This window comes from Mytilus trossulus, chromosome 5, assembly GCF_036588685.1.
Source record: "Mytilus trossulus isolate FHL-02 chromosome 5, PNRI_Mtr1.1.1.hap1, whole genome shotgun sequence".
NCBI classification, from domain to species: Eukaryota; Metazoa; Mollusca; class Bivalvia; order Mytilida; family Mytilidae; genus Mytilus; species Mytilus trossulus.
In genome coordinates this window covers 66,356,551-66,417,498 of record NC_086377.1, presented here as the reverse complement: position 1 = coordinate 66,417,498, position 60,948 = coordinate 66,356,551, and the positions used below count along the sequence as shown (strand labels likewise).

The following is a 60,948-nucleotide window of genomic DNA, read 5'->3' as shown; positions in this document are numbered from 1 at the left end:
TAGACAGTCAGTGGGCCCCTACTTATAAAAAATTATGGATCCGCGAATGGATACTACCGCAGAGGTAAAACCATGCACATTTGGGTTATTGTACACGAAATGCATGCTACAATTCATTTTTGTTGATTATAAACCCTTTGGAACTCTATGTGGGCTATTTCAGCAACTAGGCAAAAAATACCAAAACTAGATTCAGCATGTCAACGAATATCTATATTAAAGGACTAGCTATAAATTTGAAACCCCACAAAATTGAAAAAGGGACCAAAAATATAAAAAAAAAATGCATGCATCGGATACATTTGTTATTGAAGGCATGACTGTAACAAAAGGATGAATATACAAAAATATCTTATTCTGGGGTCTCATTGGGGGGTTCTGATCCCGGATCCCGCTTACTGTTTTGGCAGATTCCCGTATTCCGCTTATTGTTTTGTCAGATTCCCGTATCCCGCTTATACTATGCAGTTCTGATTTTTTGTAATAATCAATGTACCGCTAGACTTCATTTCCCGTTTTTCACTACACAATCATTTGACTTTCACCTGTCACGCTTGCCAAAAATTGGCAATCCGGCGTGACGCTTATACCCAAATGCGACCCACTATTTTACTCTATTTTGACTCATATTATGCCCATTATAAATATAATAAAAAAGTAGCGTAGATTTTTTTATCCCTTTTTATCCCGTCTCGTTTCGTTTTTGAGCCATATATATTCAATTCAATTCAAAGTTTTATTGCCATATAAACTTAACAGTTTGTGACATATAACAACAACAAAAACAAATAAAGACAATAACTAAGTAACTCAATATATATACACAAATTCAGGTAAATATTAAAGGGTCCCCTGTCCTCAGTTCCATTGACTTTTTTATAAAGGATCCTAGTTTATTCACTTGTGTTGGTGTTGATGGGTTAAGTATATATATAACTTTGTCATTGTCAGTGAGATTAGCAAATAAATTACTTTCTCTATTAATGCAATCAAAATATGTTAATCTAATATTTGAATTATGAGAACAATTTATCAGGAAATGTTTCTCATCATCTAGTACTTTACATTTTTTGCAAAGTCTCTCTTCGCGAGGAATTTTAAAATGCCTCCCTTTTTCAATTAATAATGAATGGTCACTGATTCTAAGTTTTGTAATTAATTTTCTAAATTCAAAGTTTGGGTTAGAGAGGTAAGGTTTGATCAATAGATTTGGCTCAAGTGCTTTATAAAAATTTAATTTACTTTTATCATCAATAGATGTTAACTTATTTATCAACAGGTTGTTGTAGTATGAGTTTATTTGGGGTTTAATATAGCTTTTAATATTTTTTAATTGTTTTAAATTATCACAGGTTTTTAGTCTATCTATATCAATGTTAGATTCAGAAAGAATATCTTTTGCAAAAGTGAACCATGAATAGGTGCCACTAGAATCCAAAGTTTTAGTTAATTGAAAAGATTCATGTGATAAGGGATTCAAATTTGAGGTGAAAAGCCTTGTTAAATACATAATAGTTTGGGTTTTTATATGACATTCAACAGGCAGTCTTCCCAATTCGTTCCTTGTACCAAAATTTGAGGCACTCTTGTTAGTGCCAAGGGTAAACTTGCAATAACCAAGATGCAAGTTTTCTATTGGAGTCTTGTCAATAAAATTAAATGGGTCCACAATTTTTCCAGAAACCAAAGCTCTTTTTTTAGCTTTGAAATATGTTATATAGGAGTCCAAATATGTTATTTCAGAATTATAAGTCAATATAGGTCTCACTAAGGTGTCAAATAAGTTGTTTGACACTCTGATAGGAAGGCTGCCAAGAGAATTAGTATATGTTTTAATAGAGAACAAAACCTTTTTTGCCTTTTTTGTTAATTCAGCTGTACTATGACTAAGATTACCATTTGATTTAATCAGCAGACCCAAGTAAGGATATTCTGAAACATTCTCTATTTTTTTGTTTTTATATACAAGTATAGATGTTTCAGGCTTTTGCTTTGTTGCTGAAAAGACCATACTTTTTGTTTTATTTATGTTTAGAGAAAGCTGCCAGTTTTCACAAAACATGGAAACTTTATTTAGACTATTTTGGAGACCCTCCTTAGATTCTGATAGTAAAAGCAGATCATCAGCAAACAGAAGGGAGCCTAGTTTACTATTTATAAGCTCCAATGGACTTGAGTTGTCATCTTCCAAACCTTTAGTGATATCATTTATAAAAATATTGAACAAAGTAGGACTTAATGAATCCCCTTGTTTCACACCTCTAGTAATGTCAAAATAGTCAGAAATGTGATCTTTATGTTTTAAAGAGGATTTTGTATTTAAATATTGTTGTTTTATTACTCTGTAAAAAGACTTTCCTACTCCCATTTTGCATAATTTATACAGAAGGGCTGTCCTCCATACAGAGTCAAATGCCTTTCTTAAGTCAATGAAGCATGCATATATTTTTTTGTTATTTTTGTGTATATATTTATTAATTAAAGATTTTAATATGAAAATACTGTCAGCAGTTCTGTGGTTTTCTCTGAAGCCAAATTGACAGTTATTCAGCTGTTTATCCACAACTGTGATTAATCTATTATTGAGTACAGCATTGAATATTTTAGGAAGATTACTGATTAAAGATATACCTCTGTAATTATTGGGATCAGATTTGTCTCCCTTCTTATGAAGTGCAATTATATATGAGTCCTTCCATGATTTTGGGTATATACCCGTTTTTAGAATTAAATTAAATATTTTAACAATTGACTTAATTATTACTTAATTTGAGGTTTTAATTATTTCATTTATAATTCTATCTGGTCCAGCAGACTTTTGAAGTTTTAGTCCTCTGATTACCTTATTTACTTCTGAACAAGATATTGGAGCATCTGTTTCAGCTTTGAAGTCTATATTATTTTCTAATAGCTTTAACTGTGATTCAATGTCTATCATAAAAGCATTATTTATAGATGAAGGTTTACCTTGATCTTGAAAATGTTTTATTAAAACTTCTTCATCTTTTAATACCTCTGGTATTTCATCTTTTTCTGTTTTATTCTTAAGAGATTTAAAAATTTTCCAATATTCCTTTGGATTTTGATTGATATATTCACTTAAACAATTATAAAGTTTTTGTTTATATTCATTCTTTTTGTGTTTAACCATTTTCTTCAAGTTTTTTTTTTAACTCAAAAAACTTTTGCTTTAAACTATTATTTGGATTATTTCTTATTTTGTTTCCTATTTTATTTATTTGACGCTTGGTTTCATATATAACATTGTCTGACCAAACTTGTTTAAATTTCCTTTTCTTCTTCCTCCTTTTAGTTTTTGGAGTTGCTTTACAAGAAAGGCTTGAAATATAGTCTAAAATTTTTGTCAATTTTTCTGTAGCCTCATCAACACCAACCTGATTTTCCTCGTAATTAACCATTTCAAACTCTATTATCTCATTCTTTACATATTCAGTCAATAAAGCATCAATAAGTTTAAGTTTAGAATTTTCTGTCCATTTATATGATTTAATCCAGTGCCAACCTTTTTCCTCAAGGCCAATTTCTTTATCTATATTTATAGAGCACTTCATATATAAAGTAATTTGAACATGATCTGATAGGTAAGTAAAATCGTTTGTTTTAAAATATTTGACTGAGGACAGGAGACTCTCGCTAACAACAGCATAATCAACAGTACTAAATCCACTGCTTGACATATATATGTATAATATCCCAATGCGTCACCTAAAAATCGACCATTGAGTAAACGCAGCCTTGAAGACAAACACAAGTCTAATAACTTTGTACCAACTGTATTTACAGAAGTATCTTGATTGTTTCTATTAATTTCTGAATCAGTAATATAATTTTCAGGGAGTAAATCAAAACCATCAAAATTATTGATGTGATCAGAATCATTTACAATAAAGTCAGCTCTTTGGCCAGTTCGAGCATTTAGATCTCCAATTAATACAATCTGTCCATTCATGGAGAAAGATGATATCTCATTTTCTAAAAATCTATAGATGTCGTATGTGACAATGAGACAACTCTCCATCCGAGTCACAATTTATAAAAGTAGACCATTGTACGTCAAAATACGGTCTTCAACATGGAGTCTTGGCTCACACCGAACAGCAAGTTATAAAGGGCTCCAGTGTAAAACCTTTTAAACGGAAAAACGAAGGTGCAATCTATATCAAGATGTTCGTAATTAGCGGTGAAGTGTAATGGAAATGGATAAAAAAAAAATAAGGATAAAGATCCCTATACGCTTTATAAGAAACTAAATGGAATACATTTGAAATAAATGTTATTTCTATTGAATTTATTACAGTGTTTTAAAACCAAACTTTCCTCCGTAAGTTAAATTTTATCAAATCTTTCTCTTACTTTATCTATTGTTTGAGCAAGTCGGCTAAATTAAGGCTTTACAGCTAATTTCCTAATGCATGTAAAGCAAAACTTTGGTAGCTTGCTTGCTTTGTTTGTATAATTGTTTATACAAACTTTGTAAATAAGATTGACATTTTTAAACAATATGAATAGGCAAAGTGTAACCTGTATTTTTAATATTTGAATTAAATTGGGTGTTATCATAATGATTATCCAATAAAAAAAAGCAAATAATCAACTAAAGTCTTGCTCTACATGCGTAAAGAAATGAGCTGTAATAAATAAAATAAATAAAATTATACAGTGAAAATGCACCGCATATACAATACTAATGATTCGCTCCACAGTGAAAATGAAAGAATAGTATCATTATTCGACAGTAAACATGACTAGCATTACGAAATCGTCATAGTGGAATTTAGTTAAATATGAAGAAACTGAATGACAAAACATTTTCTACGTTATACAACTTTAATAATAGACCACTTTCGAGTTCATCCGTCACCGGCAAAAACTCGTCAATTATACACGCCTTTATGACGTCATTTACCAGATAGAGGGGCTCGCCTGTATCCCTGCACTATTTACGTTCATCAAGCGTCTTAGTGATCGTCTTTGTGCAGGATAAACTAGAAATAATGGTTGCTCTGTAGGTACTTACTGACATTTCCCTAATGACAGCAATGTTGATTGTCAATTTTGAGAATTCAATTTGCCGAAAAATTCGTACAATATAGAATTATAGTTTTCCAACCACTCGCTCAACATTGGAAGGAAGTGACGACGCCCCTAAACGCACAAATGACGATGATAAAGGCGCGTATAATTGACGAGTTTTTTCCGGTGACGGATGAACTCGAAAGTGGTCTATTGTATTAAAATTAATATTTTTTACTGCAACAACATCTCACCTGTTAGTTATAAAGCACCTGCACAATCTGATCGTGAAATGTCCTAAATATTCACCTATTTTGGTATATATTTCACAGCTGGATGGCTTTAGGCGCGATAAACCCCCGCTCGCATCTCTAACTTTGTTTTATTAGTATTATGTAGATCTGATCATATACATTTTAACTAATTTTCTTCATTTTCTTCAAAATTTAAAAAAAGTTCGTCTGTTTATTTATCATTCTACATTAGACATTTATGGCATATACAGTAAACATGATATTTTAGGATCCGCACTTTACATACACTGGTACTAAGACCTGTAATTAATTACTTATATTCACCAGTTATTTAAACTCATGTGAAGATAGTTGTCTCATGGACAATCATAGCTACTTATATTTACACTGTTTATGTCTGAGCTTTTACTTATGTTCAGTGTTCGTAAAAATAAACTATATTTCAGTATGTTTCTGACTGTAATTCAGTGGTTGTCGTTTGTTCATGTGTTACATTTTTTTTTCGTTTATTGTTTGCTTTTTCAGCTGACAAGGCGGCATGGGCTTTGCTCTTTGTTGACGGTCGTACGAGTTGTTAATTTCTGTATCATTTGGTCCCTTGTGGAGAGTTGTCTCCTTGGCAATCATACCACATCTTCTTTTTTCTATATATGTCGAATACAGTGCACAGCTATACGTCAGTTTACTAGTCAAATTATTTTTCCAGCACCGTTTGAAAATAAGTGTACGGGTTGTGTGTAATTGATAACATATTGGCATTCAAGATTCTTTTTATTCATCTTATAAAAAAACAGAATAAGAAACAAAACATTGTACATTTGTGACATGTGTTATAATAGAAACTGACACGAAGCTATGGTAACATTAAATAGCAAATACGAGTAAATATGGAACAGGGTCCGAATTATTTCCTTTATTACCTTAATACAGTTTCTTCCAAATTTAGGGACAATTTTTTTATTTTCTATATAAGACTGTAAATTTCAATTTCTTTCTCATACTACATGTACTAGTAGCCCTGTTCATGGTTTCTGGGAGAATTATTGACCGGCATTTAAGACAACAATACTTTTTTGAGTATCAAAATTATAGAATCATTTTGTTAAATCGAAAATCCATCCTATACCTAACAGAATCAATTAAAATTTAGAGTTGATAGTTTAATGAACCTCCTTTAGAAATATTTAAACATCTTTACCAAAGTATCATCTCTGTACAATATCCAATTTAAGCGAAGGTTAAAGTGACTCCATTCGTGGGTACCGCTCTGGTATCCTGTAACTTGGATCCTATTCCATATATTATATTTTATTTTAATTCAAAAAAATGTTAACATAAAAAACAAATATCGGATCATCCGAGTCCTTATTTGTATGGCTGTACAACTGCTGTACAACTATTTAATCTTTAAAAATAATAATAATTTAACAAAAATAGTCAAAATAACAAAGATAGTTTCTTCGTTTTTTATTAGTACTTTTTCTTTCTGTTATATTTTAAATAGTAACATTCTTTTAAATTTGTACGTAACTGTACAAAGTCATGTAGGTCTTTAAGATCTTCGTGAATGTAACCATGGTACATTTTGTAACTGCCAAACTTGTTTACAATTCAATACAATTTGTTCGTCAAATAAGATCGGTTTAAACCTCTGGAATCCCCTCCAACTCCCCAACCCCAGGATCCGCCTCTGATCCATCGGATACATGTTGGAGCATAGGATCACAAATGTGATGAACACATGTGTCAATATATTGCGTATATGCCTATAGCTGAAACATTATTGTGTACACATGGTGTAAACATGGAATTTTAAAAAATCCAACAGCTACGCATTGCCATTAAAGAACCACTTTTATCACATTTGTAAAACAAGTTAAAGATTATCACAAGTACGTGACTAAATTAACTACACATATCAAACTATACAGTAGCTTATTGTCAATGCGTGTCTGGCCTGGAGAGTCGAATTCTGATTAAACCCTAGTCTACATGCATCAAATGTCACGTGTGTTTTTTCATGTGTGTCTGTAAATTTATATTCTGTCTAAAACATTTATAACATATATCACATTTAAAAGGTTTATCACCAGTATGTAATCTCATGTGTTTTTGTAAGTGACCACTTTGTCTAAACCCTCTTCCACACACATCGCATTTATGAGGTTTATCACCAGTGTGTATTAAAGTGTGCATTTGTAAGGTAGGGAAACTACGAAATGATTTCCCACATACATCGCATTGATAAGGTTTATCACCAGTGTGTATTCTCGTATGTATTTGTAAGGATTGAAAACTACGAAATGATTTACTACATACATCACATTTATAAGGTTTAGTGTTGTTGTGTGTTATCATGTGTGTCAGTAAGGTCAATCTATGGTGAAACCCTTTACAACAAACCTCACATATAAAAGGTTTATCATCATTGTGTAAACTCATGTGAGACTTCAAGTCCTTACACTTACTAAACTCTTTCGCGCATACATCACATTTAAACGTTTTATCACCAGAATGTATTCTCATGTGTTTTCGAAATGCCCCGTTCTGAATAAATCCTTTACCACACACATCACATTTATAAGATTTATCAGCTGTGTGTGTTTTCATGTGACTCCGTAAGGTTACTTTCTGACTAAACCCTCTCCCACATACATCACATATAAATGGTTTATCACCAGTATGCGTTCTCATGTGAGTTGTTAAGTGCTGATTCGTCTTAAACACTTTCTTACATATTTCACATTTATACTGTCTATCATCGTGACCATGGGGACCAGTATGTATTCTCATGTGTCTCGTTAACTCGAAATTTTGTCTAAACCCATTACCACATATATCACATTTGAAAGGTCTTTCACTAGTGTGTGTTGTTGTGTGTCTCTTCAAGTACCAACTGTTAGAAAACCCTTTACCACATACATCACATTTATAAGATTTATCATTGTATGTATGCGTTCTCATGTGGCTCTGTAAACTACAAATTTGGCTATAACTTTTCCCACATGCATCACATACATAAGGTTTTTCACCAGTATGTGTTCTCATATGCTTTTGCATGTAATCATTATACGCAAACCCTCTACCACATACATCACACTTATAAGGTTTCTCACCAGTATGTGTTCTCATGTGGACCCGTAGATGACTAAGCTTACTAAACCCTTTATCACATACATCACATTTCAAAGCCTTAGGTTTATCTTCAGAGTGAATTTTCAAGTGTTTCCTTAAGTCATCATCCTTTCGAAAACCTGGATCACAGATATGATTATTAAACCTAGCGTATGTCTTTAAATGCATCTGTAACACATTATATGCACGAAATTCTTTTTTACAGAAATTACATTTTAAAACTTGGTTTCCAGTATGAGTAATCACATGTTCCTCTAGATCTGCATTGCTACTCAACTCCTTACCACACACTTTACATATATAACTAATTCCTCTGTCACCAGAGCAAACTATGCGTTCCTTCATAAATAGATCGGAAGTCTGATCACAGGAGACAATCACAGAAGGAGCTGATGATGCGTTCATTTTTCTCCGCTTTTGATTTCTGTCAGTTAAAAGAAAATAATCATGAAAACAACTGCAAAATAATTTTATTGAAAGATCAATTAATACAATTTGCATGTTATGTCCACTTGAAGGTGTACCTTTTTGATGTTGATGTCTTTTTAAAAACTTTTTTTTTATACTCACTAAATATGAAAAGAAAATAATTATGACAAAAAGGAAAACGTTGGGACGAAAGTGTAAGAAACAAATGAACACAATATCATGCTAATGAAATGGGTGTAAACCAGTCTCGAACATTTCTCCAAATAATTAAAAGTATAAAATAAACATTTAACAGCACATGGGCTCGATAATATCTAGCTTCGTTTCGTGTGTATTCTATTCTAGACGCCATCTAACTAACTATCGAGTAGAACACCAAAGACCTCCGATGGTCATTCAAGGGATATAAACATAAATATAGATATAAATAGATTTAGCGAATTCGTGCAATTGGATTTGGCTAGGTCTATTTAATTTCATATTATAGATAAAAATATATATGCTAATTATCGTTTTTGCCTGTAAAAGAATGACTTGTGTGGATCGAATCAGACAATCAAATGATTTATCTTTGTTCAACTTTCAATGTTGACATTCTTTCCCTTCAAATAATTGATCACGCACGATTCATGCGTTATTTATCTCTAGTTAAAAGGTTAAATTGAAGTTCATATGAATACGCATTCAATGAGGTCCAATTATTTAGTTAATCAAATATATAAACCTTTTATATGTAAATATCGTATCTCCGCCCATAGCTTCAATATAGAAACAGGCAGATATTATAATTTAGAAAAAGAAAACAGATTATGTACTATGTACAATAACAATATGGTAGAAGATGAATACCATGTTATTCTAGAATGAAATAGATATAGTGATGTAAACAAACTATACATATAGAAATATTATTGGTAATTAAAAATATTGTAAAATTGTATATTCTATAAGCCGTTGCGTATGTTAAAATGTGAACTCTTAGAAAAATGCCCGCATCAGTACGTATTTAAAGCGGAAAGATAGAAAAGATGGACTTTGTTAAAAAATTGACAATTACAACAAATATAGAAGAGACGAAATCACAAGAAAGAAATTCATTAGATGTGTTGCCCTTAAATACTCGACAAGAACAGATTTGTGATTTTAACGTATTCCGTATTTATGGATTTTATTATTGTAAATAGATTTTTAATTCATCATTTTAGTATATAAACAGAGTGCCTCTTGATTTTAAAGTATGTGAACATAGTGCGTTTTAATTGACTTATCCTGCTCGAGATCCCTCTTACATCTCTCCGTGGTGAGACAATTTATATCATTTGTACATCTGGGCCTGGCTAACGGAAAAGGTCAATAGGGATAACGAAAAAAAACATTGACCTGTAATTTACCCGTAAAAATATCGTCGCAAATGAAATGAAAAATCGGCGCAAATGAAATGCAGATAGACGGCGCTAATGCAAAACGCCGCTAGATACACACAGTGTGCAGTGGTCGTTTTAAAACAAATATATTCGCATCCCTCGTTATTATATTTGTCTAGAAATTAAAGCGCTTTTAAACATTCACATTATCAAAAACACATATGTTTTTATGAAAAAGCAAATTAGTTCTTATATTGTAATGGTTAATTGACTTCAACTTAGTCTATATTGTTTTAGTTTGATTGTTACAATGTGGTAGCCTAGCCATAGATCCTCAGGGACCGTATCAAAGACGAATATTCATTTGTAACTACCTGTATACATGAAAGAAAACTTTCGAGACGTTCCGAGAATTTTTTTTCAGGCTGAGAGAAATCGAGATATCGCCAATATATAAGCGTGACCCCCTGAGGAGTGACAAAATCAAGACCACCCACTTCCTGAAAATAGATTGTCCCACATGATTTTTGTGTTTTATAGAATTGAAAACGTGCACATACAATTAAATTGGTTAAAATGCCTAAACAGAAGAAAGGTTCGGAGCTATACCTGTTTGTAGTACTAAGAACTTTTAAAGTCAGAGGCTTATCAAGATACTTTCACATTCCTATCCGTATATAGCATGTATAGTTTCGTTTGTTTAGGTAAGATTTTTTCCTTTATATTTTCTCCTTTTCGCATCTTTTCCCTTTTCTCTGTTTACTTCCATGTTAATATATAAATTACTTTTGTTGCAATACAAATGAATATAATACAATAAGATAAGACCTCACTCTTCATCTTGACTGTGGTCAAGGATTGACAGCTGGGCACTGGTATCAACACATGATTAGCTTATAAGCCCTCCTAATTGCCTATATAAAATTTCGATTAATTACCATGTGCTTTTATTTACATAACTTCATTATCAACTTTTTTCCTTGTCACAATATGTATATTGACTTCAGGCTTTTTACAAACTGTGCAGATTAATACTAACTTCAAAATTATGTGATAAAAAATATCTTAAAAAATATCTATTAGACTGTCTATTCATTAAATATACATTTTTTGTATAATCATATTAAGAATAAATTCAGTTACATAATTCCATTTAGTTGCCCCCTCCCCTTTTCATCAGTACGATACAAAATACTCGTGTTTGTCTTTAGAAAGTTATTTATAAATATATTCTAAGTGTCTTCTCCTTGGTCGGGTTGTTGTCTCTATGACACATTCCCTATTTCAATTCTCAATTTTATATTGCATAATGTTTCATCAAATTTTTGATACAATGTGATTAAAGACGTGTATATTTTTATTCATTAGATACAGAACTCTTTTTTGAACGATCAATGCATTTGAATTGGAACATATAGTTACCCTGGGTTGAGACCACCCCCTTTTTGTAAGATGACTTCCCCTGTTCGGTACATCAATAAATTATAATAAGTTAATTCTTTTAAGTTGACAGTGCACATTTTTATAGAACGCTTCAAAAGTCAAAATAATCTGTTTTACCCTCTTTACAAATAAATGGTAAAATAACATAGTCAAGTTCGCTATATTGTGCCAGTAAAAAGTCCTTCTTGGCTGTTTTGCTTTATTAAAATCAATGGGAAAAATTATAGCAAACAGTATTTTCATAGGAGACAAATCCTAGGAAATTTAATCTCTATTCTAAGAGAGCATCGTACATTGCGTATACAATATAGACTAAAGAGGGAGGAAAAATCCCTCATGAATGTCAAATAGGCTTTCCATACATTTTTTTGCATAAACAAAGTGGGACCTTGCATTTATAAGATTTTATCGATTTATTATCCACGAAACTGTGAACATAGACATTGTGATATAAAAATGTAATCAATATAAAAACTTCGAAAAAAACTTACAATGTGGTAGAATAGTGAACTTTTGATAAACGCTCTTAATTACTGCAGTGCTTCTCAAAATAAAATTCAAAGGGAGACAATAAAGATATACCTATGGAAAGCACGATTGCCAACATAGGTACTTGTTTACTTTTACTAGTCTAACAAAAAGTTAGTTTTTGCATTTTATATTAGTAATACAATTTATGTATTTACTTAAATATTGTTAAATCAAGACGGATATGTTCCAGACCTTATGAGTATTTGGACCGTACGCGTATGGTCTGGACCGTATGCGTACTTTTTTTCAAAATACTCATACATGTACGGTCGGACCGTACGCGTACGGTCTGACTAATATTAAGAAGTTGTTCAAGTTAATTTGATACAAATGCATATGACAGATCAACATAACTTATATCTAAATTAATATAAAAAAGTTCAATTGTAATTAAAATAAAATCTTTCTATTTTAACTATTTAAAAAATTACGCGAATTAAATTAAATCCGCTTATCTCTTTAGTCTTGTATTTAGCATGTCGATAAGTAATTATACATTAATTGAACTAAGATCACTGAAATTGAAGATATAGGAGGTAAAACTTAATGTGGAAGGACAACTGTTCTAGAATATTTAGCAACTTTACAAAAATGCAAATGCAAACAGAACATGTATGAACTGTAAGTATGTGAATGAAAAAATATTACTTTACTTGTGGCAGCAAGTGCCACATTGGTCGAGAGTACCAAAATAAAATTCAGATTTACAATTGAACAAATATTAAATTTTAATTGTTGGTCTATCTAATTCAATTTGTAATAATAACAATTTGTAAAACTAAAAATAAAGATAATGATAATTGTTTTTTTTCTTATTTATATATGATACAATAACATTTATGGTCAGCTTGTATTGGACCATACGCGTATACTCATACGGTCCGACCGTACGCATATGGTCGAACCGTACGAGTATACGTATACGGTCCGGACCGTACGCGTACGGTCCAAATACTCATATGGTCTGGAACAGATATAAAAACAAGTGTGCAATTTTAATAAAAATCTCGTTCATCCGAACTTCTTTGTTAGATTGGATAATACATGGAAAGCCAATTTAACACTAATAAGTTATATAAATGTCCTTACACATAGTTTTAACCCCCAACTCGATGCACAATGACCATCTAAAATAAATGAGTTCTAATTTTTATAATAACGCTCGTTCACATGACGTATAATAGTTTACCATTGACCGCACGTCCGTCCGTCCGTCGTCAACATGTCGGACATTAACTCAAAAACGTGTTTACTACTATTCATGAAAATTTGGTGAATTGTTGATATCTATTGACATGAGTTCCATTTTGTTTTTGTACGACCTTCAAATTTTACGGTCGTATATTGCCATCAAAAGGTCGTTGTCGCCAGTGTCCATCGAAGACGGATGCATGGTTTCCGAACAATTATTTTAGTATAAGTAAATAAAAATCTATGAAATTTAAACACAAGTTCCATTACCACAAAAGGAAGGTTATTTTTTTTAGTATTGATTTTGGTGAATTGATGCTCCCAACAGTTAAGGACATAGGGGCAAAAATGGGGCTCAAATAAGCATTTTTCTAGTTTCCAGACAATATTTTATTATAAATCTATCTAAATTTATACCACAAGGTTCCATAACAGTAAAAAAGGGGTTGGGGATGGACTTTGAGGGTTATGGCTCAAACTATTGGGGGAAAAAAGGGGGAAACAAGGGTGTCCTGGTTAATGGACAATTATTTTTACATGTAAGTAATATGTGGATTAACTCTCTTACGCTGCTTTTAAATGATTAAATTGGTAATTATGGTTGCAAATTCCATTGGAAATTTGAATTGAGGTTTTGACCATATCTTGAGGGAAAGAAAACAGAAATTAGCGCGGGACAATTATTTTTTAAGATTTCAAAAATTTAAAAGAAAATGTCTTCCAATATTTTGTATTGCCAAAAAAGGATTGTTTTGGGGTAAACAAAACAAGAGGCTCTCAAGAGACTGAATCGCTCACCTTATTTTTTTTGGTTAAATCTCTCATCATTGATTATTTTGGCTTTTCAATTTATTTAAGGTGTTACCTAACACTACAGGGAGATGACTCTGTAAAATAAGCTTAACGTTTTAATTACGTTGTGTTGGAAATGGAATATTAAGCTTCTCAATGATCAAAATAAGTATTTGTCAAACTGCTATATAACCAGTGTAAATTTTCTAGGTAAAACGATTGGTTCAAATTTTTTGAAAATTTTATATTTTTGTCAAAGGGTCAAAGTAACTACTTTGGCAAAATTTAATTACAATTAAACGAGCAAAATTAATTTTAGTTAAAGTGTTAGGTACCACCTTAAATGTTATTTGAATCGTCATATTTTCTTCAAAAGCAAAAAAAAATCATTTTCTCCTATGTTCTATTTTAGCCATAGGAGCTATGTTTCTTGTAATACAAGGAAATAATTTTTTTTATACTAGATACTCTGAAACTCATTTAGCCTAAGTTTTACTGAAATTGATACAGCAGTTTCAAAGGAGAAGAGTTTTAAAAGTAAGTCAACTTGATGAATGAACAAATTGTGAAAACAATCTTTAAAGGGCAATAACTCCTTAAGGGGTCAATTGACAATTTGGGTCAAATTGACTTATTAGTAGATCTTACTTTGCTTAACATTTTTGCTAATAACAGTTTATCTGTATCTATAATAATATAATAACCAAAAACTGCAAAATTTCTATAAAATCATCAATTCAGGGGCCATTATACCTGAAAAACCAGTAACCCGATTCGGCTGAAAATGTCAGGACAGGTAGACCTTGACCTAATAAATACTTTAACTTCTTGTCTTATTTGCTCTAAATGCTGGAGTTTTTGAGATATAAGCCAAAAATTGCATTTAACCCTGTGTTCTATTTTTAGCCATGACGGCCAAGTTTATTGACAAAATGAAAAATAAAACACAAATTCATTTTATACACCCTACTGATCATCCAGTTGAAGTTTGGTTGAATTTGGTTGAATAGTTTTAGAGGAGAAGAATTTTTAAAGTTAGCAAATATGATGAACAAATTGTGAAAAATTGTCATTAAAGGACAATAACCCCTTAAGGGGTCAATTGACAATTTTGGTCATAATAACTTATTTGTAGATCTTACTTTGCTGATCATTTTTGCTGTTTACAGTTTATCTTTATCTATAATAATATTCAAGATAATGACCAAAAACTGCAAAATTTCCTTAAAATTACCAATTAAGTGGCAGCAACCCAACACTGGGTTGTTTGATTCATCTGAAAATTTCAGGGTTGATAGATCTAATAAACAGACGACAGACGACGGACGACGGATGGCATAGGTGAGCTAAAATGGTGGATTTTTTTGGGGGTGGGAGGGGTTGATTCTCAACATCTTAGTGTATTGCACAAAATAAATAAAAAGGGGATAAAAATTTTATTCGACCTGTCGACCACAAGATTTTTTTTGTCGTATATATTGGTAGCACATCGTCGGCGTCGTCCAAAGACGGATGGTTTCCGGAAAATAACTTTTGCCATGTTTGCATAAGTAAAAAGAAATTTTAACACAATGTTTATAACCACAAAAGGAAGCGTGGGGTTGATTTTGGGGGTTAGTGTCCTAAAGGTTAAGGAATGAGGGGACCAAAGGGGCAAAAAAGCATTTATCTAGTTTCAGGACAAAAAGATGTGTAATAGTATTTCAATTGTTCTGAAATTGTACCACAAGGTTTAATACCATTAGTAGAAGGTTGATATTTACTTGAAGGGGTTATTGGGAAAACAGTCTAGGAGTTAAGGGCAAAAAAAGTGCAGAAACACGTTTTTCTCTAGTTTTAAGACAATAAGTAAATATGCCAAAACACACAAGGCAACTATTTGAATGCATATATTTTACCATATATGGTCTATTGTAGTTCAGTTTGGGGAAATCTAATTTTCACTTTTTTGCAACCAAAGTATGGAATAATTTACCACTCGAAATAAAAAAAATGTTGAAATGTGGAATTATTCGAGAAACATTGTTATGATCTTTTTCCTTGGAAATTATATGCAAGTCAAATAAATTGTTTTCCTTTATACCCCAGTCCCACTAGGCCACGATCGCACTACGATCTGTGAAAAAACTGCAAATTTTGATGATCGTAGTACGATCGTGTAGATCGCAATAAGGTCGTATCACGGTCGTGGTGAGGTTTTCAAGATAGTGATGAGCGTGGCAAACTTTGAACATGTTCAAAACAATCGTGATGCGGTCGTGGCGAAATCAGGTCGTAGTAGAAGCGTAGTGAGAGCGCACTAAGATCGTAGTAAGATCGCAAAGGTCGCTGTACCATCGTAGTGAGAGCGTAGCGAAAGCGTGATTCTATTCGGAGAAACTGCGCTACGATCTCATTGCGACGTTAAATTACGACCTCACTACGACCATCACGTTCTCACCGCGACCAAACTACGCTTCTATAACCGGGTGTTTTCCGTGTTATAGTAATTCAAAGACGGAACCCCAATACTTTAAACTTTATTAGCAAGGTCCGGACAGTACCAGACATAAAACCTAAACTGACTACAAAATAACATACAAAAGCATATATAGAAAACAGTTTCTTTAGCAAAGGATTAGTGTCCAACGGTTTAACTTGTCATGGTCAGAGTGATTTCCATCACGACAAACATATATTTAAGAATAGAATTAATTAAACACAAAGAAATATAAAAGGTTAGATAGACGGATTAACAAATTGTCACTTTAGCACTTAAAATATAATGTCTGATCTTAATTTATTTGTAATCGCAAATAGTCCAAATCTTCCTGGTTATACTTCCACTACGACTATACCACGCTGTTCACGACCATAGTACGATTCTAGCACGCCCTTGCCGTCCTCATCACGCTCTTCTTACGACCTGACTACGTTCATACTACGACCATTATTCTCATTGTCATTTTCCCATAAAATATATTAATTCTCTCCAGGGTTTTGTTTGTATGTATGTAATTGGGACTTCTTGTCCATTTTCTCTAATGCCCGCGTCACACTGTCCCGATTTTTATATACGATGTACACCCGAATGCGAAAATCGTGAGTTCGCACGGAATTGGTCCCGATCTCTTTAAAATACCTAAGAGTGACCGAAGCAAGTACGATGAATAACGAAGTCTATACGATGGTGCCAAAATTATATACGATAGCAAAAAATGGACATACGAAGACTGGTATTTAAGCTTCCTATCTCAGCCGAAGCCTACACGATGGATCACGCAGGCTACACGATGGATTACGAAGGCTACACGATGGATTACGATGATGGCGCGATGGCCATACGATGTCTAAACGACGTCATGTACAGCTTACGATGCATTTAAATTATATGCAATATATTACAAGTATACAAACGATCTAAAATGCGTTCTACCTGTTTTGAACTTTTTTATGATACGAACAGAATTTCGAGAACATATCGTTTCTGTACAAGTCTGACATGCATGGCGGGAAATCAATATTTTCGTCTAATTCTTATAAAACTTAGTTTAATATCCCCTCGCCTACTACATGCAAGTTGCGTGTAGATAAAATTGTTATGGACACTCTAGACCAAAATGCTCAAAACTTGGTATGGTTTACGTGTTAAGAATATCTTAAGCGCTATTGACTTTAAAGTTCAAAGGTCAAGATCACAGTGGCAGTTGTAATACAAGGCAATATCACCCTTGTGGACACTCTAAAACCAATATGATTCAAAAGATTTTAACCACATTTGGTATATTGTTCTTCCTTGTAATTATCTGACATTTTTTACGTTCAAGGCCAACGGTCAAGGTCATGCAGATGGACATGTTTTTTCCTCATTGAAATAGCATAATACACAGGAAATTGGTTGCTCATTTGTTTACCTGCTGGTTCTAAAGACAATTTTAAAGGTATTTCCAGCTAATGAATGTTTTGGTTGATTTCTAAAAAAATAGTTTATGCATCGAATATGCATATTCAATTGATCATTTTCTGCATGTGTCATATACAAATATAGTGTCCATAGTTGTCCCCAATATGTTACATACGAGGGGATGCCACGCTTGGCATTGCTTTGTTTGAACTGCAACATGTGTGCACTAGTCTGAATAATCACCCATAATTATGCCCATGTATGGTCTATCTTAAAGGTAAGGTAATGGGTTCGTTGATCCCTTTTATTCAAAAAGAAATCTTTCAAGGAGAATATCATAATAATTTAGACAAAAGGAAGGATGTGGGGAAAGCAACAAATGCGGCAAAATATGATATATAGAAAACAAAATGGTTATGGAGTAAACATTCGTGACACAACAACTCAGACGATACATAAAAATCAGAATAATGAAGAAAAAGTTGGTTTCCCTATATGCGTATACATGTACCTGCAGTGTTGGTGTACGAGGCGCGTTTATGATTTTCATTATGTTGACAAAAATAATATTTTACTTGTAAAAGTAAATCCTGAGCCTGTAATAGCTGCTCTTCTTGTTCCATTTGAATCAATAGAAACAACGCTGTCGCCTTTCTTGTTCTCATAAAATCATATGATATGAGCTTCATGTTTTGTGAACGTCTTTCTTAACTGTCGTTTTAGAATGACCAGTGCATATCGCGCATTGCACTTTAAATACATTTTAGCGCGAAAACTTCAATTTAGCTGAATGTATTGCCGTCGTAGTTCTATCTTGTCGCCTTCGTACTTTTATTCGATGGCAACACGACGGGATTACGAGGTCTTCACAAAGTCGTGTTGCCATCTTATGACCTTCGGGTAGCTTCGTGATTCATTCGTGTAGACATCGCAATGTCAAAACTGCCCGATGGAAACGATGGAAACACGAATGCAATACGATGTTCAAAGATGCATTCCCGGTGACATTACGATGGTGAGGATGGTGATACGAACTCAATACGAATCCTCAACATCGGACGCACCTTCGGGGATTTTTTAACATGTTAAAAAATTAAGAACCGTTTCCGAAGTTGTCTCCGAAGGCTAGAAAAAGTGGCCGATGGTTCTACGATGGTTAACGATGGCACTACGAATAGCCCGATCTGGATACGATCAGTCCCGATTTTGAAAATTTCCATAATCGTGTTGCAATCGGCGTAAAAATCGGGACAGTGTGACGCGGGCATAACGGCTCAACCATGGTTCTTGTTTTCATATAGATAAGACCGTTGGTTTTCCCGTTTGAATGGTTTTACACTAGTAATATTTGGGGCCTTTTATATCTTGCTGTTCGGTGTAAGCCAATTAAGGCTCCGTGTTGAAGGCCGTATCTTGGCCTATAATTGTTACTTTTAAAAATTGTTACTTGAATTGAGAGTTGTCTCATTGGAACTCATACCACATTTTCTTATATCTATTGATTCATCTGTTTCATATCTGATATAGTTCACTAAAATATTCTCATTTCAGCTTTATGGACCAGCAATAGGTTGAAATTTAGGTCGGATTGGTCGGTCCGACATCTCTACTTGATCAAGATTCGTTACTATGATATCAGAGCTCCATCTGCCTCTACATCACCCCTAACACCACGCCCACGTGTTCTAGTAGATTTTGATGGCATGACTGTATTTTTTTTTCTCGAGAAATCCACGTATGTTTAATCAGGAATAGAACTAAAGGAATAATACTCTATTGATATGGAACACGATGTTGACGTTATTGCTGAGAGCGTAGTAACGAAGATCGCGGTTTGAACGTAGTGTAATCGTGGTAAGAACGTGCTATAATCGCAGTAGAAGCGTGGTAAGATCGTGTTGCAATCGGATAACTCGTGGTATGGTCGTAGTGAGAACGTGATGAGCGTAGAAAAATCTTGATAAGCGTAGTAAGGTTGCAGAATAAGCGCGATGAGAACGTGTTATAATCGTAGCGGGATCGTTGTAGAAGCGTAATGAGGACGTAGTAGCATCGTGAAAGCAACGAAAATTTACATTTTCATGCCGCTCATACCGCGACTTCACCACGATCTGAATTTAATTTAGATCGCGGTAAGCGTGGTGCGATCGTGGTCTAGTGGGACTGGGGCTTTAACAAACCTTTATCAAATATTGCCATTTATTACCATTTGTATATTTCAATAACTGAATTGTGTATATACTAGTAATATATATTGTAATATATATATTGTATTTTAATGTATGAATGTATGAATGTTAACTGTATACATGTATTTTGTTTGAGGTCCTCAATGAAAATTAGACTAGTTCTAATTGAGTTACCCTCTTTAAATAAAAAAAATAATTATTATATTATTATTATTAAAATAACTTGTGTGTAACCGTATGGATCTCTGACATTGTTCCACAAGTTTATATATAACAGAGGGAAGGTTGGGATTCAGTTCGAGGTTAATTTTCCTAAATATGAAGAAGTAAGGGGCCAAAAAAGGGTAAAAAAATCAGCATTTTTCTAGTTTACGGACACTAACTTGTGTTTAAGTATATGGATCTCTATAAATTTTTACAAGAAGGTTCAATACAACTAAAGGAAGGTTGGGATTGATTTTGGGGGTAATTGTCACAATGGATTAGGAATTAGGGGCCAAAAAAGGGGCCCAAAATAATCAGCATGTTTGTAGTTTTCAAACAATAACTAAAATATGTTTAAGTAAAATAAAATTGAGAAAGGAAATGGTGAATATGTCAAAGCGACAACCACCCGACCATAGAGCAGACAACAGCCGAAGGCAACCAATGGGTCTTCAATGTAGCGAGAATTCCCGCACCTGTAGGTGTCCTTCAGCTGGCCCCTAAAATATGCATAATAGTACAGTGATAATGGACGTCATACTAAACTCCGAATTATACACAATGCAAGAAACTAAACTTTAAAATCATACAAGACTAACAAAGGCCAGAGGCTCCTGACTTGGGACAGGCGCAAAATTGCGGCGTGGTTAAACATGTTTATGAGATCTCAACCCTCCCCCTGTACCTCTAGCCAATGTAGAAAAGTAAAAGAATAACAATACGCACATTAAAATTCAGTTCAAGAGAAGTCCGAGTCCGATGTCAAAAGAATGAAAAGATGTAACAAAAGAAAATAAATAAAATGACAATAATTCATAAATAACAACAGACTACTAGCAGTTAACTGACATGCCAGCTCCAGACCTCAATTAAACTGATTGAAAGATTATGTCTTCATCATATGAATATCAGGCACAATCCCTCCCATTAGGGGTTTAGTATCATACTATCATAAAATATATGAGAAGAACATAACCCGTGTCATGCCAACAACTGTTTTTTTTAGAAATAAATGTGTTTAGTTCCGATGCAAAGACCCTATCAGTGAATCAATATTAAAGCCAAAATATGGATGGTTATTATTGACTTTGGGGGGGGGGGTTTTGGCTCAAAATGTTAGGAATAAGTGGCAAAAAAGGGGGGAAACTATGTATTTCTGGTCAATGGACAATTAAGACAATTTAAAAGCAGTGTAAGGGAGGTAATTCTGTCTGTCTGTCTGTCTGTCTGTCTGTCTGTCTGTCTGTCTGTCTGTCTGTCTTGATTAATATTCTTAGACTTACTTATATATGTTATATGTAGTTGGATTTTATAAACTAAGTATTATACTAAAATTTTATCATTTTTATCAAATAACGTCCATCCCTCTTCATGCTGGCAATAAGTGGCAAAGCATACCATAGTAATGTATGTGGTAAAAAGTGCATGGGAAAGCCGTGTAAGTTATGTAATAAGTATTTCGTAAACCTCGGGTCTTATAGAGTCGCATTTGAAACCTAAAGGCAGTTGACAATTCTCAGATGTTTCACAGTTTTCATGGTGGACAGGAGAGGACGGGAACAGATAGATGATCAGAATCGAAATAAAGAGATTGTAACTGTTGTCTCCCCTAACCAACCTAAAGACAATTTAGGGACGATCTACAATGGACAGGACAAGACAGGAAAAAAGTGTCACTTTAAATGTGGAATGTGTGGCGTGGATTTCAGTAAGAATAAATACCTACATCAACACGTGGGGATACATACTGTTGATAAACCTTATAAATGTGACGTTTGTGGCTCAGTATTTCGCATGTTAAATCACACAAGAACACATACTGGTGATAAACCATACAAATGTGATATATGTGATAAGGCATTTAGACAGAGTTCTCACATGCGGACCCACATGAGAACACATACAGGTGATAAACCGTGTAAAATGTGTAAATGTGATGTATGTGAAAAGGAATTTAGTCAGCGTCCTGACTTAACGAGACATATGAGAACACATACTGGTGATAGACCTCATCAATGTGATGTATGTGATAAAACGTTCACTAGGAAGGAACACTTACGACTACACATGAGAATACATACTGGCGATCTACCATTTGCGTGTAATGTATGTGGTAGAGGTTTTAATTATAAAATCGACGTTGAACGACACGCAAGCAGGCATTCTAAATGTGTTGAAAGACCTTATAAATGTGATATTTGTGAAAAAGATTTTATTCGGAAACATAACTTACAGAATCACATGAGAATACATACAGGCGAAAACCCATATGAATGTGAAACATGTGGTCAAACATTTAGCCTTTCAATTTTCTATGCCAGACATATGACAAAGCATAATACTGAGAAGGACAAATTAGTTTAGTTCAAAATAAGCAAAATCAGGGATTCCTAAGGCTGCCATTCATGCCAGTCTTACCTATATTTCTAAGGGAGGAAACTCTGAACAAATTACCTTTTGTATGGCCTTATCTGACAAGTCGTATTAAACATTATATTATACATGTTATATACTAGTATTTGATATATATAGTGTTTAATAAATAGGAAATTATCATTTAACTTTGATGGTAGGGGTTTATGCCAGCCTTTTTCCGCTAAAATATAATGCCAGCCTTTTTCGTTAAAATATAATGCCAGCCTTTTACCATGTTTACGCTAAAATATAATGCCAGCCTTTTTCGTTAAAATATATTCTGATTAATGTTTTCGTTATTAAAATTAATGATAAGTTCTTAAAAAAAATATATTAAAGCTTGCGTGCTTCGAAATTAATTTATAAAGGAAATAAAAGAATGACACTGACCACCAACCGTCGAAGTTAAAATCGTCGTTTCCTTCGAAAAAGACGCATATGGTCCGAGTACACAGTTATCGTCCTAATATAGTCCTTAATGTGGACAGTGTGTTACTTGCCAATTTTTGTTATACCCCTTCCAAATTTAATTCTCCATGTTTTATGCCTCATATAGCAAGTTGGGGGATGAAATGACACTGTAAAAAAATTTGGGTCATAAATATTTAGGTAAAGTAGTGATTAGGTCCAGCTGAAAAAGGTCAAAAATTAGCACTTCGGAAGCTGTCAAAAGATTTCAAGACCCCCTTAACACAAAATTGTCCATATTTTGAGTTAGAGCTGATGAAGTTTTCTATAATTTTGATATAATTTGTCCCAAAAGTAGTACAACACACTGTAAAAATGTTATTGAGAAAGCGCAGGTGGGATTTTTTTTATTTACATTTATTGTCTAAAAGAAATGCACTACGAAATAACTGTGTACTCGGACCATATAACTGACACTTAGGTACACACACGAATTGACATTTTTTAGACACAAAAGAGAGGGTCAAAAGATCCCAGAGTGACAGTCAAACTCATAGATCGAAAACAAACTAACAACGCAATGGCTTACGAATAAAAGGCAAACAGACAAACAATAGTATACACGACACAACACTGAAAACTAAAGAAGAACCATCATGAGCCCACCAACAACTGGCGGTGACCTCACGTGTTCTGGAAGGGTAAGCCGATCCTGCTCCACATGTATGTGGCACCCGTCGTGTTGCTCATGTTCGGAAGAACCCAACATATTATTAACATACTATATAGTAAAAAATCATTTCTGTAGATCACCGAAAGGGGAAGTGGTCTAGAACACAGTATTATTTTATTTAGGGGGTTCACTATACACGCAAATTTTTATTAGTCTTCACTTCAAGGTTAATCGAGCAAATTTTATTTAATAAGGCTTTTTACAGTTTTTTTTACTTTACTACGGGCTCATAAGGATCTTTAATCTGATTTTATTGCTGTGTCCACAATAGACACCGCAATATTATTCTACGTATTTCACCTGTATCGGTTTGGACAATTCCATGGACTATTCCATACACACACCATTATGCTTAAGGGGTTTTCATATGTCATGTCAAGATGATATAGGCTATTTACCGTTGTTTGCCACAAAAAAAATCTGGTAAAGTCACTTTTCTGAAAAACCAATATAAATATAGTTAACATATTTATATATTTAATCTAACTGTGTTCATTGACCCGAATTTTTTAATGACAACACACACCTAAAATTCGTTTTGATCTATTCCATGACATTTGCGCGGGAAATATTCATCAGAGACTTTAATAATTTTAATGGACGTTCATTTGGAAAATTTTACTATCTATTTTATGTGAACAATTGTCATATGTTTTTGTTTTTCATACATTTAAAGGATCAACGTTATTTAAATTCCGTATATCTTCATTTGACATCAGGTTTGTACGCATTTAGTCTCGATCTTCTCTAGTCTATAATCAAAACTGAAGGCCGCGAAGAGACACATGTCATGATGACACGTGCTGCACAATCCCACACATTTCACATTATGTAATAAAATTCTACTGTTTGCGATAAAAATATTCACTGTTTAGGGGTGTTGAAATTAGGTCTTACATAGTTGATGCGTATCCGATCCGTGATTTGTATATATTTCAATGGTGCTCTCGGTAAGGCCAAAAAAATATGTTTGATTATTACCTGACCGATCCTATTTTGAGTACCCACCCTAAGCCATTTTATTGCCGTCGTAAGAAATAATCCAATCATTATAAATAGGGGAACTCTCGCCCCATGGACAACTCGGACCACACAATTCAAAATCATGGCACAAAAAATAAAATGGACAAAATAATAAAAAGAAAATACCGACCTCGATACCGACCTACCTACCTACCCTACATATTTTGATGATGTAACCTTAAACAGACATGTTAGTTTTCTCGTTTGAATAGACCACTTTCGAGTTCATCCGTCAACGGCAAAAACCACAGGTGCTTGAGGACAGGATCCTGTATGAGCCCCATATAGTCCCTCCCCCCTTTTTTTAAATATTTTTTTTTTATCATAAATTTTCAATATATATCACTTATTTGTACCATATATATACTAATATACCATATTTATACTCTAAATATGCATGTTTACTATCAACGTGAATCTCGACTATATGAGTTCCGGGGTAGAAAAGTCAGAGATTTTCGAAATGTACACATTCGAAATTCTCGTATGTTTTCTTTCCCTGCATTTACCCCGGAACTCATCTAATTTCCCGCGTTTTCAGGTGGAGTTATCCTTCTTGAGCTGAAGACCACACAGATGTCGTTGTTTTGTAACTTCCGTTGATCGAAGTTGAATGGACAAAAAAACTGCAACACCGCCAGCGAAAAAAACTAATTAAAAGTGTTTAAACAGTAATATATTATGTCTGGATATTGATATTCAATAAGGGTAATTATATGGGAACAGCAAGTACTCGTTGATTAGACCGGTAAGAGACATTTTATTAGATTTTAAAAAAATTTTCCTGACCATTGCCCCAATTTCTTGAAACGAAGTTGGCAACCTTTCGCTTCGCTCTATAGTCGAGATTCACGTTGATAGTAAACATGCATATTTAGAGTATAAATATGGTATTTTAGTATATATATGGTACAAATAAGTGATCTATATTGAAAAATCTGAGATTTATGATAAAAAAAAAGGGTCTGACAGGTGCACCACCAAATGGTGTATTCAGGATTAATATGCTATATACACGGGTCGTATCCACAGGGTTGAAACTACTAAATTGTCAAATTTTAATCAGTTTAGACTTTTTAAGATACATTGTAACAATACAAATACTAAAATCTGGACTAAAAATAAGGCGTATAGGTACAGTTTTCAATTTGTTAGCCGGCATGACGTAAAACAGCGAATCAAAGAATTCAATTTTATTTACAACTAATACATGTATGTATATGACAATGCTGTTGATTAAAAAAATACTCCATTCCAGGAACTTTTGTTTTTCAAATAATTGATAAGTTCCAGTTCGACGGTTTCAATCAGAAAGATTTGAAAGCAGAGAAAACTGTGTATCTTTTAATCGGCATAACTTTATCAGATAAAAATACTAATACTAAAATAAGGCTTGCACATAGTTATATACGTTAACTCAGTCATGGACCTGCGATACCACGTGTCTGTTCTAGTGTACTTTATAATTTTAGTCTTGCATGTACATAATTATGTGTACATATATCACTGATTCAGTGGCAATGGTAAATAGACACTGACAAGTCTTAGATAATATTTTATAGTTTTGAATGTTTTGTCCGTTGACTAAAATTAGGTGGAGGTTTGTGTGTTCTTATTTCCAACAGAGCTAAACTCAACACATATCAATATGTGCATGAAGCAAATTGATAGTTGCTAGATACGGAATGATTGTACCACAAGAAAGTTTAAACCTGTGTGTATATACTTAAAATATGATAAAAAAAATCATGTCTTTTTCAGGACTTCTGAATCAAACCATGTAGTATGGAATGTTTTTGAGATGTGGTTTTGGTCGATGGATGTTAATGAAGGACCTGTAGTACAAAGTATATCACTGAATTTAGCTCTTTGTCTAAGTGTATTATTGAATACTTTGCTTTGAGCTCAGTTCATTGTTATGCAAATCATTCTTTGTGAAATAAAGATTTGACAGAAAACTCTCATTACAAGGATTTGTCAAAGTAGTATCACCTCTATTTACAATGTAAGTATTAGGGAGATAAAAGCATTCTATATTGATTTGAACCAAATATATTATAAAAAAAAAGAACAAATTTACCCGAGAATGCTACTACCACTACTAGCAATATGATGCTAGGTTGTTTTAATACATCTGTACTAGCTGCCTACTGATGACTCGGTTCTGAGTGTAAATGGTCCTTCAACTATGCAGGGAAAAATTATAAGGCATATCTAGGCTTATCAATTTCTAAAACAATATTTCAGCGTACATGTTTGAAATTTTTAAACAACCACAAATTTTTGCAGTTGAAATACATTTATGTATCCTGTCGTCGTCTTCCCAAGACGGATGGTTTCCAGATAATAACTTCAGTATAAGTAAAAAGGAAGCCTTAAAATTATAACATACTGTGGATTCATTTATTTTCGTGGGTACCAATTTTCGTGGATTAAAGAAAGTTTCCATTTTCGTGGATATTTAATTTCGTGGTTTTGCCGAAGTCTGCATACAAGCCTATAATAAATTTGTTAATCGTTGAACATTTAATTTCGTGGTAAGACTCTAGCCACAAAAGCCACGAAAATTGGTATCCAAAGAATAATAATGCATCCACAGTAATATTTATAATCATAAAAGGAAGCCTGGGATTGTTTTGGGGGGTTATATATATAGTCCCTAAGGTTTAGGAATAAGGGTTCTAAAGGTGACCAAAACAAGCATTAATCTAGTGTCCGTACAAAAAGTTGTGTATAAGTATTTCAATTGTTCTGAAATTGTACCATAATATTGAATACCATAAGTAGAAGGTTGAGGTCTATTTTGTGGGTTATGGGTCAAACAGTCTAGGAATTAAGGGCCAAAAACAAACATTTTTGTAGATTCCAGACAATAAATTTGAGTTATTTCTTTGTCCAGAATGGTTGTTGAATTACCTAAAACCAATGCTTTATGAAATCTTCTTTAAAAATTGGAGTTTAGATTTCTCTGTCCATAATAGTAGTTTAATCAACTTAAAATAATGCTATACATGTATATACACTATACAATGCAAAATTCACTTTACTACCAACTGATAAATTTAAGCAGTCTTTAATAGCCATTCAGTGATTACAAGCACTTTGATTATCATTCTAGGGTTATGCCCTTTCACAAATGGAAAAATCTTAAGTTTGTCTCAACTAAATTTAGTGAAATGTGTATATAATGCTTATTACCTCTAAACTCAGTTTAAGTTCAATTTTTGGCAGCTTCACTTTATGTACCTTTTTAACGTTATATGCGAGCGGGGGAATCATCACCATGACTGTATGACATTTATATTTTAATACTTAATGTTTTATTAAAATGAGTAGTTGAATAATTATTGTTGCAAACTCCATTAGAAATTTGATTTGAGATCATTTTTATACTACCACAAAAATTGAAAACTTTTTGGTTGTACATTTGTATCACGTTGGCGTCATCGTCTTCATCCAAAGACATTTGGTTTTAGCACTCTAACTTAAGTAAAAGTCAATAGAAATATATGAAATTTAGACACAAGGTTTATGACCATGAAAGGAAGGCTGTCCAGGGATTGATTTTGGGTATTTTGGTCTCAACAGTTTAGGAAAAAGGGCCCAAATTTAGCATTGTTCTTGGTTTTTGCTCTATAACTCAAGTATTAGTAAACAGAAATCTATGATATTTTAACATAAGGTCTATGGCCACACAAGGAGGATTGGAATATATTTTGGTAGTTTAAGTCTCAACAGGGGAGGATTTAGGAACCAAAAACAGGTCCCAAATAATCATTTTTCTTGGTTTTTTTAACAATACCTTTAGCATAAGTTAATAGAAATCTATAAAGGTTTATGACCACAAAAGGAAGGTTTGGATTATTTTTGGGAGTTTTGGTCCCAAGGAATAAGGGGCCAAAATTAAACTTTGTTTGCTTTCATCAAAAAAATGAATTATTGTGCTTCTTTGATATGCCAAATCTAACCGTGTTAAGATTCTTAATTTTTGGTCCTGTTTTTAAATTGATCTACATTAAGGACCATAGGGTCCAAATTTAAAATCAGCTTGATTTTAACAAAAATTGAATTTTTGGGGTTCTTTGATATGGTGAGTCTTAACATGTACTTAGATTTTTGATTATGGGCCCAGTTTTCAAGTTGGTCCGATCAAAAATTGAATTCTTCGGGTTCTATGATATTCTGAATTTAACCATGTATTTAGATTTTGGATATTGGACCAAAATAGGTAAATGTCCAATTTAAAATTTTTAAGTTGAAGTTCTTTATAGACCACATTCAATCTGTGTTAGAAACCTATGTTGTGTCAACTTTTTAACCACAATCCAAATTCAGAGCTGTATCTAGCTTGAATGTTGTGTCCATACTAGCCCCAACCGTTCAGGTTTCCACCTCTGCAGTCGTATAAAGCAGCACCCTGCGGAGTATCTGTTCCATTCATTTGTTTTTTCTTAATTTGTGTGAATTAACATTGTTACAGTAAATGCTAATTACTACACTTGCATACCACAACAAATACTGTATTGGTACATGTATCACTTATATTTGTATCCATATAACAAAACAAAAAATGAAAAGGAATAATTTTGCAATACCTTTTGAGTACTAAATAGCTTTTTAGGTATTTAGACATATTTTAAGACTTATTAAGTAGATGTTGATGATATCTGCTTGACATGCTTCAAATTCGATCAGATTACTTTTGGAGCAGTTATGAGTCTTTGAAGCATGCTCACAAAGGTTCTTTTGGTGAAATCATTTTTATTTTGGTCAAAATTTGTCTTTGCTTCGACCAGCTTTGGAGGAGATATAAAGAATTGATATATATCAGCACAGAGGTTTACTTCCGATCTTATTTAGCCTCAATAATCATGTCAGACTTAAGCCATTGTCATTACTTAAAACCAATAAATGTATTCTAATCTGAGGAAGAAATTCGACATTTAAATTTTTTTTTTTACTAACGATACTGACAATCCACCACAAAGTAATGTAAATAGAACCATACCAATAGTAAGCAAATACATATAAAAAAAAGATGAGGTATGATTACCAATGAGACAATTCTCCACAAGAGACCAAATCGACACAGAAATTAACAATTCCCAGCTACAAAATGTATCCAAAACCAAAGATGTAGAACATGTTCTATCATAATCATTTGGTAACTAATGTAATTACTGTCTCCCCATGTCTGTATTGAACATAAAAAAATATCAAATAAATAACACTCCTAATGCTCAGATCGGTTGTCACGGTGCAACACAGTTATTAACACCATTAGGAAAAACATAGAACTTTATTGTCATAAGACACTGTCAAACATCCAAACACACTATCCACACTCATCTGTGTCCACACTTGTACATGTTATAAAATAGAGAAAATACACACACCCGAATTACCACTTGGAGACAGTATAAGATAGAGCACATGCACACACCCGAATTACCACTCGGAGACAGTATAATATAGAGCACATACACACACCCGAATTCCCTCTCGGAGACAGTATATAATAGAGCACATACACACACCCGAATTAGCACTCGGAGACAGTATAAGATAGATCACATAAACTCACCAGAATTACCACTCGGAGACAGTATAAAATAGAGCACATACACACATCCGAATTACCACTCGGAGACAGTATAAAATAGAGCACATACACACACCCGAATTACCACTCGGAGACAGTATAAAATAGAGCACATACACACACCCGAATTAGCACTCGGAGACAGTATAAAATAGAGCACATACAAATGTACACACACCCGAATTACCACTCGGAGACGGTATAAAATAGAGCACATAACACACACCCGAATTACCTCTCGGAGACAGTATATAATAGAGCACATACACACAGCCGAATTACCACGCGGAGACAGTATAAGATAGATCACATAAACACACCCGAATTAGCACTTGGAGACAGTATAAGATAGATCACATAAACTCACCAGAATTACCACTCGGAGACAGTATAAATAGAGCACATACACACACCCGAATAACCACTCGGAGACAGTATATAATAGAGCACATACACACACCCGAATTAGCACTCGGAGACAGTATAAAATAGAGCACATACAAATGTACACACACCCGAATTACCACTCGGAGACAGTATAAAATAGAGCAAATACACACACCCGAATTAGCACTCGGAGATAGTATAAAATAGAGCACATACAAATTTACACACACCCTAATTAGCACTCGGAGACAGTATAAAATAGAGAACATAGACACACCAGAATTACCACTCGGAGACAGTATAAGATATATCACATAGACATACCAGAATTACCACTCGGAGACAGTATAAGATAGATCACATAGACATACCAGAATTACCACTCGGAGACAGTATAAAATAGAGAACATAGACATACCAGAATTACCACTCGGAGACAGTATAAAATAGAGCACATACAAATTTACACACACCCTAATTAGCACTCGGAGACAGTATAAAATAGAGAACATAGACATACCAGAATTACCACTCGGAGACAGTATAAAATAGAGAACATAGACATACCAGAATTACCACTCGGAGACAGTATAAAATAGAGAACATAGACACACCAGAATTACCACTCGGAGACAGTATAAAATAGAGAACATAGACACACCAGAATTACCACTCGGAGACAGTATAAAATAGAGAACATAGACACACCAGAATTACCACTCGGAGACAGTATACAATAGAGAACATAGACATACCAGAATTACCACTCGGAGACAGTATATTAAGATAGATCACAAAGACATACCAGAATTACCACTCGGAGACAGTACAAAATAGAGAACATAGACATACCAGAATTACCACTCGGAGACAGTATAAAATAGAGCACATACAAATTTACACACACCCTAATTAGCACTCGGAGACAGTATAAAATAGAGAACATAGACATACCAGAATTACCACTCGGAGACAGTATAAAATAGATCACATATAGACATACCAGAATTACCACTCGGAGACAGTATAAAATAGAGAACATAGACATACCAGAATTACCACTCGGAGACAGTATAAAATAGAGCACATACAAATTTACACACACCCTAATTAGCACTCGGAGACAGTATAAAATAGAGAACATAGACATACCAGAATTACCACTCAGAGACAGTATAAAATAGAGAACATAGACATACCAGAATTACCACTCGGAGACAGTATAAAATAGAGAACATAGACACACCAGAATTACCACTCGGAGACAGTATAAAATAGAGAACATAGACACATAAGAATTACCACTCGGAGACAGTATAAAATAGAGAACATAGACATACCAGAATTACCACTCGGAGACAGTATAAAATAGAGAACATAGACATACCAGAATTACCACTCGGAGACAGTATAAAATAGAGAACATAGACACACCAGAATTACCACTCGGAGACAGTATAAAATAGAGAACATAGACACACCAGAATTACCACTCGGAGACAGTATAAAATAGAGAACATAGACATACCAGAATTACCACTCGGAGACAGTATAAAATAGAGAACATAGACACACCAGAATTACCACTCGGAGACAGTATAAAATAGAGAACATAGACATACCAGAATAACCACTCGGAGACAGTATAAAATAGATCACATAGACATACCAGAATTACCACTCGGAGACAGTATAAAATAGAGAACATAGACATACCAGAATTACCACTCGGAGACAGTATAAAATAGAGAACATAGACACACCAGAATTACCACTCGGAGACAGTATAAAATAGAGAACATAAACACACCAGAATTACCCCTCGGAGACAGTATAAAATAGAGAACATAGACATACCAGAATTACCACTCGGAGACAGTATAAAATAGAGAACATAGACATACCAGAATTACCACTCGGAGACAGTATAAAATAGAGAACATAGACACACCAGAATTACCACTCGGAGACAGTATAAAATAGAGAACATAGACACACCAGAATTACCACTCGGAGACAGTATAAAATAGAGAACATAGACATACCAGAATAACCACTCGGAGACAGTATAAAATAGATCACATAGACATACCAGAATTACCACTCGGAGACAGTATAAAATAGAGAACATAGACATACCAGAATTACCACTCGGAGACAGTATAAAATAGAGAACATAGACACACCAGAATTACCACTCGGAGACAGTATAAAATAGAGAACATAGACACACCAGAATTACCCCTCGGAGACAGTATAAAATAGAGAACATAGACATACCAGAATTACCACTCGGAGACAGTATAAGATAGATCACATAAACTCACCAGAATTACCACTCGGAGACGGTATAAAATAGAGAACATAGACACACCAGAATTACCACTCGGAGACAGTATAAGATAGAGCACATAAACTCACCAGAATTACCCCTCGGAGACAGTATAAAATAGAGAACATAGACATACCAGAATTACCACTCGGAGACAGTATAAGATAGATCACATAAACTCACCAGAATTACCACTCGGAGACAGTATAAGATAAAGAACTTAGACATACCAGAATAACACTCTCTGATATAGACCACACTCAAATTTTTATTCAGAGACGTAGTATACAGAATACAGAGCACAAACACACAACCGAAGTACCACGTAAAGACACAGTCCCATATCAGGATTTAAAAAAAGGACTGGGTCCCAACCCAGGATAAAAGGAGGGATCGGCTATATGTCCCAATTCAAATGCATTGATCGGTCAAAAAAGGGGCTTCCAACCCCTGGACCCCCCCCCCTGGATCCGCCACTACATATAGAGCACATACACACTACATATACTTTTCAGGATACCGTATAATAAATTTAAAAGAGCACATATAAACAAACGAATACCACCCAAATACAGTTAAATAAATTATACACACACTCAAAATGCAACTCGAAGACGCAGTTAGGTGAGAACACAAACACACCTACGATTTACCACTCGGATACAGTATAAAAAGAGCACACACACACACACACACGAATTGACTCTGAGACAGTATAAAATAAAGGGCATACCCAGACCCGAATTACCACACGAACAGAATAAAAAGTAGCACTCACACACAACTGAATTGCCACTCAAAGGTAGTATATTAAGAAAGAGCACATACACACACCCGAATTATTACTCGGAGACAGTAAAAGAAAGAGAACATACACACGCTTAAATTACCATTCCGAGAATTCGAAAGTATAAAATAGTACACACAAGTCCAAGCTCTTTTTTGTTCAAAGTGTAACATGTAGCTATAGACGGATATCTACCATTATCCAATACGCCACGCAATATCTTGTACTGAGTGTTACAAGTATATGTTCAATATTGCCTCTATAGTCAGTGTAACAAGAATACGGAAATCATTTCAATACGCCGAGTTTTATCTTGTCCCGGGTGTAACAGGTAGACCGGTATCTTTACAGTATGCCAAGCTCTATCTTGTACCGAGTGTAACAGATAGACCGGTATCTTTACAGTATGTCAAGCTCTATCTTGTCCCGAGTGTAACAGGTAGACCGGTATCTTTACAGTACGCCAAGCTCTATCTTGTACCGAGTGTAACAGGTAGACCGGTATCTTTACAGTACGCCAAGCTCTATCTTGTTCCGAGTGTAACAGGTAGACCGGTATCTTTACAGTACGCCAAGCTCTATCTTGTACCGAGTGTAACAGGTAGAGCGGTATCTTTACAGTACACCAAGTTCTATCTTGTCCCGAGTGTAACAGGTAGACCGGTATCTTTACAGTATGCCAAGCTCTATCTTGTCCCGAGTGTAACAGGTAGACCGGTATCTTTACAGTATGCCACGCTCTATCTTGTCCCGAGTGTAACAGGTAGACCGGTATCTTTACAGTACGCCAAGCTCTATCTTGTCCCGAGTGTAACAAGTAGACCGGTATCTTTACAGTATGCCAAGCTCTATCTTGTCCCGAGTGTAACAGGTAGACCGGTATCTTTACAGTATGCCAAGCTCTATCTTGTACCGAGTGTAACAGGTAGACCGGTATCTTTACAGTATGCCAAGCTCTATCTTGTCCCGAGTGTAACAGGTAGACCGGTATCTTTACAGTATGCCACGCTCTATCTTGTCCCGATTGTAACAGGTAGACCGGTATCTTTACAGTACGCCAAGCTCTATCTTGTCCCGAGTGTAACAGGTAGACCGGTATCTTTATAGTACGCCAAGCTCTATCTTGTCCCGGGTGTAACAGGTAGACCGGTATCTTTACAGTACGCCAAACTCTATCTTGCACCGAGTGTAACAAGTAGACCGGTATCTTTACAGTACACCAAGCTCTATTTTGTCCCGAGTGTAACAGGTAGACCGGTATCTTTACAGTACGCCAAGCTCTATCGTGTACCGAGTGTAACAGGTAGACCGGTATCTTTACAGTATGCCACGCTCTATCTTGTCCCGAGTGAAACAGGTAGACCGGTATCTTAACAGTATGCCAAGCTCTATCTTGTCCCGAGTGTAACAGGTATACCGGTATCTTTACAGTACACCAAGCTCTATCTTGTCCCGAGTGTAACAGGTAGACCGGTATCTTTACAGTACGCCAAGCTCTATCGTGTACCGAGTGTAACAGGTAGACCGGTATCTTTACAGTATGCCACGCTCTATCTTGTCCCGAGTGTAACAGGTAGACCGGTATCTTTACAGTACGCCAAGCTCTATCTTGTCCCGAGTGTAACAGGTAGACCGGTATCTTTACAGTATGCCACGCTCTATCTTGTCCCGAGTGTAACAGGTAGACCGGTATCTTTACAGTATGCCACGCTCGATCTTGTCCCGAGTGTAACAGGTATACCGGTATCTTTACAGTATGCCAAGCTCTATCTTGTCCCGGGTGTAACAGGTAGACCGGTATCTTTACAGTTCGCCAAACTCTATCTTGCACCGAGTGTAACAGGTAGACCGGTATCTTTACAGTACATCAAGCTCTATCTTGTCCCGAGTGTAACAGGTAGACCGGTATCTTTACAGTACGCCAAGCTCTATCGTGTACCGAGTGTAACAGGTACACCGGTATCTTTGCAGTATGCCAAACTTTATCTTGCACCGAGTGTAACAGGTAGACCGGTATCTTTACAGTACACCAAGCTCTATCTTGTCCCGAGTGTAACAGGTAGACCGGTATCTTTACAGTATACCAAGCTCTATCTTGTCCCGAGTGTAACAGGTAGACCGGTATATTTACAGTATGCCAAGCTCTATCTTGTCCCGAGTGTAACAGGTAGACCGGTATCTTTACAGTATGCCAAGCTCTATCTTGTCCCGAGTGTAACAGGTAGACCGGTATCTTTACAGTATACCAAGTTCTATCTTGTTCCGAGTGTAACAGGTAGACCGGTATCTTTACAGTACGCCAAGCTCTATCTTGTCCCGAGTGTAACAGGTAGACCGGTATATTTACAGTATGCCACGCTCTCTCTTGTCCCGAGTGTAACAGGTAGACCGGTATCTTTACAGTATGACAAGCTCTATCTTGTACCGAGTGTAACAGGTAGACCGGTATCTTTACAGTATGTCAAGCTCTATATTGTCCCGAGTGTAACAGGTAGACCGGTATTTTTACAGTATGCCAAGCTCTATCTTGTCCCGAGTGTAACAGGTAGGCCGGTATCTTTACAGTATGCCACGCTCTATCTTGTCCCGAGTGTAACAGGTAGGCCGGTATCTTTACAGTATGCCACGCTCTATCTTGTCCCGAGTGTAACAGGTAGACCGGTATTTTTACAGTATGCCAAGCTCTATCTTGTACCGAGTGTAACAGGTACACCGGTATCTTTACAGTATGCCAAGCTCTATCTTGTCCCGAGTGTAAAAGGTAGGCCGGTATCTTTACAATATGCTAAGCTCTATCGTGTACCGAGTGTAACAGGTAGACCGGTATCTTTACAGTATGTCAAGCTCTATTTTGTCCCGACTGTTACAAGTAGACGGGTGTCTATTCAATATGCAAAACTCTATCTCGTCAGGCCCAATCTAGTGTAACAAGTAGACGGCCTGTTATATATGCAATACGCCAAGCTCTATCTTGTCCCGATTGTAGCAAGTAGACCGGTATCTATTCAATACACCAAGCTCTTATACTATCTTGTCCCGAATGTAGAAAAAAAGCAGGTGTTTATGCAACACACCAAGCTCTATTTTGTCCCGAATGTAGCAAGTAGATCGGTATCTATTAATACCCCAAGCTCTATCTTGTCCCGTGTGTAGCTGGTTTTTCCGTTTGAATGGTTTTACACTAGTAATTTGGGGGCCCTTTATAGCTTGTTGTTCGGTGTGAGCCAAGGCTCCGTGTTGAAGGCCGTACTTTGACCTATAATGGTTTACTTTTTTAAATTGTTATTTGGATGGAGAGTTGTCTCATTGGCACCCATACCACATCTTCCTATATCTATAGACAGGTATCTATTTAAAACACCAAGCTCTATCTTGTCCTGTTTGTAACACGTAAACAACTATCTGTTTAATACGAAGAATAGACTGTAGACAGAAATTTCTTTTTAATTATTCGCAACGCCAAGCTCTATCTTGTATAATATAAGTAGATCGGTATATATTCAATACGCTACACTCCATCTTGTCCCGAGTGTATCAAGTAAACAGGTATTTATTGAATACGTCAACATTGGCGGATCATGGGGGCGGGGGTTTAGGGGGTTGGAACCCCTTTTTGGACGATCAATGCATTTGAATGGGAGCATATAGTTGGAAACCCCCCGCCGCCCCCCACTTTTTTTTAATGGCTGGATCCGCCACTGGTCAATGTCTATCTATCACAGGTGCAACACGTAATTATAGACAAGTAGCTACATTGTTGTATTTAATACTTTATAAAGCTTTATCTTGTTCCGAGAGAGAAAAAAAAGACAGGTTTCCATTCAATACGCGCGCTATACTTGAAGCACTCCATGACTCAGACTGTCTGTTTCCGAGTTTTATAAATTTGTGACCAAGTTAAATTCCTTCAGCATAGATCATTTGTAGATTAAAGCATTAAACATCTGCACAATTACAAAAAAAAGCATAAACTAAGTTATCACAAATCTGCTTTGAATACCAACTTTTATGAAAAGAAAAAACCTCATTAAAATATGACCGATCGACGTTGTTCTTATATGAAATCGACATGGGATCAGTTAGTGTTTTTACTTGACAAATCTCAACGGTCGATTTAAATTCAAAATAAAGGACCTACCACAATACTAACAATTCAAACACTGTAAACACTGTAAAGAGAAATCCTTGTGAAAGCTCTAAAAGACAATGCATGATCAATACAAACTTTTACTTTATCAGTTAAAATGGTATCCTCCTGTTAAAGTCAATTAGCGCTGCATGTGGCACATTGGGACAATTCGTGCAAACAGGCCTTCAGATTGAGGATTGAGGATTGTAAACGATATTTTATATCAAAAGTATTATTCGAAGAAAAAAAAATAATCCGTCTGTTTTTCGAAAAGACCATGAAGACCTTCAATCGAAATGAACCTTTTCACAGTCCTTAACTCATTTTGTAATGTCTATAGATGATTATATATATGGCTTCAGAGATCAAAGACATACTCACCCACTATTCAGATTATTTTACATTTTTTCAAAATTATAGAAGGAACACAAACTTATGGATAAACAACTTTTTTTATTAGGTTCCGTAGAATTATCTGTATAACGATTTTTGCAATCGTGCGTTCCATATGTATATCTTTATTATCTCCCTTTGCATTTTGTTTTGAGACGCACGTCACGTAACTGTGAAATAAAGCTCATTTACCTTTACTAGTCTAACAATATGTAAGTTTTTATATATGTTGCATTTTAATATATCATTATCTTTATTCGCTGAACCAAAAATAATACTATTATTGTGTAAACAATCGATTTCTCTGTTAGGTTGTACAAAGTATGGAAAGCCTATTTAACATTAATAAATTTTCAGGATTTTTCTCGCAGTTTTTACCATGAACTCGATAAGCAATAAATATTTAAAAGTTAATACATCTAGATATTTGAAGACTTATTTTTATAAGAGAGATCAACCATTTAACTTCAGAAGTGGGGTGTATTTTTTAGCTCACCTGGCCCTAAGGGCCAAGTGAGCTTTTCTCATCACTTGGCGTCCATCGTCGTCTGTCGTCGTTAACTTTTACAAAAATCTTCTCCTCTGAAAACACTGGGCAAAATAAAATCAAACTTGGCCACAATCATCATTGGGGTATCTAGTTTAAAAAATGTTTCCGTTGACCCTGCCAACCAACCAAGATGGCCCCTATGGCTTAAAATAAAACACAGGGGTAAAATGCAGTTTTTGGCTTGTAACTCAACAACCAAAACATTTAGAGCAAATCTGATTGGCATTGATTTACTGGACACGTTTTCCTGCTACATTATGAAATAGGTAAATACTTATACATTCTGAAAATACCTTAATCTGAATTATCTGCCCTTGTATATAAGTTGCCTCCACTTAGGGGACGACCATTTGATATTCTGGGGGGGGGGGGGGGGGGGGGGCAGGAGGATTTTGAAAATAAATAACTCAGCCTTGATAATCACAAAAATAAATGGTTTGTTCTGTGGTAGTTTGAAAATAAATAACCTGACTTGCAATGTATTGAAAATAAATAACTTAGCAGGTCTAAAGCTTCTTGGGCCTTCAGCGGTTCTAAAACCCTTCAATTTTTTTTTTGCCTCGCTCCGCTCGGCAAGATATGTTTCACACTACTTTTTCAAAGAGGCTAGGTGAACTAAATTATTTTTAATACTATATATGTATGCAATACATGTTTATTGCTTTGGAATATATATAAATGATTCATTTCGTGAAGAAAATTACAAAATACTTAATCTAATTATACCAATGGTCTTTTATAATATACTTATTACTATGTATTTATTTTTCGTTTGTCCTGTATCACTATGTATTATCTTAAAATGTTGTATATTATATTTTCCTCTTGTACACAAGTATGTGTCTGAGGTTATGAATGAAATCTTGAATCTTAAAATTTTTGCAGGGAATTATGATCTTTTCTGATTAAATGGTACATAATGACTTAAATATACATGTATTATTCATAATTAACAAATATTTAAAAAATTGTATGTTTTCGAATATCATAAATATAGTTGTGAAAATGAATAATCAGTCCCTTGCTTTAATGAAAATGAAAAATCTTGCTTCAGTAGTGCAGAAAATGAATAATCTGTCCTCTCAATTTACAAAAATAAATAACCGATCAAAAACAAATCCTCCTGCCCCCCCCCCCCCCCCCCCCCCCCAGAATATCAAATGGTCGTCCCCTTATGTGGCAAAGTTAGAAAAATTAAAACAATCAAAAGTTTTTTTGGTTTTTTTTTGTAAAATACAACCATAAATATAATAAAACATGTCATTTCGATTTTGAAGTGAAAGTTCTAACACATGAATTACCTAGTATACTTCTTTAAAAATTTGCACATTCTATTAAAGATATATATACCTTATTTTCAAATCCAAGATGGAGGAAGACACCCTATCATCTTAAGTTAAAATCCATTTTCGTAATACGTAGATTTTATTATTTTTAGATAATCTGGCTGAATTGTGTTTCAAAGAGTGGATACGAATATGCATAACATTAGTAAAAGTTTTAATCATCATGATCAGGAACTGTTATTCTAACCTGGCTAGAAATATAGCAGGCACCAAAATACGATCTCCGGTATTCTAACCTGGCTAGAAATATAACAGGCACCACTATACGATCTCCGGTATTCCAACCAGGCTAGAAATATAGCAGGCACCACAATACGATCTCCGGTAATCTAACCAGGCTAGAAATATAGCAGGCAGCACAATACGATCTCCGGTATTCTAACCTGGCTAGAAATATAGCAGGCACCACAATACGATCTCCGGTATTCTAACCAGGCTAGAAATATAGCAGGCACCACAATACGATCTCCGGTATTCTAACCTGGCTTGAAATATAGCAGGCACCACAATACGATCTCCGGTATTCTAACCCGGCTAGAAATATAACAGGCACCACTATACAATCTCTGTTATTCTTACCTGACTTGATAGTTAAAGGATATTAAGCAGCAGTGGTCATGGTGAACAGAAAAGAACAGGAGCAGATAAGATTTTCAGAAACGTAAAATAAAGAGATGTTAACAGTTATCTCCCCTGACCAACGTTCAGACAATTTAGAGACATTCATCGACGAACAGGACAAGACAGAAACAAATATGGTTTCTGATACTGAAATATCTTATGAACAACATTCAGACATTTTAAAGACGTTCCAAGGTGGACAGGACAAGACAGAACCAAATATAGTTTCTGATACTGAAATATCTCATGAACAACCGTCTGACATTTTAAAGACGTTCCACGGCGGACAGGACAAGACGGAACCAAGTATAGTTTCTGATACTGAAATATCTTATAAACAACCTTCAGACATTTTAAAGACGTTCCACGGCGGACAGGACAAGACAGAACCAAATATGGTGTCTGAATCTGAAATATCCTATGAACAACCTTCAGACATTTTAAAGACGTTCCAAGTCGGACAGGACAAGAAAGAAACAAATATGGTTTCTGATACTGAAAAGAAAAATATACTAACAATCATCCCTCTTGATCAGACTAGTACGGACCAACTGATGAACGATGCATATAAGACCAGGGAAATGATTGGTGTTGTTAATACAAGTGGTAAAGAATGTCTTGGTAATGTTTGTGGTAAACTGTGCCAGGGAAATTCGTGTAAATTATGTAATAAAGGATTTCGTAAACCTCGGGTCTTAAAGAGTCGCACTATAAAACCTAAAGGCTATAAACCTTACAAATGTGGAGTCTGTGAAGTAGATTTCACTAGGAAAGAGCACCTAGAAATGCACATGAGAACACATACTGGAGATAAACCATACACATGTTATTTATGTGGCAATACTTATAGTCGGGGTCATCACTTACGGCGTCATATGAGATCTCATACAGGTGATAAACCATACAAATGTGATACATGTGATAAGGCGTTTAGTCAGTCTCACCACATGCGAAGACACATGCAGACACATACAGATGAAAAACCGTGTAAAATATGTAAATGTGATTTATGTGAAAAGGAATTTAGTCAGCAGTCTCACCTAAGTAGACACATGAGAACACATACTGGTGATAAACCTTATCAATGTGATGTGTGTGATAAAGCTTTCTGTAGAAAGGAACACTTACAATCACACATGAGAACACATACTGGTGATAAACCGTTTGCATGTGATATCTGTGGTAGAAGTTTTACTAGTGAAAAGGACAGACGAAGGCATTTTAAACTTAATGCGCATGACGGACCTTATAAATGTGATATTTGTGATAAAGATTTTATTCGGAAACGAAACTTAAAAGAACACATGAGAACACATACGGGAGAAAAAGCATATATGTGTGAGATATGTGGTCAAACATTTAGCATGTCAATTTTGTATGCTACACACGTGACTAAACATAATGCTGGTCAAACTTTTTTGTAGTTGAAAATAGATGAGAAATTCATATAGCCGTGATAGGTGATACTCCATCCTACATGAATATATATTTTTAAAGGAGGAAACTCTACAAAAGTTACATTTTTGTATGGACTTACCTTAATAAACGTTTGAAAAATAATTCAAGTTATTTTTATACGACCGCAAAAATTGATTTTTTTTAGTCGTATATTGGTATCACGTTCAATGGCGTCGTCGTCTGCGTCGTCGTCGTCCGAATACTTTTAGTTTTCGCACTCTAACTTTAGTTTAAGTCAATAGAAATCTATGAAATTTGAACATTAGGTTTATGACCACAATAGGAAGGTTGGGATTGATTTTGGAAGTTTTTGTCCCATCAGTTTAGGAATAAGAGGCCAAATAAGCATTATTCTTGTTTTTCTGGTTTTCGCAAAATAACTTTATAGAAAACTGCATATATATACTTAAAACATTGTAAAAGTCAATTGAAATCAATGAAATTTAAACTCAAGGTTTATGAACAAAAAAGGAAGGCTGGATTGATTTTGGGAGTTGAAGTCTCAACAGTTTAGGAATAAGGGGCTAAAAAGGGGCCCAAATATATATATAAATATATTCATTATATAACTAAAAATCCATCTGTACAACATGCATTCCAACGTTTTTATTTTTGTTATATACGTCTTTGAGTGTGTAACGTTAGGTGACACCGTTATCGTGCGACGTTTCAATATATATTATTTATTTACTAAAAAGGGTAAACAAATATTTCGCTTAAATGGGCTTTGACAATTTTAATTTTCGCTAAAATGGGTTAACATTCTGGCGCTCAAATGGGTTCTACTTTGTCACTCGAACGTCCTATTTTTTTTTCTCGATCAAATGTCCTATCAATGCACTCAAATGTCCTCCGCCGATTTTAATATCTCGCCCAAACTGCTCTTAAATTATGTATATTAGAAATTTGCCAAAAACTTTATTATTAATAAATTCCATTGGAAATTTGCCCAAAACTTTAGGTTAATGAACTTCGTTGGAAACATAACAGGGACAAAATACAATAAGATTCAACATACCTAAGAACATCATTGATTTAAGTTTGTTGATTTCAAACCAAAATTTTGAACCCTGCCTTGGACCAAATTGAAAACTGTACCCAAAATAAAAAATTTAAATACATGTATTTTTGTCGAGCCTTCGACTTAAGTCGAAAAAGCGAGACTTAGCGATCCTACATTCCGTCGTCGTCGGTGTCGTCGGCGGCGTCAACAAATATTCACTCTGTGGTTAAAGTTTTTGAAATTTTAATAACTTTCTTAAACTATACTGGATTTCTACCAAACTTGGACAGAAGCTTGTTTATGATCATAAGATAGTATCCAGAAGTAAATTTTGTAAAATTAAAATTCCATTTTTTCCGTATTTTACTTATAAATGGACTTAGTTTTTTCTGCAGGGAAACATAACATTCACTCTGCTGTTAAAGTTTTTAGAATTTTAATAACTTTCTTAAACTATCCTGGGTTTGTACCAAACTTGGACAGAAGCTTGTTTATGATCATAAGATAGTATCCAGAAGTAAATTTTGTAAAAAGATAACTCCATTTTTTCTGTATTTTACTTTTAAATGGACTTAGATTTTCTTCCATTTAACATTACATTCAGTCTGCAGTTAAAGTTTTCAAAACATTTATTAGATTCATCAACTATCCTAATTTTTTCTTACAATCATAAGATAGAATCAATAGGAATATTGTTTTTGATTTTTTTCCTCATTTTTGTTGAGCCTGCAATTTACAGCAAAAGTAGGCGAGACACTGGGTTCCGCGGAACCCTTACAAATGTTTAAATCAAAAATCTAAATACATGTACATGTATTTAAAAATCAAAAATCTAAATTTTATACATGTTTTTTCAATATTTATCTTCTTTCAGAAAGTAAGTTATTTTCTGTTCTTTGGTTATTGCCTCTCTGGTGTTCTGCAGTATGGGGATTTGTGTATTGGTGTTCTGCAGTGTGGGGATTTGTGTATTGGTGTTCTGCAGTGTGGGGATTTGTGTATTGGTGTTCTGCAGTGTGGGGCTTTGTGTATTGGTGTTCTGCAGTATGGGGCTTTGTGTATTGGTGTTCTGCAGTGTGGGGATTTGTGTATTGGTGTTCTGCAGTGTGGGGCTTTGTGTATTGGTGTTCTGCAGTATGGGGCTTTGTGTATTGGTGTTCTGCAGTGTGGGGATTTGTGTATTGGTGTTCTGCAGTGTGGGGATTTGTGTATTGGTGTTCTGCAGTGTGGGGATTTGTGTACTGGTGTTCTGCAGTGTGGGGATTTGTGTATTGGTGTTCTGCAGTGTGGGGATTTGTGTACTGGTGTTCTGCAGTGTGGGGATTTGTGTACTGGTGTTCTGCAGTATGGGGCTTTGTGTATTGGTGTTCTGCAGTGTGGGGATTTGTGTACTGGTGTTCTGCAGTGTGGGGATTTTTGTACTGGTGTTTTGTGGTGAAAACCTAGTGACGAATGTACTCTGACCAAATAATCTGTTTTAAACTTTATTTCCTACAGACTTTCTGAAGACTATAAACAGTTTTGTCATGTCAGTTAACTGCTAGTAGTCTGTTGTTATTTATGTATAATTGTCATTTTGTTTATTTTCTTTGGTTACATCTTCTGACATCAGACTCGGACTTCTCTTGAATTGATTTTTAAATGTACGTATTGTTATGCGTTTACTTTTCTACATTGACTAGAGGTATAGGGGAGGGTTGAGATCTCATAAACATGTTTAACCCCGCCGCATTTTTGCGCCTGTCCCAAGTCAGGAGCCCTGGTCTTTGTTAGTCTTGTATTATTTTGATTTTAGTTTCTTGTGTACAATTAGGAAATTAGTATGGCGGTCATTATCACTGAACTAATATATATATATGTTTAGGGGCCTCCGGGTGCGGGAATTTCTCATTACATTGAAGACCTGTTGGTGACTTTCCGCTGTTGTTTTTTCTATGGTCGGGTTGTTGTCTCTTTGATACATTCCCCATTTCCATTCTCAATTTTATTTTTATTACTATTTACCTCTGTTTTGTTGACAATCATTCCAGGAAACGTTAATGTCGCTTTTCTCTCGGATTAACAAAAGTTTATATGCTTTAAATTTGGTATGCGCTGGTTAAGATTGGGATTGTGGAACGTCAGTATTAAATCTGCCCGTTCTGTAAGTGTAATGTGCCACTATTTGTAATTTGGCTTTTGTCTCTTCTGTGTTCTCGCCGTCCAGTCTCGTTAGCATTGCAGCTAAATTCAAGTTTCTTACCCCGACCTCTTTGGATATTTGGTGTAACATATCTTCTCGTTCGTTTTCTTAGCAGGGACAGAAGGAAATGTTGAGGCGTTTCAGGTGCTCCACAGTTGCATGATTCTATGGCGTTGGATTGGCCTACTCGGTTCTTGTAGTAATTGAGTTCTTTATAGCCAGTTCTTAGTTGGGCGAATATACTGAAATGTTTTTTAGTTGGAAAATTTTACATAATTGAGTGTTTCGTACTTGGTATTTTTTCATAAAGGTCCCTGTCTCTCTCAGATATTTCCCATCTTCTCTGCCATTTATTTCCTGCACTTTTATACGGTGCTTGTTTGGCGCCTTGTAGTGTTATGACGTTATGTTCCGGTGGTAATTCTTTTGCTTCCTCTGCCGCTGTTTTTGCAAGGATGTTAGCCTCATCATTACCAGCTATGTTGGCATGTCCTGGTGTCCATGATATAATGACATTTAGTCCTTTTTGCCTAAGATGTTCAATGTTTTCTTTTATTTCTCTTATTACGGAGATGTAGCTGTTTGGGGCCCAGTTCAGCGTAAGTAATCACACGGCACTTTGACTGTCAGAGAAAATTTTGATTTTGTGTATTGCTTTGTAAATATTTTCTGTAATGCAGTATTCTAGGACCATGAGAATCGCTATGAGTTCCGCCAGAAGGATGGATCCTGTTTGTGCCACAGGTCTATGTAATCTTGCAGCAGATTTAATGTGTTCAGCATAGATTATTGCTCCTGTTCAACATGTACTAGTGTAAACTCATACACTATTGATGTCCTTTTTCACTTGTCACAATTTACACAAAAACAGTTCATATTATGCTACCTAATCACAGGATCCAGATAAAATCATATATGGAGGGAAAATCGGATATAAACAAAGACAATTCCCATTTTTAAAGAGCGGGATAACTATAATTACATTTCTTTACAATTTACATGTTTTACAATGATTTTTTATGAAAATAACACATAGACGTTTGATATATCAAGTATATAGGGAAAACAAATCTGAGACAAGTGCCTCATACCTGCCAAGTTTTCAAAATGCACATGGGGATTTTGCGTGCAAGATGGCTGCCATACTCATAAAAAAAAACTTCAATTAAGGTGCCTTTATAAAATACAGTGCAATGTTGTTTTTTTGCTTCTTCATACTTTTAAAAGCCTCAATTCATTGTAAAATTAATTGTTAAAATTAATTGTAAAAATTGTGGACATAATTGCTCTTTGAACATTTTAATTTGGGAGCCTCCATGGAGGATTGATTGATTGTTGGCTGCTTTACCCCGCATTAGCACAAAAAGGCTGTATCGCGGCGACCTCCATGGAGGAAATCCCCCGAAAAAAGTGATAGTTGGCAGGTATGGTGCCTTATGGTGTTGTTGTTACTTAATCAAATATAGTATCTTGAAAAAAAAAACAGAATATTTAAACTTGAGTCAAAATGATAATTTGTAATTAAGCAGGAATTTTAGTATTATTTTAAACATACTAGTATCATGTGTACGATTTTCGTTAAGGTGTCATACCACGAATTAAAAGTCCCTATCTGTTCAACCAAATTTTACAATTTTCACAGCTTTCTAAATATTTTACCTTAAGTTTAACTTCATACAAACCAGGTATATCCTGAATCATACATGTATCAGCTTTCTACATGCAAATTTTCAATAGGTGTTTAAAATCATATAAAAAAGAAATAGAATAGAGCTACCACTAAAAATAACCCCTGGTTTTCTGGAAATCTTAAATTAGTATACTATGGAGTGCATTAATCCTCAATTTTGAATGCAAACTCATAAACAAGTAAATTTTAGCTCAAAATCATTAATGGTCTTAATATCTTTCTCTTTCACCAAAAGTTTTATTTCTGCCAATTTGTCGGTTAGTTTAAGTAACAAATGACATCAAATGCACTATATTTTGGCTGAGTAGGCCTTCTTTCACATACGTTCTAAATTTGAGGGAGTAATTGGTGGTATGACACCTTAAGTGTTCTCATGTTTCCGGGAAACGCTTTGATGTTCTTATATTTTCCTGAGCAGAGTTGGTTCTAATATTTCCAGGGTATAATTGGTGTGTTTTAATATCGATATACACAAGATAAGATAAACCACATTTTAATTAATAATATCATTCAAGGATTCCCTAAGCATGTTACAACTGAAATGACTAAATATCAATAATTTCCTGGTAAATGGGAAATTGTATACTTGGACTTAATATCTAGAATCACGCCACGCCACGACAATATATACATGTGTGAGGAAATAAATTTTACTTTATTTTTGGTAAAATGGACAATCCATAATTTGAGAATATTTTACATTAAAGCGACTTTGAACTAAAGTTGTAAAGAATTGATTAAATTCATTTGGCAAATATACTTAATAAAGTTAGTTACGTTATAACGGTCACTATAGATAAATGTTGTTTAAAAGTCAATATTACATATCAAGCCTCAAGCTAAGTCAAATACTTTACAAGTTTGTTATACAACTTTTCTTCGGTCAAATCGAATACATAGATAAATCAATTGATATATGGATTGAACCTTATCCAGCTACGAATTATTGAATAATAAATCAAACAAAATATGTGATGTCCATGTATATTAAATAGCGGTCAGTTGTGTGTTTCCAACAACAAAAATGTGAGGAGAAAAGAAGGAAATTTATTAAGAAATTATTATAAGCTATTAGCACAAAGTATTAAACAAATAACTTACATGGGCCTCAGTTTATTGCTAACGAAAGTACTATATAAATCTGTTTCGCCCAACACCACTAGGCACTTCGGTGTTGCGGCAGATTAGAATATAGAAACTTCATTTCTATTATTCACAGGTTAGTTGAACTATTTTTCGTTAAGTTTTAAGCAGTAAACTGAGTACTCGATAAAGATAAATTATTTTTATATTATTATTTATTCAAAAGCAAAGTTAATTCAAATTATCAAATTACTTGGTTTGAATGTTTATGCAAAGTTGTGTCAATATCAGATAAACAATTAATGCAATATTTAATTAAATAAACTAGAACATTATTTCTCTTTCTATTATCAAGTTTAAATGGACAACTTATTTACATAATTTAGGATGTTAACCTCATAAGGTCAACCGCTTATTTATATTCATATTATGGAAACTTCTTCAATTATTCTTTATCTATATTTGTTATGTTTGTATATATATTATTTTGTATTGTTAATTGTAATACATGACTTCGGTGTTGCACATAAACAAAATAAAACCATCAATATCAACAGATACAGTGTAACAATGCAGTTCTGGAAAGTTTTTCTTGTTATCTCTCTCATGTCTCGTGTTGAATCGGAGGGTGAACAGACACAGCTGCAGAGTAGCCTAAGTTTATCTAGTAACCACGATAATCCTGATTTATGGATGTTGATGAAGCAGGTGGACAGACTTGAAACCAAACTTTCTCAATATGACGAAAAAATTGAGAAATGTGTCAAGCAAGGTAAGTCTTTTCCCACTATAATTTTATGTCACTATTTTTTTTTCTTTACTTTTTTTGGTTCATCGATATCTCTGTTCTTAGCACAGGCACTTGTCTCAGAATTTTTTTTTCCCTATATACCTTATTATAACAAGGTATATAGGAAAAAAAATTTCTGAGACATGTGCCTGTGTTTTTTTCTGAGACAAGTGCCTGTGGTTCTTATGGGTTTCTTTCGGCATTTTTTCTGTTCCTTTATATTTACTTTTTTTCTGCAGCAGGCTTGAACCATTATTCTTTATTCTGTAAATCCAAGTCTCACGATACATTTTGATTGACGAGTTCAACGTAGAGTCATCGTAAAAGAAGTTTGGTTTCGAGTAAAAGATATATATATCTATATATAAGTCTGAAAATTACACCAAACAGTGTTAGAGTTAGATTTTCTAATCCGTCCCTCAGCGGGATTCGAACTCACAACTTTAATACACTACAGCACCAATCGCTAAGTCTCATGTCCAGCGCTCTAGACCACTCGACCACATCCGCTATAATAAAATATAACTTCAATAGTCGTAGTGTTACCTTGTCACGGAAGGTGAATCTAGAGATAGATATGAGACACGTGTTTTTAACCGTGTGTAGATGTTGTATTATTATTTTCATACACAATGTATTTATTATTTGACAGCAATCTACCTCAACAAATAGAGATATAAACGAGTCTAAATTGAAAACTACGTTCAAACCTATGCGTCGGATAAAAACCGCAATTTTTATACGTGTGCACGTAAAACAAAGTTCGTTGCGAGGATCTAAATACAGCACAAACAACATGTTCCAAAAGATCAAAAAAGTGAAAAAAAAGTGTATTTAAACAGAACGCCATTGACTAACAGGTCGAACAACAGATGTTATTTAACCATGCTGACTGCCATTGGCGATTGCCAAATAAAATTGATCACAAGATGTAACATAATGGATCTTAATATAAATTTAATGCTAAACAGAAAACAACTAACTTGTTGCCACAATATTATGCCACAAATATAATATTGAACAATTATACATAGATTGTGAGCATGTGTAAATGAGTATATTCACTTTAGGGGACGATGGTTTGGTTCGTTGGGGAAGGGCATGAGGATTTGAAAAAATAATAGGGTTATAAAACAAAACAAAAGAACAAATCTTAATTTATTAGTTGTTAGTGGCTTTGAACTAGGTGTCAGATAACTGCGAGTACTCTCACATCTGTTCATTGTGTTTTTTTGTGTCGGGATGTATAAATACTCGGCCACGTCCACTTGTATTTTTGTCGATCTGATGAGTTAAGCCTTTTTAAACTGATTTTTATAGTTTGTTTTTATGTTGTACTGTTATACCACTGTTCCAAGTTAGGGGAGGGTTGGGATCTGCTAACATGTTTAACCCCGCCACATTATTTATGTATGTGCCTGTCCCAAGTAAGCAGCCTGTAAATTCAGTGGTTGTCGTTTGTTTATGTGTTACATATTTGTTTTTCGTTCATTTTTTATATGAATAAGGCCGGTAGTTTTTTCGTTTGAATTGTTTTACATTGTCTTATCGGGGCCTTTTATAGCTAACTGTGTGGTATTGGCTTTGCTCATTGTTGTTAATGTCTGTGTCATTTTGGTCTGTGGATAGATGCCTCATTGGCAATCATACCACATCTTCTTTTTTATACTATATGAAAACAATCCCTCCCTATAATATCATTTCAAATAGTCGTCCCGTTATATATCGATTTGACATTTGACAACTGTCTGGTATAGACATTCTGCATTAAAATATGAGTTTTTGTTTAATTTTCAGATAAAAATGGACTAATCCACGAAACACAAGTTGCGTTTCATGCACGTTTGGCAAAAAGTGTTACGCTTCATGGAGCACAGACTGTTATTTTTGACAAGGATATAACTAACATTGGCAATGCTTATAACCCACACACAGGACTATTCAAAGCGCCTTACGCTGGACTTTATTTCTTTTCGTGTACATTCTTGAAGCAAAGATCTACTTTCCTGCGTGTTCAGATGATGAAGAACGATATTGAGATACAATTGGGATATGCAAAGACAAGTAATGCAAAGGCAGATGCTGGTTCAATGATTGCAGTAGTATATCTAAAGGCTGGAGATATAGTTAAAGTTCGCCATCATCCTACCTTCGGATCAGGAACGATGCACGGACATTGGAGCTTTTTCACAGGATATCTTATTTAATAAATATATATTAGACTTAGTACAGTCGATTCCAATGAGTATGTAGCTAAAGGTAATATCTTAGGTTAGCTTGCTTGCTAGCTGAACCATGAAGTCATTGGTAGGTAAGGTAAACTACCCTCCTTTCGAAGTAGCCTAGTCCTACACACAGATAGATTGGTTACCTGTCGGACTAGTCTACTCTTAAAGGAGGATAGTTTACCTTACCTAACAATGACTTCAAGGTTCAGCTAGCAAGCAAGCTAACCTAAGATATTACCTTAAGCTACCATGTAATGAAATCGGCTGTAATATTTCAAAAAAGTTCTTGTCATTTCTATTGATGCATATTGTTGCAACTGCTTCGAGCAGTGTTGACCTTTGATAGATTTGTCTATGTTTTAAGGTCATATTTTGTCATGTATCTTCAACTGTTCTAGCTGGTTCTTATATGGTTTCAAATATTCGGTTTTGAGCGTTTCAGATAAAAGTAAATCTAGAAAAGCGTTTCGTGCGCATGCAATTTATAACACGTTGTTTTCATGTGTATTCACAAAGAGTACACACACTGAAATGACTCGCCTGGCTGCTTTATTAACACATACAGAAAAACGGATTTAGTATGTAGGGTAAGGTAATATTTTTGGTTAGCTTACTTGATATAGCTAATACGTGAAATCCTTATAAGGAAATGTATACTAGTAGGACCCTCCTTTTTGCGAAGTGTAGTCCTACAGACAGATATATTAGTTAATGAATTCACAGTTCAGCTAGCAAGCCAGAAAACCAAAGATATTAACTTAAAAAAATTACCTACACACTGAAGGGTTTTTGTTGTAATTATTTAATATAAATAGTTTAACTAGATATAGGAAGATGTGGTATGAGTGCCAATGAGACAAGTCAACTCTCCATCCAAATAACAATTTGTAAAAGTACATCCTTATAGGTTAAGGTACGGTCTTCAATCACCGTAGCCAAATTTGGCACAACTTTTTGGAATTTTGGATACTCAATGCTCGTCAACTTCGTACTTGTTTAAAGAAGGCTTAATAAATATTTTGATAAGAGCGTTACTGATGACTGATGAGTCTTATGTAGACGAAAAGCTCGACTGGCGTACTAAATTATGATCCTGGTACCTTTGATAACTACTTCAGCACGGAGCCTTGCTCACACCGAACAATAAGCTATAAAGGGCCCAACAAAATTCTAGTGTAAAACCATTCAAATGGGAAAACAACGGTCTAATCTATATAATAATCTTTATTGCAAAATTATACAAAAAACGAGAAACGAGAAACACGTATAAAAAATATAAACAAACGACAACTACTGAACTTCAGATTTCTGACTAAAGCAGCAATCATTTCATTTTCGGGGGGGGGGGGGGGGGGGGGGGGGAGGGTATGGATATTTTTCTGGACAAACTTTAATCTATTTTTTTGGCGACATCAAATCAAATGATTGCTGCCTTAGGACAGATGCAAACATTTCAAGCGAGATTATACGTTTTAATGGACAAAACCTTCTACCTTTTCTGAAACAATAGTATAAAATCATTCACAGCATAGAAAAACACCTGATAATTGCGTGTTTCACATAAAATTAAATCTATCCATGAACATGAGGTCATGATCAGAATAACAAATCCCGGCATACATGTATACGTCTTTTTCATAATAAAATCTACTTAGTACATAACTACATACTACTAAAAATGATAAATTAATTCCACAAAGAAGACATTTTAATTCGAACATCTTCCAAATTCCATTTTGCAAAACACAGTACAAAAAAAGAATCATATTTTCCAAGAACTATTACCGACTGGACAAACTATCGAATAACATTGTAAACTGCACTTCAGTAGACTCTTTCAAATCTTCAATTTCAAAGCACCGATATTAACTCAATTACAGCATCTTACTTTTTTATACAAAACAATTTTTTAGTTAATTTTATACGCCTGCATGATTTTACATGTATTACACATGCACTAGACTGGTTCCCGGTCGCAATATTAAGTATGTTACACATATACCAATATAACGACCGGGACGAGATTAACGTTACCTTGAACTTGTTTACAACGTTCTTCAAAATCGGAGGTATTTCTTAACCAAACGTCGTCTATTGGGGAATTTTTTAATTTAAGCGTCCCAGCAGACGCTCCTCATATATTGAATTCTGAGATTAATCTATCGAGAGTGTAATTATAAAATCATAATTAAAAAGATAGTTAGGAACAAATGAAAATAAAAAATAAAATTTTATGAAAATAAATTAGTTTATTCTATTGCAAAACTTGGATCTAAACAGTGAAATGAAGAGACCTGAACGGAGCTGAAATTATACTTCAATAACTGTTTTATTTTTCATTGGATTTTTTAATCATTAACAAAAAGTTCTATATAAGTAATAATTTAAAAAGAAATTATGAAAAATATTGTCAGTTACTGTTGCCGCGGCTCTGCCTATTAAAATATCTCTAGAAATGGCTATTTCATCGGCAACAGCAATATAATATATAGTGAATGTGTTTCGTCTGCTCACGGGAAAATAAAAGAAAATAATTTATATGTTTATTTTGTTAGCATGAGGTAAGCAGAAGCCCAACTAAAAAACTATTTACAAATAACTGAGACTAGTATTTCAAAAGCAAGTTTATTTTTTTTTTTTTTTTGAAGATATGAGATTGACTTTCTTCTATTGTATACATGTAATGTTTTGTCAAATTGCAATGAGATTTTTAACTTTTTTTTTAACACAATTATGAAATCTGAGATTTTATTCTTATACATGCATGTATAAGTGAGGGGTCAGACATTTATCGGGACTCCGGGATCGGATTTTTTTAAGCTCGGGGTTTAGGGATTGGTCCTTTCGGGATCCTGGAATTGTATTTTGAATTCCGGGATGTCGGGATTTAAATTTCTTTACATTCGGGACCTCGATATTTCATGTTTTCAAGCCATTGATTTCGGGATCAAGACCCCCTCATGTATATGTGGGGAAGGGGTAGGAGAGGTCCTGATCCCGAAATCCAAGCTGGGTTTAAAAACACGAAAAACCGAGGTCCCGAATTTAAATAAAGTACATCCCGACATCCTGAAATCCGAAAAAAAAGAATTCCCGGATCATGAAAGGGTCAATCCCGAAATCCCGAGCTTAAAAACACCCCATCCCGGAGTCCCGATAAAGGTTCTTACTATCCTCCCTCATATGAGCATTGGCGCATCGGCATTTATATAGTCAGTGTCACGGACTAATTTAAGAAATAATTTCAACTACATGATTGTTTAGATATGACTTCATTCGAACAAAGGGATGCTCAATACTTATATTTGTTTATGATTATAAGTTCGTTATAATTATTTATATATACTTAAAAGTTTTACTGATAAATGCTTTGAAACGATTATGTGTCTTAAATATTGTTTGCTGTATTCATATTTAACTACTGGTATATCAGTAATTATTTAATTCTTTAATTTTGACATTGCACACTTTCATAGTACTTTCCAAAAGTCAATATTAAATTTCACTCTTTACAAAGAACCTACAAAATAACAAATTAACTATATTGCTGGTAAAACAGCCATTTTTAGAGAAATAGGCCATTTTGCCGGCTTGAATCAAAATATTTTAATTAGAGCCGGTGTTATATAGCCATTCTTCCCCCATGCCAGTTTTTCCCCCGGGGGAAAGACTGGCATGAGCCAATATTTCCCCCGTGGAAAGTTTGGATCATTGCCTTTCTTCCCCCGCGGAAAATTGACAATACGTATACATATAGTCACTTTTCCCCCATGCCAATCTTTCCCCCTATATTATAGATATCACTGTAGATATATACACGTCTGAAAATTAACACGAACAGTGTTAGAAATAGGTTTATAGATACAAATTTTTAGTTCTTTTACATAAACAAAAGTCTGTCTGCAGGTTTATCAGTCTATCTATGTTTCAACTAATCTGTCTTTCTTTGTGTCCCCTAGTCTTTATACATTCTCAACTGCATGTCTGTCTGTATGTCGACAAGTCTGTCTACATATTCACCCGTCTGTTCACATGTTTACCAGTCTTTCTACATATTCAACCGTCTGTTCAAATGTTTACCAGTCTGTCTACATATTCATCCGTCTGTTCACATGTTCACCAGTCTTTCTATGCTCACTAGTCCGTCTATATTTTCACTAGCTTTGAAATAAGTTTCAGTAACTGCGAGTACTTTTATTTCGGTGTTTTGTTTCTATTGTTTTTATGTAAGTGATTATTGTTCAACGTATCAACATTTTTAGTGAAGCCAATTTCCACTGATATTTTTTTTCTTGCGGTGTGCTGTCCTAGGTTGGGTTCATTGGGGAGGGTTGAGTTTATGGCCATCACATTGTTTATGCCCATTCGAATGCCAGGAACATGTAGTACCGGTTACAGTGGTTGTTGTTGGTTCATGTCGTTTGAGTTTGTTTTTTTTGTAAATTATTTTGTAATCAATAAGCCTGTTAGTTTTGTTTGTTTTGTTCCCTTATTTGTATGGTAGGAGCATTTTATAGCCGACTGGCTATATATGTTTTTTTTCTTTTGGAGGCCGTACGGTGGCCTTTTATTACTTACTACCAGGTCCGTGTAACTCCGGTGGATATTTGTATCATAAGTGCTAGATAGTGGTCGACCCTATATATATGTTCCGGACCATATGAGTATTTGGACCATACGCGTATGGTCATGACCATATGCGTATACTCATATGGTCCGACCATACGCGTATGGTCCGACCGTACGCGTATGGTCGGACCATATGAGTATTATACTCGTTTGGTTATTAACGGGCCGGACCATATGAGTATTTGGACCATATAGGTATTTTTTCAAATATACAATAGAAATAATACAATAAACTTTATCTTAAAAACAAATGTGTTTACAAAAAAATGTATTAATTTTACATGTCAAAAGCTACATAAACATTAAATATTGATGCCACAGTCAGTTGATCTTAGTTTTCATCGCTAATTGTATTCGTGTATGCTTTTGTATACTTAAAATGAAATTCACACGGTACCATACATGTAGTTTTTCTGAGATTGCTTGTTTTGGCTGCGTGCATTGATATCGACTCGGATAATTCCGATGTGTCTACGGTGTTTTTGAGAAACTCTAGATCTCCAATATCGTAAAATGAATTTCACAGATCAAATTAGATAAAGACAGTGGCTATTTCATGGCTCTTACATGCTATTTTACCGTCTTATAATTAAGATTAAGTAGAAGTATAGAAAAAAAGAATAGAAAAAATAAAGAAACATACACTTTTATTATTTAACTTTTAAAATGTCTTAAAAAGTATCATGATCTTTAAAAAATATCATGATCCTTGTCGGTGATGTCACCTACTTTAAACAATAAAAATCCATGTACAATATGTTCATTTAATTTTGGCATCTTTTTATAATTGTACTTACAAATAGTAAGAAATATTAACTGTGCGAAACTGTTTTTTTTAAATATTTTTTTTTTAATAAACATAAAATGACATTTTAATGACGTAACATCAGAAGGGTCACAACTAATGAAGAGTTTAAAGTATATGTGTTGATTACCCCGACCATACGCGTACGGTCCGACCATACGCGTATGGTCGGACCATATGAGTATATACCCATATGGTCATGACCATACGCGTATGGTCCAGATACTCATATGGTCCGGAACATATACACCTTTAGGGCAGGTGGAATATTTTTGTAGATCTTGTACAACGAGTCACAATAATAGAGGTAGTTCCTGTACTTCCGATCCAAGTTTCCACTGCACGTCTCCCATGCTGGTTGGAGAGGGGGTTCATATCTCCCCTAGGTTTGATGAAGTTTCACACTTATCGGACTTCTTCTCCTGAATGAAAGCTTAAAGGAGATGAGTATTTTTCTCTATCCATGCCTTTGATGGGTACTTTTACCTTGTGGTACAAAAATGATTTATCATGTAAAGTCAAAATCTTCAAACTGACCAGAAGTGGTTGTATTCAGTAGGTCAATGATACCAAGGGTTCACGATTGAGAATGGATGTGATCACTGCATCAGAATGTGCTTCGTGTGTATGTTTACATGGTGTATATAAATACATATCAATTTATATTAATACGATGAAGCTTTGGTACCGCTAAACTAATCAAAAAAGATAATATTCTTTTTTCAGGATAAAAATTTCTAACTGACGTCGCCGACGTTATAAGTTTATAAATAGCTTATCATGCCGCAAAGGGGAAAAATTGGCCTGATCCTCGTTTTCCCCCTATAACGTTGAGGGGGAAAAGTTGGATCATGCCAATTTTTCCGCGGGGAAATATTGGATCGATCCAGTTTCCCCCCCCCCCGGAAAAATTGGCATGGGGGAAGAATGGCTATAGGACACCGGCAAAATAGCCACTGCCAATAAAGATATTTTACCTGAATTGACCCGATAATTTCCTATCAAATTCTAGAACCAATTTGGTGACATCCCATTAGTCCGACAACCATTATTCCGACAGCCCACTATTCCGACAACCCATTACTCCTACAGCCCATTATTCCGACAATACATTTTTCTTACGTGTATGGGTAAATTTTCTCTAAAAAAGACCAACTCCGTTCTTTATAATATTTGTGGTTGTCCGTTTTGATCCCAATTATTCTTTTCGTGCGGGATATGAGTCTTAGTACATTGGAGTTGATACACATACTTATTGCAACTGCTCAGTCCTTACCCTGTTCCCTCTATCGTTTTACGTGTCTGAGTATTTTTCTTTTTATTTACATTTCATCGTTTGTGTGTCCACTCTCAACCTGTGCTGTTCTAGTTCGCTGTGTTTTTTTGTGTGTGTGTTTTGATCTACCTTCTTTCACTAGATCGTCGGTTACCCCCTTTCTCGTATCAGGAGAGTGAGGTTTCATCAATATTAACTACATAAAGAAATAGAATCATATTCAAAACAGTGTGGCTGTGGCCATTGATTGACGTCCTAAATTATCCCATTGACTGGGACAGATTATGTGAACTTTTGTCTCTAACGACCACTTCTCACTTTGTACTTGTTAAAGACACTTAAACTGTGGGGTTACCAAAGGTTCTCAATACCTAAATAAAGTAATTCGAGTAATTCGAAAAATTAATCATGAATAACACGATGTAATATGATTTATATCAATAATATAAATCAAAACATAAAGGTTATTCCTGATTAATTTTTCGTATTATTTCATTATTAAAAGCATTAAGAACCATTGGTGACCCTACAGTTTAAATTCTATAATAAGTAAGTAGTGAGCAGTGTCGTTACAGACAAACTTTCACATAATCTGTCCCGGTCATTGGATGAATTAAGGACGTCAATCAATGATCAAGGTTTATAGAAGTCACCTATACGATGTGAGGCTTTTTCAGATTCACAACTCAACAACGAAGTATTTGTGCGGGAGCATCATCAGTAGCACGCACCATCACTGGTTGTACTGTTTAATATATACACTTTAATTTGGAAAGTGAAATAATATTTTCTGTTCTATTCTATATACAGATTTCGAATTGAGTGTTTTTTTACATATCTAAACGTAATAATACAGACAGACAAGTTTTTTTTACCCTGATATCCTAATACTTGGCTTGATAAGTGTCGGACCTGTGGGTTGTCGGAGTATTGGGCTGTCGGAGCAATAGGTTGTCGGACTATTGGGTTGTCGAACTAATGGGTTGTCGGGCCAATGGGCTGTCGGAGTAATGGGCTGTCGGAATAATGGCGTGTAACAAATTCTATACCTGCTGTAGTTTGCAAGCTATAATTTTGGAATTTGAATTTTGTTATAGAATAGGTAACATATTAAAATGATGAAGAATATTCATGAAAAAATAATTGTTTATATCTCGTGAAAGAGTATGCTAATAGCTAATACCTGGAACGTAGTCCCGGGAACCAGGATACACATGCACAAGTTAGTACTGATAATCAATTATTGATACTTATGTGCCTGGGGAAATTTTAAACCCTGCAATCATTGCAAAGATAGTTGACCGATGTGGCACCGTTAAAGACCACAATTCCTCTAAAGTTCATAACATCACTAAAGTCCACAAGAAATTGCCGCTAAAGTCCACAAACTTTCCGCTAAAGTCCACAAAATGACCTCCGCTAAAGTCCACAAGAAAACGCCGTTAAAGTCCACAACAAGAGAGATCCGCTAAAGTCCACAAAAAAGCACCGTAAGAGACCACCAAAAAAGCATCGTTAAAGTCCACAAAAAAGCAGCGTTAAAGTCCAAACATTTTTTTTATTATAAAAAACCAATTAGCTTCTTTTTATACTGCCGATAGTATAGATCTAAGTAAAAGCATGGACTTTTGATCTTGTAAAGTATGTCTTATCAGCTTAAATTATATTTTTGATAAATGAAAATATTACAGTTTCTCATTTTGATCCCCACAAATCTGATCTTTGTATTGCGATTTCCTATCAGTTAAACAGACAACATTTCGTAAAAGTTATCTAGTTGTGGTGCACTTTCCGTATTCTTTAGTAAACATTTGTACATCCACAAGAAATTCCAATATATCGCACTTTTTTTTTTATGCTGGAGACACTGACTAATCGTGGAGCCTATATTTGGGGTTGTATTAAACAGCGACCATGAGCGCCCTTGTGAAGAAAAAGCGTCGGGAAAGAAACAAAAACACCCGGGGAAAATATATAGATATTAAATTGGCATGAGACAACTTTGTGTCGATGAAATAAGTTATGCACATTTTTTTAATTTAAGACAAGTATTTTACTAAATCAGATAGCAGACATTTTTTATGTACTCAAGCACAAAACCAAGTATGAATGTTTCAATTTTAACAACAATATGTGAATACTATTTAAAAAAACAGATAATAATGGATCACAAAATTTTGAACACGTTAACCACAGAGTGAATGTAAAGTTTCCTGGCAGAAAAACTAACTCCATTTATAAGTAAAATACGGGGAAAATGGATTTTTTTTTAATTTACTTTTGGTTCCAACTTAAATAATAATATTATCATAAACAAGGTTATGTCCAAGTTTGGTACAAATCAAAGTTTTCTCATTTTCATTTCGGCGCCATTTATAGCTTACTATACGGTGACATTGAAATTTTCTTTACAAATATATGAAACATAAAAAAGAAATCCATGCAGTGTCTGATAGGCTCCACGGCAGCCACAATGGTCTGTAAATCTCAAAAATAGACTTTGAACCATACTGGGTTTTTTTTAATCAACATAATGAAAAAGAATTCCACACATTCATGCATTTTGATGAGTTCACGTACTAAATCTTTTTATGTTTCATATATTTTAAAGAATTTTTTTAATGTCACC

General features: G+C 34.6%; 3 protein-coding genes across 3 annotated transcripts; 2 read left to right on the top strand and 1 right to left on the bottom strand.

The window, feature by feature from the left end:
* Positions 1-6,061: 6,061 nt before the first annotated feature.
* Positions 6,062-12,235, bottom strand: LOC134719093 (zinc finger protein 227-like). The gene is made up of 2 exons (XM_063582039.1): positions 12,151-12,235; positions 6,062-8,847 (listed from the first exon to the last, which is right to left on the bottom strand). The coding sequence occupies exon 2, from the start codon at positions 8,826-8,828 to the stop codon at positions 7,293-7,295; it is 1,536 nt and encodes a 511-aa protein (XP_063438109.1). The 5' UTR covers positions 8,829-8,847; positions 12,151-12,235; the 3' UTR covers positions 6,062-7,292.
* Positions 12,236-21,985: 9,750 nt separating this feature from the next.
* LOC134718220 (zinc finger protein 420-like) lies at positions 21,986-42,735 on the top strand. The gene is made up of 2 exons (XM_063580714.1): positions 21,986-22,812; positions 41,222-42,735. Exons 1-2 carry the CDS (start codon positions 21,986-21,988, stop codon positions 42,597-42,599), a joined length of 2,205 nt encoding a protein of 734 aa, XP_063436784.1. The 3' UTR covers positions 42,600-42,735.
* A 5,857-nt stretch (positions 42,736-48,592) lies between these two features.
* On the top strand, positions 48,593-51,608 carry LOC134719094 (heavy metal-binding protein HIP-like). The gene is made up of 3 exons (XM_063582040.1): positions 48,593-48,727; positions 49,149-49,363; positions 51,179-51,608. Exons 2-3 carry the CDS (start codon positions 49,162-49,164, stop codon positions 51,586-51,588), a joined length of 612 nt encoding a protein of 203 aa, XP_063438110.1. The 5' UTR covers positions 48,593-48,727; positions 49,149-49,161; the 3' UTR covers positions 51,589-51,608.
* The last annotated feature ends 9,340 nt before the right edge of the window (positions 51,609-60,948 follow it).

Coding starts and splice junctions, on each gene's coding strand:
- LOC134719093 (XM_063582039.1), bottom strand. CDS start 8,828: ATGAACGCATCATCAGCTCCTTCTGTGATTGTCTCCTGTGATCAGACT.
- LOC134718220 (XM_063580714.1), top strand. CDS start 21,986: ATGGTGGACAGGAGAGGACGGGAACAGATAGATGATCAGAATCGAAAT. Junction 22,813..41,221: donor GAGAAGGACAAATTAGTTTA/GTTCAAAATAAG, acceptor AGAAACGTAAAA/TAAAGAGATGTTAACAGTTA.
- LOC134719094 (XM_063582040.1), top strand. CDS start 49,162: ATGCAGTTCTGGAAAGTTTTTCTTGTTATCTCTCTCATGTCTCGTGTT. Junction 49,364..51,178: donor TGAGAAATGTGTCAAGCAAG/GTAAGTCTTTTC, acceptor TTTAATTTTCAG/ATAAAAATGGACTAATCCAC.